The sequence below is a fragment of the Humulus lupulus genome, chromosome 3, assembly GCF_963169125.1.
Source record: "Humulus lupulus chromosome 3, drHumLupu1.1, whole genome shotgun sequence".
In the NCBI taxonomy this organism is placed as follows: domain Eukaryota; kingdom Viridiplantae; phylum Streptophyta; class Magnoliopsida; order Rosales; family Cannabaceae; genus Humulus; species Humulus lupulus.
The window spans coordinates 130,257,304-130,329,392 of record NC_084795.1 but is presented as its reverse complement, the minus strand read 5'-3'; the positions used below and the strand labels follow the sequence as shown (position 1 = coordinate 130,329,392).

Genomic DNA, 72,089 nt, shown 5'->3' with positions numbered 1-72,089 from the left:
TAGGTTTGATGAAATAATAAAACCTATGGCTTTGAACAAAATATTGATGAGCCCTGTGTTTACCAACTGAAGGCAAATCAAATATTGGTATTCCTGGTTCTTTATGTAGATGATATCTTACTCACTGGATACAATGTTAAGAAATTATCAGATGTGAAGAATTGGCTGAGCACTCAATTCCAGATGAAGGATTTGGGTGAAGCAAGTTATGCTCTAGGTATCCAGATCATCAAGGATAGAAAGAACAGACTCTTAGCTCTATCTCAAACAGCTTACATAGATAAAGTGCTTGAACGTTTCTCAATGACAAATTCCAAGAAAGGGCATCTACCGTCCTGCCATGGAATTCATCTCTCAAAGAAGCAGTCGCCCCAGACTCCTGAAGAGGAAGATGCAATGAGAAAAGTTCCGTACGCATCTGCAGTTGGAAGTCTAATGTATGCCATGTTGTGTACTAGACCAGATATCTGCTATACAGTGGGAGTAGTGAGTAGTTAACAGTCAAACCCAGGACCGGAACATTAGACAACAGTTAAGCATAACCTGAAGTATTTGAGACGGACTAGGGATTATATGTTAGCCTACAAGGGTGGTGTTCTGAACGATTTATATTTTCAGACTGATGTCGATGACAGGAAGTCTACTTCTAGAATGGTGTTTACTCTTGGGGGGTGGAGCTGTGATTTGGAGAAGCGTAAAGAAGTCTGCAATCTCAGATTCCACCATGGAGGTTGAGTACATAGCCGCATCAGAAGCATCTAAGGAAATAGTATGGCTAAAGAGGTTCTATTCGGATCTTGGTGTAATTCCAGAAATGGATAAACCGCTTGGGTTGTTTTGTGACAATACAGGAGCGATAGCCAACTCGAAAGAACCTCGAAGTCACTAGAGGAGTAAACATATAGAAAGGAAGTATCACATTATTCGAGAATATGTGGCCAGGGGAGATGTGAAGGTTATGAAGATTGCAACTGAAGACAATCTTGCGAATCCGTTTACAAAGACACTACCAGAAGCTACATTTGATAAGCATATCAAGGAAATGAGATTAGTAGAATTAAGACATTACTTTCAATTAGTGCAAATGGGAGTTTGTTTGGGTTTTATGCCCTAATTAAAACCCAAATTTTTTGTAATCTCATTTTATTATCAATAAAAGAATAGAAATCATTTTTTGACTTGGTCTATCACTTTGCTCACATGTTTTATTTTCATGATTATTTAAATAATATAAACTTCTATTGAATCCTGAGCATATAACTAATCTTATTTATAGTGACGTAATCACATTGGAATATAAATATGATTATATGTTCAAAATAAGTTAGTTCTAAGATTAGTCAGTGCACATGCTTTACACTAACTTGCCAATCTACGATATGATCTACTTACACATTACAGTGTTATGTTCTTTCCAGAACATTAGAAAAGTAGATAAGATTGGATGTATTTGTTACATCGGACTGGGCCGATATTGACAGTTGATAAGATAAGTAAACATGTCGATATTATCTATTCTAGTCGTATCATACAGTTGACCATATGTCAATTCAATCTCAATTCTGAGTGGTTAGTATTCTAACTGATTGTATTATTTGAGTTCTTTGACTTGTTCGTTACCAGCTTACCCTACGGACTAGCCCATACTTACATCTTGGGAACTCGGTAGTATAATTAAGTGGGAGTGTTAATCATAGATATGAACATCTATAGCTTCTGATGAAGAAGTGAAACGATGGTTTCCTTTTAGTTTGGTTCAAGGTGTTAAATGATAGAGATCTCATTTCAGTAATTAAATTAGTTTACTGAAATATCATTTACAAGGATCTAAGTGTTCTAAGGATACAATACAATGATGGGTAAAACGGTATTTTAGTCCTATCTCATTGTAGACCGTCTATAGAGGATTGAGTCACAATTATGGTTGTAACAATGGATAATTAATAGCGTATATATATTTTTTATAGAGCATTCTATGAATTCAAGAGTGCAATTCCGAGTCTATAGTGGAGTCATGAGTAATTAATAAGTTAGAAAATTTATTTGTTAGATTTATGATAACTTATTGGAGCTTGATTTCATAGGCCCATGGTCCCCATTGTACCTTGGATAAAATCATCTAGGTAGTCTCAATTAATTGATTTAATTATCAATTAGAATTATCAAAGTTGACCAGGTCAATTTTGGATAGTTTCACAGAGTTATGTAATTTTGAGAAAAAAAAAGAGAAATTAGGGCAGATTTATTAATGAAGATAAATTGGTATCTAAATTAATAAATAAGTTTAAATCAAGGTTCAAATTATAAATAATTAATTTGATAAATGATTTAAATGATTATTTAATTATTTAAATCAATAGAAAATAATACAGTCCTTGATTTTACGTCCAATGGACTTATAATCAAATGGGAAATTTCATGGGCCTAAAACCCATGATAATTTCGACCTAGGGCTTTAAAATGGCTATTATTTTATTGACTTTTTAATTAAATTAAATGGCCTAATTGAGTCTATAAAATGAGTGTTGAGAGAGAAGTCAAAACATAAGTTTGTCAAGTCATAAGTCACAAGTCAGATTTTCTAATAGTTTTAGATTCTCTCTAAACACAAGTCATTTTCTAAGCCTCTTTGTTATTTTCTATTCTTCTCTCTATATCTATCTCATGTGTTGAGAATTGTCCATACTAGTCTAGATGATTCTAAGGATACATTGGAAGACTGTGAAGAAAATAGAAGATTGGTTCAGTTTCTTGATAATACTCTGCGATAGAGAGGATACAAGAGTTAGAGAAACTGAAGGAATGACTCTTTAATTCCGCTGCGTATACTGTAAGTATTGTATTCATTATTTCTCTTTGAATTCAATTTTAGAAACATGTTTTAGGCTATCTCATATTAATTTTTTTAATGTTAGATATACATGAAAATAAATATAGATCCTGTATAAGTTTCCTAACACCCCTGAAGCAGTGTGCTTAGTGTTTAGAAACACCCTCTTGAGTACTAAGTCCCAACTTGGAATTTTCGATCTTTCAGTCTGGAGTTGAAGTATCTAGCAACTTTTTTTTGATGTGCTGCTACTCTGAGACTTGCCATTTCTCGTCTTTCTTCGATTAAATCGAGTGACTCTTCTATTAGTTGACGGTTCCTCCCTTGATCATATGTATCTCGTCTATGCAATGGGGGAGAGGGTTCAACTGGCAACATGACTTCATGACCAAATGCCAAAGAGAACGGGGTATGGCCTATCACCTTTTGAGCCGTCGTCTGATGTGACCATAGGACCTCCGAAAGTAATTCTGGCCAGGCTCATTTGGCTTGTTCAAGGCGTTTCTTCAGAGTGTCTTTGATAGTCTTATTTACCACTTCTACTTGACCATTAGCTTGGGGTAGTGCTACCGAGGAAAGGTTGTTATATTATTTTATAATATAATGTAATATTATATTATTTTATAATATAATGTTTTAGATTAAATAAATGTGACATAGAGTGTCACATATTGTAACATATAATAGAGAGTTACATTATTTGGATATATGTGAAATATCCAAACATGTAACATATTTGGTGTTACAAATTCATCACAAATTTGTAACTCCTAATTATCACCCATTATTGTGTAGATTTGTTGCTACACAATATTGAGATGAATTTCTTAAAGCCATATGAGAAATGGCTGATAGAGATGTGATTTTAACTCCCATATTGTGTATGGAAGTTACAAAATCAAGTGGGAATAAATTGGAACGTTTTGCTGACCGCTTCATACAAATTCGGTTTTTATCCAATTCGGAACGTTTCCAACAGCCAAGTAACTCCCAAATCTCTATCTTAATTCCATAAGACATCTAATTAATCATTGGTAACAGCCATGGTGGTTGGTGGAATTTGAAATTCAAAGGGTGTCTCAAAACTCTATAAATAGGAGCCTAATGCTCACTTGTAAGACACAACATTTCTATCCATTAGAGCACTTGGCTAGAAACACCTTGAGGCTTGATAATTCCATAAAGCATTTCCTATAATCTGTGAGAGATCTCTTAGTGCTTGAGTTAGGGGGAAATAAGCTTTTGGACAAAGGTTTCAAACCTTGTTCAAGTTGGTGATCCCCAACACTCTTCACTTTGGTAGTGTGAGTGAGAGTTGTTTATCTTTTGTATTTTGTTCCTTTCTTTCATTCTATTGCTTTTCATTTGTATATTGTTCTTCTCTATTTACTTGTATTTCTTGTTCAAGAGTTGTCATCTTTTCTTTTCTTTTGTTTCAAACACTTTACTTTATTTGTAACCTTTTGCTTAGAGTTGTATTTTACTATTCTCTTCTCCTTCATCATCTTCTTCATTTTCTTTGTTTATTTGTAATTTTCAGTTATAGAGTTGTAACTCTTTTTAATCAATCATTATTTATTTGTAATATATTGCATAGAGTTGTAATTTATTTTTATTTCCATTGAGGCAAAATACATATTTTCCTAATGTTATCCCCAAAAATTGGAGATCGATGACGTGACAATAGAGGTGACAAGTGGCAGTGCATGGTCCGTAAACGACACATTAATAGTCAATAAATATATTGGCTCCTCAGAGTTGTGATAAAGTGATTTGGCTTAGGAGTGACCCGGTAGACCAATGAAGAATTTTGACTAGCCAGTCAAGTGTCATGATCGACCAGGCATGACCTTGTCCGACCAGTCATATGACTGTCTGCCCAGGCATAACCTTGTCTGCCCCGGCATGACCTTGTCTACCCAGTCATGACCACGTCCGACCAGTCATGACCATGTCCGACCAGTCATGACCATGTCCGACCAGTCATGACCTGTGTGCCCAGCCAAGTGCATGTCTGCCCAGTCATGACCTGTGTGCCCAGTCAAGTGCATGTCTGCCCAGTCAAGTGCATGACTGCCCAGTAAAGGTGTGGCCGACCAGACTGAAGGTGATATGGATCAACTAGATAGAGCAGGACTACGTCAAGATTCCCAGAAACGGCTTCAACAAGAATCGGTCTTGGCATACGCGGGAATCTCTCATTTATCCCACAAATTTAGTGTACTGTTACATTTTGAATATTGTTGTAATTTAAATATAATGAGAATAATAAAATATCCCGATTATGGGGATATCATCTGTACGATCCTAAGCTTATAAATACAAGGCTTATGGCATCATAAAGGAGACTTTTGGAATTTTGAACTTTTGATCTGAATTTTCTAGAGAGAGAGAATTCTTGTATTCTTGTAATCTACACTGAAGAAACTCAGTTTACTCAGGTTCATCTGATCTTGAGTGTAGATATATAATCATAACTCTAAGTGGATTAGGCTATTACCATTACATTGGGGCTGAACCACTATAAAATCGTCTGTGTCGTTTATTTTCTCTTGAAGGTTTTATCGTTTTTGACATTCTCATGTCATTGGCCAAAAAAGCAGTCAACATTTTGGTGTTTTCATTGAGAGCCTAAAGAGAAATACATACGGTCCTTGAGGTATTATGGCGCCTAAGAACACCAATGCGGCCTCTAAGAAGACAGGCTCCTCTAAAGAGGCTGCCAGATCAGAAGGTCTTAGCGTTCAAGATCGTGAAACTGAGCCTAGAGTCATGCTCGAAGATGTAACCCCAGAGGTTGAAGAGCTCCAGGAAGCCATGAGCGCCTTCTAGGAGGAGATGGCACAGTTCAATGCCAGACAGGAGGCGTTCACTGAAGAAATGGCTAGGAAGAATGCCGCAAAGACGGGAAATGGACGCCATGAGTGAGGAGATCCGGCGACAGTAGGAGGAGGCCGATAAGCGACATCGCGAGGCTGCATTCGCTCTGGAGGCAGCTACGCAGCTGACCCAGGACAATGCCCAAGTTGCACCTAGAGTGGCAGCCACCCCAGGAGCAAGGACCACAGAAGCTGGTCGTAAGAACACTGATAGACCCCACTCTCGCGGACCAAGCAGGGGTGGTAGTAACCCACCTGGTCGTGAGGAAGATGGAGTCCGGTCAGAAACTGCCTCAACTCAAAGGGGGAACTCCAGAACCCCCTCAAGGAGCCACCGATCAGAGACTTCCAGGTCAGGAAGTCATAAGTCAGGTTGCAAGAAAACACCTCTTGAGCAGGAGCACAATAGAGCTCCTCGGGGTAAAGAAACTTCCCACTTCAAAGATGGGCATGGGCGTGATGAAGCTGACAGTCATCACACTGACCAGTCGAAGGAGAAGAATAATGATAACCATCGAGGAGGAAAAGATCGCCTAGCTCAGACAGGAAGGCCACCACTGCATCCCAACCAGCGCAGTGGCAAGGAGCATGTTCCACCCAGCAAACCTTCTGAGAAGACTCAGAGTACGGTATTCGATCAATTGGGAAAGCACACTACTCAAAAGGATCTAAGGGATGTCATTGCTGATAGAAGAAGGACCGTCCCGGTCGAAGGGCAAGAGCCAATCCGACCTACCAGTCGAGTAGAAATACTCGATGATGGTTTGCCGGATAGGAACACCCGACCAGGCGGTCCCGAAAATGAGTCCCTAGCAGTGGCCCTAGGCATCCAAGCCCAACTTGATGCTTTGACAGCAGCAGTTCAGAGTCAGTCAAAACGACCATCTGCGATTGATCTGGTAGACCACAGGAGTGGCAGCCCTTTCTGTGCTCGAATTAGAGCAGCCCAGCCACCGACAAAATATAAAGCACCGGTTCTGCCAGTATATACAGAAAAGGCAAATCCCATCATAAATATTGGGAAGTTCGAGGACCAGATGGAATTGCTCGGAGTAAGTGACGATTATCGGTGTAGAGTTTTCCCGACTACACTGACGGATACTGCCTAAGAATGGTATTGGAAGTTTAAGCCAAACTCCATTACCTCTTGGGAAGCATTCATGAAGGAGTTTTGTAGACAATTCAACACTGCCCGGACTCCACCAGTTTATGCCAACCACTTGGCAGATATCAAACAAGGAAAAGATGAGTCTGTAAAGAACTATATACAGAGATTCATGAGAGAAGCCAATAGAGCAACAACTATAGGAGACGAGGGGAAGATGGTTGCCATATCTGCTGGGATAACTTATTGGAGCCCTTTGCGGGACAGTATACATAGAAATCCAATTTCAACACTTCAACAATTTCTTGACCGGGCGGACAAGTATATGAAATTGGATGATGCAATAGAGAAAGAGGAGAATGGCATAAACAATCTGGGCAGATCAAGTGACTCTGGTGGAAGGAAACATGGAAATAACGGGTCTGACCACCATGAGGAAAAGAAAGCAAAGTTGAATTCAAATGAAAAGCCAACCAAGTATGAGCCTCAATTCACTAACTACACCACTCTCTCGGCTAGCCGAGCAGAAATATATCTTGCTAGTCATGAAGAGGTTCCCTACAAGAAACCTCCACCCATCAGGAAAGAGATGAGGAAGAGAGACATGAATAATTTTTGACGTTTCCATGGAGATTATGCTCACGACACGAATGAATGCAATCACCTCAAGGACCAGATAGAATTTCTCCTCCGGTCGGGCCAGTTGAGGAAGTACCAGGCAGAGACACCCCAAGGAGAAGGAGGCAGCAGCAATCCTGGTAGCCCGGACGACAAAGATCTCCACCCTTGTAGCCCGGACCTGTGGACTTTACCTTAGACACTATATGTGGAGGTCCACACTTGGCTGAGGAAAGCAACGAAGCAAGGGAGAACTATACTGAGCGGGAGTGCTAGGATCAGAAACCACTGGAGTGGCGAGCATCAGAGGATATATTATTTCTAAATACCGCTTTTAGAGTGGTAGCTTGATTTCGAGTTGTTTGACTTATTATTTAAGTTTGGTTTATGAGCTGGTTATTTGCTAACCAGTCATTTTTTTTTTGAACAATTTTGGTTGTTTAAGACTCGTTATTAGACATGTTTTATCCTTTTTAATTTACGAGTAATAAAAGAGACTGCGCGCAGCGTGGTCGATTCTTGGTACAAATATGCATGTGTGTTAGTTATCCGAGCAGTGTTCAACTGGTCAGTAAAATTGGACAGTGTTCAACTGGTCGATACGTTCAAGTAGTGTTCAACTGCTCGAATATTTTCCATATATTCTATGTGTTTCACGAGTAATTAACTGCTCGAATAGATTCGGTCAAGTAGCAAGTGACTAAGGATCTTTCAACCCTCGATCACTTGGGGGGCACATGGGGTATACTGGTATATAATTTAACATAGGCAATAAGAGCACGAGTTAATATATCTGTTTTTAGGCTGACTTGTAAATTTTTGAAGTCCAAAAAGGCCATTAAGCTAACTTGTTTGACAAAGCTTAAGTAACTTGGAATTTTTAAAAATTTCAAGTTAGGAGCAGATATTCGTGTGACAATAAACATTATGCTCATAAAATGCTAGAGCAATAAGAGTGTGAGAAAGTATACTTAGTATGGACTTATGAAATGTCTAGAATTTCTAAGTTAGAAAACTAAGTACTCATGCGAAAATATAAGGCATACATCAGAGTGACTTTACTATTCACAAAAAAAACTTATAACTTTTTAAGTCTAAAAAGACTTAGAATGTTTTAAGTTAACAAAGAAAAGTAAAGTATAAATGCCAACAGCTCGGTTGTACGAGAAAAATATCAAAGCTGCTAAGCAACAATTGTCTTCACAACAAAAAAGAGTAAACTACTGGCAAGGTACAAAGTCTAGATGATCAGGTGCAACGTTTTCTCGGTCGGGAGGGATACAACTTCCCTGGTCAGCTGAGCATGTATCACTGGTCGAGTAGGAAGCTCTATTGTTGAGCATGACTAACAATGAAGAGGCGCTACTTGGAGGAGTATCGCTCGATTGCGGGATGGACGTATCAGAATTTGTGTGGTTGCCACCTCCCCTACAGTCAAAGCGATTCATCTACAAAAAATAAAAAATGGGGAGGTGAGTAACCATACAGATAAAATTCAGCAAGAGCAAAATTTATTTTTCTACTTAGAAAAAATTTATCTAAGTAGTGAAAATATAGTATGTATGGAGAAAAAATAAATGTTGTGCCTAAAGTGCCTAAAAAGTGCTTAAGGTCCCTAGGGTGAGCGTGAATTAAAAGTTTTGGACAAAGAAATTTTTTTGGTCCAAGTGGCGCGCCAAGTGCCTAAGGCATGCCATGCTTGGTCTGAGGAGCCAAGAAAATTTTTTGGTCCAAGTGGCGCGCTAAGTGCCTAAGGCATGCCATGCTTGGTCCGAGGAGCCAAGAAATTTTTTTGGTCCAAGTGGCGCGCCAAGTGCCTAAGGCATGCCATGCTTGGTTCGAGGAGCCAAGAAAATTTTTTGGTCCAAGTGGCGCGCCAAGTGCCTAAGGCATGCCATGCTTGGTCCGAGGAGCCAAGACAAATTTTTGGTCCAAGTGGCGCGCCAAGTGCCTAAGGCATGCCATGCTTGGTCCGAGGAGCCAAGAAATTTTTTTTGGTCCAAGGAGCCAAGAAATGCCAAGACACCCGAAGAGTGGTGTGGTATCCGAGGAGGCGTGTCCGAGGGTTCCGTGGGGTCTAGTCTGAGAAGCTCAAGCATCTGAAGGACCTAGTTCGTGCCATAGCCAGCATCCGGTCGGATGCATCTTGGGACCGAGGGGCTGTTGTGTGGTCCGATCGGACCATAATTTTTACAAAAGAAATAGCAATGGCTAATCGGCCATGTCCCTTATCACAACCCAAATCCTAAGCCGAAAAAAGCAAGGCCCTAAAATCCCTAGCACAAACACATTTTTTCACCCAAAAAACACAGCCATAAGATCAAAAAATAGAATTTGAAGGAATCAAAAGGCAAGTGCAGTCGTGGGTTTATGTGAAAGTTATTGACCAGATAGGAGCTTCTGAATGACCTCAAGAACATTTTGCTAGAAGAAAAGTTTATCATACGAGAAAATCGTATAATAAACTTGGGGGGCAAATGTTATCCCCAAAAATTGGAGATCGATGATGTGGCAATAGATGTGACAAGTGGCAGTGCATGGTCCGTAAATGACACATTAATAGTCAATAAATATATTGGCTCCTTAGAGTTGTGATAAAGTGATCTGGCTTAGGAGTGACCCGGTAGACCAATGAAGAATTTTGAGTGGCCAGTCAAGTGTCATGACTGACCAGGCATGACCTTGTCCGACCAGTCATATGATTGTCTGCCCAGGCATGACCTTGTCTGCCCAGTCATGACCATGTACGACCAGTCATGACCATGTCCGACCAATCATGACCTGTCTGCCCAGCCAAGTGCATGTCTGCCCAGTCAAGTGCATGTTTGCCGAGTCATGACCTGTGGGCCCAGTCAAGTGCATGTCTGCCCAGTCAAGTGCATGACTGCCCAGTAAAGGTGTGGCCGACCAGACTGAAGGTGATATGGACCAACTAGATAGAGCAGGACTACGTCAAGATTCCCAGAAACGGCTTCAACAAGAATCGGTCTTGGCATACGTGGGAATCTCTCATTTATCCCACAAATTTAGTGTACTGTTACATTTTGAATATTGTTGTAATTTAAATATAATGAGAATAATAAAATATCCCAATTATGGGGATATCATCTGTACGATCCTAAGCCTATAAATACAAGGCTTATGGCATCATAAAGGAGACTTTTGGAATTTTGAACTTTTGATCTGAATTTTCTAGAGAGAGAGAGAATTCTTGTATTCTTGTAATCTACACTGAAGCAACTCAGTTGACTCAGGTTCATCTAATCTTGAGTGTAGATATATAATCATGACTCTAAGTGGATTAGGCTATTACCATTACATTGGGGCTGAACCATTATAAAATCCTCTATTTCGTTTATTTTCTCTTGAAGGTTTTATCATTTTTGACGTTCTCACGTCGTTGGCCAAAAACGCGGTCAACACCTAACATTCAAAAGCTTATCCCTTGTTTGTTTCAATTGAAGGTGAGACCGTCAAGATCATGAACCAAGACCTAGTGAGGTTGGATAGGTTTGATGGATCCAATTTCACTAGGTGGCAAGACAAGGTGAAATTCCTTTTGACAACACTCAAGATAGCCTACATCCTTGAGTCATCCTTGGCACCTCTATCCGAGCCATCCGACAAAGACACTCCCGAGGAGGTGGAGAAAAGAAAGAAGAGGGAGGAGGACAATCTCCTTTGTAGGGGTCATATCCTCAACGCCCTATCCGATAGGCTCTATGACCTCTACACCGAGACCAAATCGGCCAAGGAGATATGGGATGCACTTGAGAAAAAGTTTAAGGCGAAAGAGGAATGTACCAAAAAGTTTTGGATATCTCAATACTTCGATTTCAAATTTTTTAGTGATAAACCTATTCTTCCTCAAATTCATGAATTGCAAATAATTGTTAACAAACTGAAAGTTTTAAAGATTGAGCTTCCTGAGGCCTTTCAAGTTGGTGCTATAGTGGCTAAATTACCACCAACTTGGAAAAGCTATAGGAAAAGAATCCTTCATAAAAATGAGGATTATTCTTTGGAGGAAATCCAGAAACATATTCGAATCAAAGAGGAATCGATATGTAGAGATAAAATTGTGGAGGGGTGTAATGGAGAGACTTCCAAAGAAAATGCGGTGTCACAACCAAAACATCCCAAAAACAAAGGGAAAAAGGGTAACGAGAAACCTTTGGGTCCAAAAACCAACCCAAACAAGTTTAAGGGCGAGAAAGGTCCTTACTTTGTGTGTGGGAAAAAGGGTCACTATGCTAGAGAGTGTAGGCATAGAAAAGACCAACAAGGACCTAAGGTGAACGCAACTCAAGAGGAAAACATAGTTGCTACCCTTAGTGAGGTGAATGCGATCCAAGGCAAGGTGAAAGGGTGGTGGTATGATACATGTGCCACCGTCCATGTCACCTATGACAAATCATTGTTTAGGACCTTTGAAGAGTCAAAGGGAAACCATGAGATACAAATGGGCAATGAGGGCAAATCCAAGGTACTTGGCAAAGGTACTATTGAAGTCTACTTCACCCCCGGTAAGAGAGTTACATTAGTGAATGTATTTTATGTTCCCGAAATGAGTAGAAACTTGGTAAGTGGTGATTTGCTTGGCAAGCCCGGCATTAAAGCTGTTTTTGAGTCTGGTAAACTTATACTTACCAAATCAAGTGTATTCTTGGGAAAAGGGTACTCTTGTGAGGGAATGGTTAAATTGTGCACCAATGATGTAACTTTCAATGTTATCAATAAAAATGCTAATTCTGCCTATATTGTTGAGTATGATTCTTTATTTTTGTGGAATCTTAGACTATCGCATATATGTTTTTCAACCATGAAAAGAGTAGTAAAATGTGGTATGATTGCATGCAATATTAAAAACTATGGTAAATGTGAAACATGTGTTAAGGCTAAAATGATTAAGAAACCATTTCCAAGTGTAGAAAGATCATCTAATTTACTAGATTTAATCCATAGTGATCTTTGTGAATTAAATGGTGTTTTAACTAGAGGTGGTAAAAGGTATTTTCTTACTTTTATAGATGATTTTGGTAGATATAGCTATGTGTTTCTTTTAAAGCATAAAGATGAAACTTTTGATGCTTTTAAATTGTATAAATTAGAAGTTGAAAATCAACTAAATAAAAAGATTAAGGTGCTAAGAAGTGATAGAGGAGGAGAGTACTTCTTTAATTAATTCAATACATTTTGTGAAGAAAATGGTATAATTCATGAGTGCACTGGACCTTATACACCACAACACAATGGTGTTGCCGAAAGGAAAAATAGGACTTATCTAGAGATGATAAGTTTTATGTTGGTGTTTTCTAAGTTGAACTTCAACTTATGGGGTGAAGCACTTTTAATCGCTTGTCACATTCTTAATCGAATACCAATGAAGAAAAATGAGATATCTCCATATGAGTTATGGAAAGGAAGAAAACCCAACATAGGGTACTTCAAAGTGTGGGGGTGTCTTGCATATTGCATGAAAAACGAACCTAATAGAACAAAGTTAGGTTCAAGAGCCATAAAATGTGCGTTTGTTGGTTATGCCAACAATAGTAAAGCTTATAGGTTATTAGACCTGGAGTCTAATGTTGTGATTGAATCTAGAGAAGTTGAATTTTTTGAGAATATGTTATGTGACAACAATTCTCAAGCTTCAACATCTCTAAAGGAGAATTTGTTATATGAGAACAATTCTGAAGCTTCTACATCCAAAGTTGATTCTCAAGAGGAGAATTCTCAAAAGGATGTAAAGAAACCCTTTGAACCTAGAAGAAGTCAAAGTCTTAAAATCATAAAAGTATAGTAGTGGATGAGATAGATTCTCAACTAATTTCATTCTACATGGTAGAAGGAAATAGAGAGGAAGTTATTAGGAAAATTCCTATTGTACTTCTCGTTGAGGATGATCCTAAGACTTATAGAGAAGCTATGCAATCGAGAGATAGTGCATTTTGGAAAGAAGCCATCAATGATGAGATGGATTCTATTCTTTCCAATAACACTTGGGAATTGGTAGACCTCCCACCGGGGTCTAAGCCAATTGGGTGTGAGTGGGTATTTAGGAGAAAATACCACACTAGCGGCACTATCCAAACCTTTAAAGCTAGATTAGTAGCTAAAGGGTTTAGGCAAAAAGAGGGTATCGATTATTTCGATACTTATGCGCCTGTTGCAAGAACAACTTCTATAAGAATTTTGTTCGCTTTAGCTTCTATACACAACTTGTATGTTCATCAAATGGATGTCAAAATGGCATTCCTTAATGGTGACCTCAATGAGGAGGTCTATATGGAACAACCTGAAGGGTTTGTCCTACCAAAATATGAACATAAAGTTTGTAGACTTGTAAAATCCTTATATGGATTGAAACAAGCTCCTAAGCAATGGCATGAGAAATTTGATCAAGTCATCATGTCTAATGGGTTTAGACATAACAATGGAGACAAGTGTTTGTAGTCCAAAACTTGTAAGGGATATGTGATCAGTGTTTGCTTATATGTGGATAACATGCTTATTCTAAGTAATAACATGAAAGGGATAGAAGAAACGAAGAGGTTTCTATCATCAACCTTCAAGATGAAAGATCTTGGAGAAGTTGATACCATACTCGGTATCAAAGTAAAGAAACATAGTGGAGGGTTTTCCGTTAGGGAAAGCCCACTATGTTGAGAAAGTATTGAACAAATTTAACTATCTCAAGGTTGAAGATGCCAATACTCCATTCGATCATAATATAAAACTAGAGAAGAATGAAGGAAGAGCGGTGGCTCAATTGGAGTATGCTAGTGCTATAGGGAGTCTAATGTACGCTGCCCAGTGTACTAGACCTGATATAGCATTTGCGGTAAGTAAACTTAGTAGGTTTACAAGTAATCCAAGTGTGGATCACTGGAAGGCAATTGGAAGAGTCCTAGGTTATCTCAAGAAAACCAAAGGACTAAGCCTTCACTACTCCAAATTTCCTTCGATATTAGAAGGATATACAGATGCAAGTTGGATATCCAATCTTGGGGACAGCTTGTCCACAACTGGTTGGGTATTTACACTTGGTGGAGGTGCAATTTCTTGGGGTTCCAAGAAATAAACCTGTATATCTCATTCCATTATGGAAGCAGAGTTCATAGCTCTAGCTGCTACCGGCAAAGAGGCCGAATGGTTAAGGGATCTGTTGATAGAGATTCCCCTAATCAAAGATAATGTATCTACTATATCGATACATTGTGATAGCCAAGCGACATTGGCTAGAGCATACAGTGGAGTGTATAATGGGAAGTCTAGACACATTATTCTAAGACATGGATATGTAAGAGAATTGATTCAAAGAGGAGTCATCTCAATATCCTATGTAAGAACAAGTGAAAATCTGGCGGATCCTTTCACTAAGCCACTAACGAGGGATTTAGTGGCTACATCATCTCGAGGGATGGGACTTAAACTCCCTAAAGAGATTCACAATTGATGGTAACCTATCTTAACACTAGTTATTTAACTAGTGTTAGGTTCAATAGGTAACAACAAGTCAATCAAGTGAAAATTAGTTGTACTCAAAACAAGTCCCATCTGAGATGTTGAGTACTTGTGAGTTACCAAGTTGAGGGTTAAAACCAAAATATTTTTTAATAGAATTTAGTCTTGTGAAGACAAGTATTTTTTGGTAACAAAATACTGTAAGAATTCTACTTATATGGACCTAGGGGTGGTGCCGCCTCTCATGAGAATTGGGAGTATTCTTAAGAACGTCCATGAATGGAAAGTGCACATGGCCATTAACGGTGCAATGCGAGACATAGTGGTCTCAAGTGAACATCGCAAAGGTGTGTGTATTATCACTGATTTGTCATCATGAAAAGATGGTTCAATGCCTAGTGCAACCAAATTTTTGACAAATTTTGTGATAATTACACTATAGTAAAGTTCAAGTTGAAAAACACTTTACTTTATGCATCAATGCAATGACTCCTATAAGAGAGAGTTCTTATTTAATCAAGTGGGGGATATGTTATATTTTTAAATATAATGATTGATTAAATAAGTGTTACAATAGATGACTATTTAATCTAGTGGGGGAATGTTATATTATTTTATAATATAATGTAATATTATATTATTTTATAATATAATATTTTAGATTAAATAAATGTGACATAGAGTGTCACATATTGTAACATATAATAGAGAGTGACATTATTTGGATATATGTGAAATATCCAAACATGTAACATATTTGGTGTTACAAATTCATCACAAATTTGTAACTCCTAAATATCACCCATTATTGTGTAGATTTGTTGTTACACAATGTTGAGATGAATTTCTTAAAGCCATATGAGAAATGGCTGATAGAGATGTGATTTTAACTCCCATATTGTGTATGGAAGTTACAAAATCAAGTGGGAATAAATTGGAACGTTTTGGAAAAAAACTAAAAAAATTGGTTGCTGAAAATGACCAAGGGCCGCGGCGCTTGAAACATGCTCTGCGGCCCTAGTGGCTGACAACTTCATACAAATTCGGTTTTTATCCAATTTTGAACGTTTCCAACAGCCAAGTAACTCCCAAATATCTATCTTAATTCCATAAAACATCCAATTAATCATTGGTAACAGCCATGGGGGTTGGCGGAATTGGAAATTCAAAGGGTGTCTCAAAACTCTATAAATAGGAGCCTAATGCTCACTTGTAAGACACAACATTACTATCCATTAGAGCACTTGGCTAGAAACACCTTGAGGCTTGATAATTCCATAAAGCATTTCCTATAATCTGTGAGAGATCCCTTAGTGCTTGAGTTAGGGGGAAATAAGCTTTTGGACAAATGTTTCAAACCTTGTTCAAGTTGGTGATCCCCAACACTCTTCACTTTGGTAGTGTGAGTGAGAGTTGTTTATCTTTTGTATCTTGTTCCTTTCTTTCATTCTATTGCTTTTCATCTGTATATTTTTCTTCTCTATTTACTTGTATTTCTTGTTCAAGAGCTGTCATCTTTTCTTTTTTTTGTTTCAAACACTTTACTTTATTTGTAACCTTTTGCTTAGAGTTGTATTTTACTATTCTCTTCTCCTTCATCATCTTCTTCATTTTCTTTGTTTATTTGTAATTTTTAGTTATAGAGTTGTAACTCTTTCTAATCAATCATTATTTATTTGTAATATATTGCATAGAGTTGTAATTTATTATTATTTCCATTGAGTCAAAATACATATTTTCCAAACATTCAAAAGCTTATCCATTGTTTGTTTCAATTGAAGGTGAGACCATTAAGATCATGAACCAAGACCTAGTGAGGTTGGATAGGTTTGATGGATCCAATTTCACTAGGTGGCAAGACAAGGTGAAATTCCTTTTGACAACACTGAAGATAGCCTACATCCTTGAGTCATCCTTGTCACCTCTAGCTGAGCCATTCAACAAAGACACTCCCGAGGAGGTGGAGAAAAGAAGGAAGAGGGAGGAGGACAATCTCCTTTGTAGGGGTCATATCCTCAACGCCCTATCTGATAGGCTCTATGATCTCTACACCAAGACCAAATCGGCCAAGGAGATATGGGATGCACTTGAGAAAAAGTTTAAGGCGGAAGAGGAAGGTACCAAAAAGTTTTTGATATCTCAATACTTCGATTTCAAATTTTTTGGTGATAAACCTATTCTTCCTCAAATTCATGAATTGCAAATAATTGTTAACAAACTGAAAGTTTTAAAGATTGAGCTTTCCGAGGCCTTTCAAGTTGGTGCTATAGTGGCTAAATTACCACCAACTTGGAAGAGCTATAGGAAAAGAATCCTTCATAAAAATGAGGATTATTCTTTGGAGGAAATCCATAAACATATTTGAATCCAAGAGGAATCGATATGTAGAGATAAACTTGTGGTGGGGTGTAATGGAGAGACTTCCAAAGAAAATGCGGTGTCACAACCAAAACATCCCAAAAACAAAGGGAAAAAGGGTAACGAGAAACCTTTGGGTCCAAAAACCAACCCAAACAAGTTTAAGGGCGAGAAAGGTCCTTGCTTTGTGTATGGGAAAAAAGGTCACTATGCTAGAGAGTGTAGGCATAGAAAAGACCAACAAGGACCTAAGGTGAACGCAACTCAAGAGGAAAACATAGTTTCTACCCTTAGTGAGGTGAATGCGGTCCAAGGCAAGGTGAAATGGTGGTGGTATGTTGCCTCGTAAATAGCCTCGTTGTTTGAAGTGTTGAATCCAAATCTGAGGGTGTAAGGGATTCGATGATTCTCCAGAGTAATCAGTATGATTCTTGCACCTGAGTTGTGTTCATTGGATGCTCCATCAACATATAGCTTCCATACAAGAGTATCTCCTTCCTTCTCGGTATCTCCATTCTTTAATTGGTAGGAAGGGTCTTCAAGGTTGGTGCCTTTGACTATGAAGTCTGCCAATGCTTTTCCTTTTATCACTGTCCTCGAATGATAAGTGATATCAAACTGTCCTAGTTCCACTACCCACTTGAGTAATCATCCCGAGGCCTCTCGTTTCTGAAGAACTTGTCTCAATGGTTGATCTATCAGGACTCGAATCGAGTGAGCTTAGAAGTATGGACGCAGCTTTTGAGAGGTGATTACTAAACAGTAGGCTAGCTTTTCAACAGGGGGATACCTAGACTCTGAACCTACTAGCCTTTTACTGATATAGTACACAGGGTGTTGTACCATGTTCTCTTCTTTTACCAAAGCAGCACTGATTGCATGCTCGGTGATTTCCAAATAGATGAATAATACTTAACCATATATTGGCTTCGCTAGGACGGGAGGTTGAGCGAGATGCTCCTTCAAGGCTTGGAAAGCTTTCTTACACTCCTCGATCCATTTGATCTTCCTGCTGCCCCTCAGTATGTTAAAGAAGGGGACACACTTGTCCGTTGACTTCGATATGAACCTACTTAGTGCAGCTACTCTCCCTGTTAAGCTTTGCACTTCTTTGATTGTGGTAGGTGACTTCATGTCGATCAATTCTTTGATCTTCTTGAGGTTAGCTTCAATTCCACGTGAATTGACTATGTATCCAAGAAACTTAGCAGATTCAACTCCAAGCGAGCACTTGAGAGGGTTTAACTTCATGCTATACTTTCTAAGTATTGCAAAGCATTCCTCTAAGTCTCGAACATGCTCTCCAGCTTCTTTGGAATTGACCACCATGTCATCGACATATACCTCCATATTTTTGTCGATCAAGTCTTGGAACATGCCATTCACTACACACTGGTAGTTGGCTCCTACGTTCTTCAAGCCGAATGGCATCACCTTATAACAGTACAATCCCTTGTCTGTCCAGAAGCTGGTATGTTCCTTGTTGGGAGGGTGCACACTTATTTGATTATACCCAGAATATGCATTCATGAATGAGAGTATTTCATGTCTTGAAGTTGCATCGACTAGTTGGTCTATTCTGGGTAGTGGGAAGCAGTCTTTGGGGAAGGCCTTGTTCAGATCTATGAAGTCCACACATGTTCTCCCCTTCCTGTTTGCCTTTGGGACTAGCACGGGGTTGGATACCTAATCTGGGTAGTAGGCCTCCCTTATAAAATTGTTTTCCTTGAGGCGCTCGACCTCTTCCTCTTCTGGGCCTGGGACCGATCTTTGTCAAGCAGTCTCCTCTTTTATTGCACCGGTGGATAGTTCTTGTCCACATTAAGGACATGGGTTATCACGGATGGAAAAATTCCAACCATGTCCTTATGTGACCAGGCAAAGAGGTCCTGGTTATTCTTCAAAAATTCTACCAACCATTCCTTAATTTCCACCTTTAGCTCCTTCCCGACTTTAATTACTCTAGTCAGGTCATCCTCATCCAGTAGGGCTTTGTTAAGATCTTCGACTAGTCCTACCCCCATGACGTCATCCCCAAAGCGAAGATTGATGTCGTTTCCCTCGCTTTGGGAAAATTTCTATGATAACAAATCTTCGTTAAAAGGAGCTCTTGGCTCTAGTACAGTGTTTCTTTCAACGTCAACTTCCATGTTGACAACTTCATCAGTTCCTTCATTCCCTTCATAGCAGGTTACTACCATGTTGTTTACGCATTGTCCTTTCTTTGTCTTGACTACTGATGCATTATAGCATTCTAGTGCCTCCCTTTGGTTACCCTGTACACATCCTTTACCTGTGCTTGTGCAGAACTTCAAAGATAGTGTAACGCCCTGGTCAGCCAAGACTGTCACACTGTGTACTTTAAATAGTGTTTAACTTACTAAATGATTCATTAGGTCATAAATGTGCATCTAAGTGTTATTAATGGGCCAGGGTGAAAATCTCGGTCAAGAGGAAGGGATATATTTTACTAAAAATATTAAACTGTACATGGGATCCCATAAAAGTGTTTACAAAGTTGTTTAAAATCCAAAATGATCATTATAGTTCAAAAGTTACAATACTCCGACCTAAGCGGAAAAAATACGGTTAAACCCTAGTTCCCTTGAGAAACACCTTGGCCATGGTGGTCAAGCGGTCGCATATGTACACGTCGCCACCTAAGCTCTCCACTCAAGGCTGGGTAAGATTTCTTTTCCCTTTACATACACCACATAGCACCCGTGAGCCAAGGCTCAGCAAGAAAACTTATTACTACATGTATACAATATAAATAAATGATCACGTAATCATTATGGGATCCTGCGCCCTGGATTGTTGACTATTAAGTCATTCTGGGGACCAACGCGCTAAATAGATGACTAGTAAGTCATTCTAGATTCTTACGCTCTGAATGGATGACTAATAAGTCTCTGTGGGGTCCTGCGCCCTGAATAGATGACTAATAAGCCTCTCTGAGGTCCTGCGCCCCAAGCCACATGACTATCAATTCACCTAAGCCTTTTAGCCTTGACACTGAGTAACTAGTCATAGACTAGCCAGGCGCTTTAGTTGTCCTTAACCAATAAGTCAGTCAAGCATTTAATGCTCATGTTGATTAGATCTGATCATTTCAGTCCGCGTCAAAAATTCTAATGACGCTCTTGACTCATAAGTCAATTCCATACAACCAGCGCTCAATACTATTGTCGATCAAGACTGATAAGTCAGATCTCTAAAAACCATTATTGTTTCTGACTAATAAGTCAGCGCCATTCACAAGTAAGCAATGCTACCAGGCATTTACAATGCAACCAATGTCCATATATAGAGCACTCAACATGCCTCATCAATAATCATGTATGTCACATACTAGGTGCAGGTTTCTTACCTCAGACTTCAGCGTAAAATAAATAAAGAACGATCCTGTCCTTAGGCCCTTAACAATCACCTAATCATAACAAAATATGAAATCCCACCAATAAAATGAGTAATAAAAGTTTCATGGACTAAAACCCAGCTCTCGGGACCTTAAATCCTACTAAAACGGTTAGTAGATTCGATCCCAAGCCTTAAGGTTCGAAAAACCGCGCTCAAAACTAACTAAAACTATGCCTGGCAGAAAAGAGACAGGCAGGCCGTGACCTGCCCTCAAGGGTCGTGGCACACCACCCAGACAGGCAAGCCCCCTGTTTGGGTGCCAGGGGCGGGCCGCGACTTGCCATTGAGGGTCGCGGCACGCCTGCCAGACAGAGCCCAGTGAAGGCTCTGAGGTTCACTCAAGTCGCGACTTGCATAAACTCGGTCGTGACTTGACCCTGCGAACCCAAATCCCTTGCATATTCCTCAATTAACTTCAACTAAATAATCCCAATATCACAACCAATCATATATACAACATAACCACCAATCTAACAACAAAGCCCAAGCTCTATATCACTTAAAACATCACCAAACACCCAATCCTAAAATCAAACTATCACACTTACAAACTACCTCAAAAACAGAGTAAAACCTTGAAATTTAAGTTGAAAAACCTTAACTCAAACACAGAATTGAACCCTTTCAGTTGCTGAAGACAATTCTAAACTCTGAAGCCTTAATCCTCAAGTTTCAATTCCCTACCCTAGCTTCAACAATCAAGCCTTGAGAGAGAGAAAGAGATAGAGAAAACAACTCTATTTTTTCCTGTTCCTTCTACAGCCTATCCTTGGCTGAACATATCCAATGGTGTAAATGACCAAATTTCCCCTAAAGCCATCTAAAGCTTTCAAATCCACCCAAGGGAAAAATTGTCATTTCCCACCTATCCCATTTATCATAATTAATGTCATCCAATTCCATTATTCCCAATATCCTCAAATAATTATTAAATCATATACCATTACCCATTCATTTCCGGTAATGTACTAAACACCAATTTACCCCTAGGTTCACCCTGAGCCCGGTAAGTAACCCCATTATGACTAAACCGCTAACTTGCATCCTAGGATCGTCTCATGCCAAATAACTCAAACATATCCATATAATAATGTGGTCTCACCCATATATCACATACATGCACATAAATATACAAATATGCCCTCAACGACAAAAATTATGAAAATGCCCTTCATATAAGTAGTGGGCCCACATGCATGTAATTATCATCATATAATAATATAACTCACATAATCATGCATATAATCACATTATCATATATTAAATCAATTATGACCCTCTTAGCCCCCTAATCCAGGTACTAAGCCACATTAGGGAACTTGAGACATTACAACTATCCCTTCCTTATAGAAATTTCGTCCTCAAAATTTACCTGAACAACTCAAGATACTGACTCTGCATATCTGACTCCAAATCCCAGGTCATTTCTGCGACCTTGTTGTTCCTCCATAATAGCTTAACCAAAGGTATAGTTTTATTCCTCAGGATCTTGTCCTTTCTATCTAGTATCTGGACTGGTTGTTCCTTATAGGAGAGATCTGCCTCAAGCTCCAGATCCTCATAACTCAATACATGAGTCACATCTGATACATACCTCCAAAGAGCTGAAATATGAAATACGTTATGCACGACCGACAATGTCGGTGGTAAGGCAAATCTATAGGTCACCTGACCAATCCTCTCCAAGATCTCAAATGGACCTACAAATTTAGGGCTTAGCTTGCCCTTCTTCCCAAATCTTAACACCCTTTTCCATGGCAAGAATCTAAGGAAGACATAGTCTCCCACTTGGAACTCCACGTTCTTACATTTGGGATTAGCATAACTTTTTTGTCTGCTTTGAGAAGCGAGCATCCAGGCTCTATTCTTATCAATGGCCTCATTGGTCCTCTAAACTGCCTTAGGACCCAAGTATCTCCTTTCTCCTGTCTCGTCCCAATGAATGGGGGATCTGCATTTCCTACCATACATCATCTCATAAGGAGCCACCCCAATGGTCGACTGATAACTGTTGTTGTAGGAAAACTCAATCAAAGGTAGATACTTACTCCAGGACCCACCAAAGTCAAGTACACATGCTTGCAGCATGTCTTCTAATATCTGGATAGTCCTCTCAGACTGTCCATCTATCTAAGGATGATAAGCAGTACTAAAATTCAACTATGTACCCATAGCCTTCTGTAAACTTCTCCAGAACTTGGAAGAAAATGCAGGGTCCCGATCTGACACGATTGACCTTGGTGCCCCATGAAGGCGCACAATCTCTCTCACATTGAGATCTGCGTACTGGTCAACTGTATAAGTAGTCTTCACTGGTAAGAAGTGAGCTGACTTGGTGTATCGATCCACAATAACCCACACAGAATCATGTTGACCCACAGTCCTGGGTAATCCCACCACGAAATCCATCGTGATGTCCTCCCATTTCCACTTTGGGGTGTCCAAAGGCTGTAATAGCCTCGTTGGTCTCTAATGCACAACCTTGACCTGTTGACATGTCAATCACTTAGCCACATACTCAGCAACACCCCTCTTCATCCCAGGCCACCAATACAATGATCTCACATCTTGATACATCTTCATGGTGCCTGACACAAAGAGTAAGGAGTAGTATGAGATTCATCCACAATCTCTTGTCTCATAACAAGCCTTGTATTCGACCCTTGTATCTCATACATATCCGACCCTTGTATCTCAACAAGCCCATATCTTACACTATATAATCTTTGGACACTCCAGCTAAAATATCCTCTCTAATTTTGGTCAATTGTGGATCACCCAACTGGCCTTCCTTTATTCTCTCCAACAGTGTAGACTGTAGCATAATGTTGGCCAACTGGCCTACCAACAACTCTATGCCAGCTCTGGTCATATCCTCTGCTAGCTCTGTGGATATCAGCCTTGCACTGAAAATTTGTCCCGGACCCTTCCGGCTTAAAGCATCTTCCACCACGTTGGCCTTCCCTGGGTGATACAAGATTTCACAATCATAATCTTTCACTAACTCCAGCCAACATGTTTGTTTCATGTGTTAGGTCTTTCTGTGTGAAAAAGTACTCCAGGCTCTTGTGGTCAATATAAGTATCACACTTCTCCACATAAAGATAGTGCCTCCATACCTTTAATGCAAAAACCACAGCTGCCAACTCTAAATCATGAGTGTGATACCTCTGTTCATACTCTTTCAACTGGCGTGAAGCATAAGCAATCACCTTCCTTGACTGCATAAGATCACAACCCAAACCTTGATGTGAGGCATCACAGTATATCACAAACTTCTCCTGATCTGTTGGAAGTCTCAGAACTAGAGTTGTAATCAACCTCTGCTTCAATTCCTGGAAGCTGTTCTCACACTTGTCTGGCCACACAAATCTCTGATTCTTGCGTGTCAGTTCAGTTAATGAAGTGGCAATCTTTGAGAATCCTTCGATGAAACGCCTGTAATAACCTGCCAATCCAAGGAAACTTCAAAATTCTGAAGCATTCTTTGGCTTTGGCAAATCTCTAACCGCCTCAATCTTGGATGGGTCCATCTTAATCCACTCCTTACTAACAATGTGCCCAAGGAAAGTTGCTTGAGATAACCAGAATTCACACTTCTTGAATTTTGCAAACAATCTATGTTCCCTCAGTCTCTGTAGAACCAAACTCAAATGCTGCTCATGTTCTGACTCTGACTGAGAATAAACCAGAATATCATCAATGAATACAATCACAAACTGTTCCAAATAATCCTTGAACTATCTGTTCATCAAATCCATAAAAACATCTTGGGCATTAGTCAACCCAAAGGACATGACTAAGAACTCATATTTCCCATATCTGGTGCGAAAGGTAGTCTTCGGTATATCTCCCTCCTTGACCCTCTGCTGATGATAACTAGATTGAAGGTCTATCTTAGAGAATACCCTTTTACCCTGTAACTGATCAAACAGATCATCTATCCTTGGTAGAGGATACTTATTCTTGATTTTCAACTTATTCAGTTCTCTATAATCAATACACATCCTCAGAGAACCATCCTTGTTTTCCACAAACAGGAATGGTGCACCCCATGGTGAGAAACTAGGTCTGATAAAACCCAAGTCTAACAGCTCCTGCAGCTGTACCTTCAGTTCTTTCAATTCTGTTGGGACCATTCTGTAAGGTGCTCTAGACGTTGGCTCCGTCCCTGGTGCTAGTTCAATCACAAATTCAATCACTATGTGTGGTGGTAACCTTGGTAAATCTTCTGGAAACACTTCAAGAAACTCACAGACTAGTCTAATCTCCTCTAGTCTCACTGGCATGACCTGAGTTGTATCAACCACATTGGCTAAGAATCCTATGCAACCTCCTTACAATAGATCTCTAGCCCTCAAAACATATATCATAGGTACACGGGGTCCATGCACAGTTCCAACAAACACAAAAGGATCCTCACCTTCAGGCTCAAAGGTTACCATCTTCGTTCTGCAATCTATGGTTGCCCCATACATCACCAACCAATCCATACCTAGAATCATGTCAAAGTCGGTCATAACCAACTCTTTCAAATCAATTGACAACTCTTTGCCCTCCACTGTCACTGGAAATTATTTGACCAATCTCCTGGATACTACCAACTCCCCAGTGGGTAATAAGGTCCAGAACCCCACAACATAATAATCACATGGTCTACACAGTCTATCAATAATTATACTAGAACCAAACGAATGTGTAGCACCAGAATCAATCAAAACAGTATAAGGGGTTCCAGCACTAAAAATCCAACCTGTAACTACTAAGGGACAAGCCTCAGCTTCTGCTTGAGTCAATGCGAACATTCGAGCTGGGGCGGAGCTGTCCGCCTTTCTAGGCTCTTCCTTTCTTGCTCTCGGGCAATCTTTCTTCAAATGTCCCACTACTCCACATAAAATTCAATGTCTTTTCTGACACTCCCCTATATGGTACCTCTTGCACCTAGGGCACTTAGGAAAGGTCTTCCAAACCACACTGCCACCCTGGCGGCCCATTCTAATACCACGTGGTCGCCTGTCAGGGCCTGGAGCTGGGAAGGTGTCAGAAGCCTTCCTGTTCTGATCACTGGGGCCTCCGTCCCTACCTAAACCCATAAATGGAGGTTCTACCCTCCTAAAATCCCTCCTGGCTGCATTACCCCACCAGATATTTTTCTCTGCGCTCTCAGCTGTGAGTGCCTTCTCAACCACCTGTGCATAAGTAGTAACTCCAGACATAGTTGTAATACGAACATCACGGGCTATCCAAGGCTGAAGCCCCTAGAGAAACCTCTCCCTTCTGGTCCCATCAGCAGGGACCAGTTCCATTGCAAACTTTGCCATTCTATCAAACTTTAAAGCATACTCAGTCACTGATAGACTTCCCTAAAACAGCTTGCTGAACTCTTCAGCTTTTGCAGCTCTGATAGCATCATTATGGTACTTCTCATTGAACAGAGTGTGAAACTCTTCCCAACTCAGGGCATTAACATTTCTGGTTTGGGATATCACCTCCCACCAAATTCAGGCATCCTCCTGAAACATATACGTGGCACAAGCCACCCTCTCATTACCAGACAACCTCATAAAGTCAAGGATGGCGGTAACCATGCTCATCCATTGCTCAGCCTTAGCTAGATTTGCACTACCCTAAAAAACTGGAGGGTGTTGTTTCCTGAACCTTTCATAAAGAGGTTCCCATTTGTAACACCCTAATCTCCAGGGATCGTTACTGTGCACATTGCAAACAGTGCTAAACTCGCTAATCGAGTCATTTGACCATAAATGTGTAACTAAGTATGATTAGTGGTTTAGGGATTAAAAATTTCGGTTAAGATATAATGCTTCACTAGAACATTTACTGTATATATTGGGATCCCAAAAATATAATTTAAAGGTTTATTACAACAAAATATTTACAACCGACCGATCTAAGCGGCAAAACAACGTTTAACCCTAGTTCCTCTCCTTCAAATCTTAGCCGTGGCGGTCGAGCAGTTGCATATGTACACATCGTCACCTAAGCTCTCCAACTCAAGGATGGTCTAGCTTTCTTTTGCCCTTACCTGCACCACATATCACCTTGAGCCGAAGCCTAGCAAGAAAACTCAATATGCTCATGAACAGTCATATCATGATATCAAATCATATCTAGCATGCCTAGAAAACATAGCTCAATTCAAGCATACAAATAATCTCATATAATGCTGGGGAATCGAGGATAAGAAATCCTGCCCTCCTGATTGGATGACTATCAAGTCAATCCTAATCAGATGAGTGATTTAACACTTGAGGTTCTGGTAAACCATACCGAGTGACTGACAAGCAAGTTACTACGGGGCTCAGTACCCAAAGCCATGCAAATGATGATCAGAATGATCATACAGAGCTCATAGCTCTGAACAAATGAGTGAATATCACTTGGAGGTTCTGTTAACCATACTAGGTGATAGACAAGCAAGTCACCATGGGGCTCGGTGCCCATAGCCATGTAACGAAACCGTTACCTGGGCTCTCCTGCAATGGCTCTAATCAGATGAGTGACTGATGGGTAGTCACTAGCTTAAACAGATGAGTGACTGATGGGTAGTCAATAGCTTAAACAGATGAGTGATTGCTGGGTAAGTCACACAAGCGCTTTTAGTTTTCATCGAACTTGAGGTCGGTCCGGCATTAACGCTCTTTTGAGTCATTTAATGCAGATGTCGATTAGATCTAATCTTTATTAGCTTGCATTGAACAAGCTAAGGCCATCCTGACTTATGAGTCAGCACTGTGTGACCAGTGCCCAGTACCACTGCCGAACTTGACTAATGAGTCATAGCTTCATAGTTGATACTGACACCTTTGCCAATTCTTACTAATTAGTCAGTGTCATGCACAAGTAAGCAATACTACTAAACATATGTCATATGTCAAATATTCAAATGTAGGGCATTCAACATGCTTACTTAACAGTTGCTAGCACAATTATGATCATGCACAAACACAGAGACTCAAGCTTTGATCAGTCTCATAGGCGATATTCATGGCATGCCCTAATCACATGTTTCTCGTGCATCACACTTAATCATCCAGCATGCCTCAATAATAACCATATGCAAATGAGCAAGATTGCTAAGCATTCAATATGCTATCAATGTTTACATTTAAACATCCAACATGCATCAAGAATATCCATGCATGCCACACATGGGTGCAGTTTTCTTACCTTTGGTCCAAGCACAGGTTACCAACAAACGAGCAACAAGCATGATCCCATTCCAAGCCTCTAGTGATAACCTAGTCACAACCACAAATGGTGATCCAATGAGTTCAAGTTCTAAAACCAATCCCAGAACCAAGACCTAGCCTTCGAGACATCGAACGCCACCAATTCGGGTAGTAGGAATGATCCCGAGGCCTAAGGTTTAAGTTCCCATGACTAATAACCCATTTTGGTCACTTTTCCTCTTTTGAGCCGTGGCCCCAGCCATTAGAGCCATAGCCCCACTCAAGTCAGGCCAAAACTCTTCTCTAACAGCAATTAGAGCCTCAGCTCTACCCAATAGAGCCGCAGATCAAATAGCCCATCAGCCCCAAACCACCAGCTTCTTCAAGCTTGAGCCGCAACGCCCAAGAACAGAGCCGCGGCTCAACCTCAAACCCAGCCACAAAACCTCCATTTGTTCATCTAAAAACCTTTCAAAAACATATCCAAACATCTCCAAACTCAAAAATCAAAGTTCCCAAACATCTCCATGATCCAAAACAACCAAAACCCAAGTCTCAAATCACCCAAAAACACATCAAAACACTAAATCCAATTCAAGCTTAAACACTTTAAAAACTTAGAACTTGAAACTTGAATTACCTCCGATTGAGTTTTTTCCAACTAAATCCTTCATCTAATAAGCTTCTAATATTTCCTAGGATCGCTATGCCTCAATCCTCGCTTGAATCCGAGTCCTAGAATTCAAGTTACCTTTGATAATACGATCAGGAGACGAAAGTGGAACTTAGAGGGAGAGAGAACGTACATAACGTTCTTTTTTTTTCTTTAAAAGGTTACTTCAAGCTTAAGTAGCCTCAACCAAATCCTAACACTTGGGGTCCCAAAAACACTCCCAGGGACAAAATAGTCAAAACCTCCAGAATTTCCCCCTGATCTTACTAACTCCCAATTTATCACCAAATATTAATTCCCATTACCCAATAACCCAATAATGCTCTAAATACCCCTGGACTTACTCCAAGTCAAGAACAAATCCCGTTGTGACTTTCCCACTAGCTTACCTCCTAGGATCGTCTTGTGCTGAGTAACCCTAGCATAACCAAAAAATAATGAAGCACCACACACACATCACATATATGCCAAATATGCTCGAAATGGCCAAAATATGAAAATCACCCAATTACTCACAAATGAGTTCACATGCATATTTCATACACCTAACACATGCATATTATCATTTAATAACATAATAAAGCAATTATGGCCCTCCCGGCCTCCTAATCAAGGTCTTAAACCTTATTAGGAAATTTGGGGCATTACACCATTTACTTCCAGCCTTTAGCAATTGCTCAACTATTGGCACCGTTACAGGGGGTGCCTCTGGTAAAGTGTTCCCTGCAGTAACCTGTTGTTGTCTCAGGAGGCAGATTTCTTCTTCCTGCCTCATTACTCTGGCTTGTAAATCAACAAGCAACTGTTGCCAGTTTTCAGGAGCTTGCTGAGGGATCTGACTTTGGTCATTTTCTTGAACCTATCTATCATTCTGGCCCTGATCTTCTGAAAGATCTTGGAATTTAAATCTAGATGCATGCTTCATATTATTTTCCAAACACATAATAGAAACATTGAATAACATGACATACATATGAACATCAGATTCGTAAATTAACATAAACAAAAAGATGTAGAAACTTACAAATACGCAGCGGAACTGGAACAACTCCTTCCTTCAATCACTCTAACCCTTATTCCTTTCTGTAGCAGAGTATTATCAAGAGATTGAACTAGATCAGCAACACAGTCTTCCTCACCAAGCCTTTGATCAACCTAGAACTAGTGTGGGCTGGTTCTCAACACATGAGATAGAGATCTAGAAGAGAAGAAGAAGAGAGAGTGGCCAAGAAAAGTTAAACTGTCTAGGTTTTCACTTACCCAATGAACCAACTGAAACTGACTTCCTTATGAAAACTCTAGATATCATATTCCTTGTATAAGCAACTTAATGAGCTTTATTTAAATTTAAAATTTAATTAATAAAAAATAATAAACAAAAATAAAATAAAAGCCTTGGGCTGCCATAAATAGACTTAGGCCCAATCTCTTTGTTTTGAATTTAAATCCCAATTGGGCCTAAATTCAAAATCTTTTATGTATTTATTTTTAATTAATTAATTAAATCCTTATTCAAATTAACTAATTATAATTTAAACTTGATATAATATTATTTATTTATATTGACACCAATTTATCAATATTATTTAAATTTACCCAAATATTCTATTTTATTCTCTAAATCTCATATCTCAGTAAATTTTCCAAAATTGACCTAGTCAACTTTAAAAATTCTAATTGATAATTAAATCAATTAATTGAGAGATTCTCGATGATTTACTCAAAGGTGATGCAGAGACTATGGATCCATGAAATCAAGCTCCAATAAGTTACCGTGAATTTATTTACGAATAATTTCACTACCTTATTAATTCCTCGTGACTCCACTATAGTCTCAGAATTGAACTCTTGAATTCATAGAACGTATTTTCCAAACAATAAATACGTTATCCATTGTTATAACCATTACAGTCTGTCAATTCTCTATCGATGACTTACTAATGAGCGGGGTGTAAATTACCGTTTTACCCCTCATCATTATTTTATCCTTAACTCCCACTAAGTTCCTTATAAATGATATTTCTGTGAACTTAATCACAGAAATGAGATCTCAATCATTTAACCTTTTGAACAAAGCAATTAATGAAATCCTCTTTTCACTTTCTCATACAGAAGTTGTAACGACCCGGGTTTTCAACACTCAATAATGCCGAAATATAAATGTTTTCATTTAACAAAATGTCTCCAAAACCCGAATATTTTTTTTTTTTTAAAAAAAAAGTCGCATGGCCATACTTAACATTTAATTACAAACATATTTTATAAAGAGTAGAGTGAGCCTAGTTTCGGAAAATTACACAACATTTCCAAAAATAAAATGGCTTCCCAAAAGGTCGGTCCACATGTACATTAGCAAGGAAGACTCCAGGGCTCACTGCTCTACCTTGCCCTTGCCCTTGCTCTTACTTACAACATGAAAGACCTAGGTAAGTGAAAACGCTTAGTAAGTTCAACCTTAAAAAAAAGCATGCACAAAATTAGGGTTATGGATCCATCTGGACCCTACACAATCAATTTCAAGAACGCTAAAGCGTCCTGGCAAACTTATGGTCATGCCTGATAACCAATGATAAATTATTTCCTATAACAGATAAATTCCTGCACGCAGAAAATCCCAGAACAAGTAAATATATTATATATCAACTATTTCTTATTAAAAAATATATCCCTGCACTCAGAAAATCCCAGAGCAAGCAGATATATTATTTCACAACTATATCTTGTCAACAAATATATCCCTGCACTCAGAAAATCCCAGAGCAAGCAGATATACCATATCACAATATAATTCGAGACCAACGCTCGACAACTTCCAACAATTCGGGCATAACACACCCTCCAACATAAATGCTAATCTGTAAGAGAGAACTGAGTCTCAACACTAAGATCTAGCCAATAAATATCCCCATCAAGGGTAACTATCGTGTTACCAAGGGCATCACTACTTCTCCAAGAGTAAATCGAATTTACACGGTTTTACAGAGACTTCTATGTTAATCAGTGGGGCTGGTGAGCAGTTGCCCCTAGGGTGTTCAGCCTTACTCAAACCTGGAAACCCCTAGTATCTCTAGGCACTCTCAAAGAATGGCCAATATTCACGGCTGCTGCATGGGAATAACTTATCAGAGCACTTGCTTGGGTTCTAATCGTTCACTGATTAAGTAAGCATGAGGGCCCCTAGGTCCCATTCATTTTGGCGCCCCTAGGTTTAACCAGAAATCCTCACCTCTTGGCCACTCATCGCGGTAATGAACTGGACATAATCAAATACATCAGTGTGATGAGGATCAACTGTCTAAGATATGACGGATATCTACCGATCATATTTGCCAAATCAGAACTCACTAGACTAACGTCTTTAAGCAACTTTCTACGACAGTGTATACATGTGCATGTGTCCCTATACTAACATACAATACAATAGTCGTTTCATGTTGCAAGTACACAATATAAGTTGACTTACTTGGAGTCATTAGGACTCAGAAGGTTTTCACCCTCCAACGTTCAGTCCAGTTACGCTAGCCAATACTGCAGTTACCCATACAGTATACTCGGAATAATTATGACACTCAAAATTCATTATTATTATTTTGGGCAGTTTGGTCATTTTAATAAAAATCATTTGTAAGGATTAATGATCCTTATTTGGTTTTTAAACCCATTAAGGAAATTCATACAAAAATATTTGAGACTAAACCCTAAGTCTCGGGGAGACTTATCCTATGGTCTCGATACCTAGGCTCGGGTATCAAAATAGTATTTTCCCACAATCCACTAAAAATCTTGTTCTTTAAATGCATCGCTATTGACCCGCACTTTCAACAAGTCGATTAAATATATGGAAGATTTTAGCCGGTATTATATCCAGAAAATACTAATTAATTCCTTAATTATTTTTAAAGAAAATAAACTCTTAATTTTCCTTTTATTTTTCTTAAGGTTTTAATCTCTAAAAAACCTTTTTAAGAAAAATAGCCTAATATATCTTAATTAGGAAAATCGTTAAAATTTTTCCATCTTGACTAGTTAATTTTCCAATTCACTTACTAGAAAACAATTCACTTAATCATTTTCTCAAAATATAGGGTTTTAAGTCCTTAATTTTTCGAAACTTTGACACTTAATAACTTTCAAAGCGTTCAGTATTTTCTTACAAAATTTTACAGTGGAATACTAGGTTATGCCAATAATATGTCCACCAAAGTTTATTAAAACCTGGGTTCATTTTCCCTATACAATTTTTTACATAAATTTTGAAATAGCATAACTCACTCATTTTTAAACATTTTTGAGTGTTTCAAAAGCTCAATTTTATGTACTTAATCTCAAAAACATCACAGTACAATTAAGTTTTACAAAATCAATATACAGTGGATGCTTGACCCCTTGGAAGTCACAGCTCAAAACATGTATTTTGTTTTAAGGTTTCCTACAAAACCCTTGGGGGTTTTGATCCCTATTTCAAAAAATCAACACACAAGCATCATAAAAATTATAAAACAACTACCATAACCTTATTACATCACCAATAATAACTTTTAAGCATAAACTATACAAAATAATGCTTAAAACTAAAAATCATACAATAACAACCATAAAAGTAAACTTTTTTTTACCTGTTTATTGTTCTTGCTTAAGGTGTGGATCCTCCTACTAGCTTTGGCTTCTTCAAAACCTTTTAAAAACCCTAACCTACTCCCCCTAAACAACATAGATAATTAGCTATTTGAAAATCTATGGTTTAAAACTTTACAAAAGTCTAGTTTATTGATACTTTACCTTAGAGAAAACCCTTCCTAGACCAAGGCTTAGCTTCCAAGTCTCCTTAGTGTTATTGAGGTTGAAGATGGAGAGAAAACTTGAGAGAATTCTCAAAAAAAGATGATAGTGAAAGTGAGAGAGTGAGTGGTCAGTTTGGGGAAGGGAGTTGGAAGAGTTTATACAACTCTAATTATAACCTAAAACACTCAAGTATTTTACCCACTTGCCTTTATCCCTAACATTTAAATAAATGAGATTCAAAAGTTAATTAATTTTTGTTCAAACCACTTTAAAGCCTCACATGGCCGGCCAACCTTTCCTATATATGTATTTATATATATAGAATCAATATTTCCTAAGAAGAAAAGTCCAAATTGACTTTCTATACCTTTTACTCTATTTAAGTTTTAAAAACAAAACTTAAACACAAAATAATTAAATTAAATGTCTCTCACATTTAATTTGATTAATCACACAATAAATTGTACCTAAGGTCCATTTATGGAATAAAATTCCCCATTTCGGTAAAATTAAGCATTTAACACAAAATGACCTAAAATTCCATTTTCTCTTAGGTTTATTATTTTTGACAAAACTTTAATTTTTATGAATGTATTTAATGCCCAAAATATATTTTCCATAGCATTTCATTTTATTTTCCAAGATTTTTACCCTATCACGGTTTTTGTGTCAGTCTAGGACCGAAAGTCTCATCTTGACTTTTAAACCACAAAATTCATAATTTGGCTAGCAATAACTCATGTAATATTTCCAAAAAAATATAATATTTTTTAAAATAATATCCTTAACTTGGGGAAAAAAATTCCGACCCGAGTCGTTTAAAGGCACCCGAAAACGCAGGACGTTACAATACCTACAATTTATAAAGGTTTCATCCTCGAAACTTAAAACAAATGAGGATACAACTCCCTCATCTTGTTTTCTGTTTCCCAGGTTTCCTCTTCAATTGTATGGTTACACCATTGCACCTTTACCAACGACACCGTCTTTTTCCTTTCGGTCTAGAATCATCACCGGCTTCTCCTGATAGACTAGTAGAGGATCTACGCTCAGCTACTCATAGTTGATTACATGCAAGGGATCGTGCATGTATTTTCTCAACAAGGATACATGAAACATGTCATGCACCTTAGACAGGGAGGGAGAAAGCGCTAAACGATAAGCTACTTCCCTGATCCTCTCTATGATTTTGAAAGGTCCAAAGAACATTGGGCTAAGCTTTGCTTTCTTCTCGAACCGAATAGCCCCTCGCAGTGGAGCTACCTTCAGCAGCACATTATAACCAACCTCAAAAACCAGGGGTCTCCTGCGTCGGTCAGCATATTTGCGTTGTCGATCAACCGAAGTTTGCAAGCGTTGCCTTATCTGTCGGATGTACTCAGTAATCTGATCAACCTCATTTGATCCGAGAAACTTTCTTTCACCGATCTCGTGCCAATGAATCGGAGATCGACATTTCCTTCCATACAAAGCCTCATACAGAGCCATCTTGATGGAATCATGATGGCTATTATTGTAAGCAAACTCTATTAGTGGAAGCTTCTCATTCCATGACCCTTGAAAGTCGAGCACATAGGCTTTGAGCATATCTTCCAGGGTCTGAATTGTTCGTTCACTTTGACCGTCTGTTTGCGGGTGGAAAGAAGTGTTGAATTTCAGTTTAGTACCCAACCTTGTTTGGATTCTATTCCAAAATGTCGAGGTAAAACATTCGCCGCGATCTGATACGATGGAGTTGGGTACACCATGCAGTCTCATTATTTATGAAATGTAAATGTCTGCTAATTTATGTGCCCATAAGTTACCTTGATCGGCAAGAAATGAGCAGACTTAGTCAACCTATCTACGATAACCCAAATGGCATTGTGCCCCTTGGGAGTGGTTGGTAGACCTGTAACAAAGTCCATAGTGGCCATCTCCCACTTCCATTCTAGAATTTCTAAGGGTTGTAACAATTCGGTCGGCCGTTGATGCTCGGCCTTTGTCTGCTAACAAGTCAAGCAGTGTGCCACTTATTCTGTCGTCTCTTTTTTCATCACAGGCCACCAAAATTACTTCTTCAAGTCCTGGTACATTTTCTTGGTACCCAGATGCATGGCATAAGGAGCATTATGTCCCTCGAAAAAGATCTGTTTCTTGATCTCGTCATCGTCCGGAACACATATTCTACCCTTGAACCCCAATAATCCATCTTTGGAGATATGGAATCTTGGTCGCCCCTCGTTCCTCACTTCGTACATCAATCCTTGAACCCAAGGATCGACTAACTTCCCACCTTTTATAGCTTCCATAATGGTAGGCTCGATAGAGAGGTTAGCCAATTGACCAACTACTATCTCTAAATCCAAGGTAGCAAGGTCGGCTTGTAAATGCGGCGAAATCTCTGTCACTGTCATCACCTAAGCACTTGGTTGTCGACCCAATGCATCTAGCACCTAGTTTGCTTTTCCCGGGTGGTACAGAATGTCGCAGTCATAGTCGTTAAACAGTTCCAACCATCAATGATGTCTCATATTCAATTCCTTCTGAGTGAAGAAATACTTCAGGCTTTTGTGATCAGTGTAGATGTCACAGTGTGACCTGTATAGGTAGTGCCTCCATATTTTTAGTGCAAAAACCACTACTGCAAGCTCCAGGTCATGAGTAGGATAGTTCTTCTCGTAATTATTTTGCTGTTGAGAAGCATAAGAAATTACTTTTCCGTGCTGCATCAGCACTGCTCCCAACCCTCGGCCTGAGGCATCGCTATAAATAGTATATTGCTCTTTCCCATTAGGGATTGTCAGCATTGGGGCAGTCGTCAATCTTGATTTCAGCTCTTGAAAACTCTTCTCACACTTGTCAGTCCATTCATATTTGATGTTTTTGTGGGTGAGGGTAGTCATTGGTACAACTATTTTGGAAAATCCTTCCACAAATCGCCAGTAATATCTCGCTAACCCAAGAAAACTTCTAACCTCATGAGCATTTTTCGGAGGTTTCCACTGCTTAATAGCTTCTATTTTGGCGAGATCTACTAAAATACCATCTCCAGAAACTATGTGCCCCAGAAAACGTACTTTCTCTAGCCAAAATTCACACTTCCAAAACTTAGCGTAAAGCCTTTCGTCTCGCAGACGCTGGAGGACCAGTTCCAGATGTGTTGCATGCTCTTCTTGGCTTTTCGAGTATATTAGAATATCGTCAATGAACACGACGACAAAATTATCCAAATACTCATGAAATACGCGATTCATGAGATCCATGAATGCTGCAGGCGCATTGGTTAGTCCAAAAGACATCACTAAGAACTCATAGTGACCGTAGCGTGTTCTGAAGGCCGTCTTTGGTATATCCGTCTGCTTAACCTTAAGCTGATGTAGCCTGATTGCAGGTCTATTTTGGAAAATACTGACGCCCCTTGTAATTGATCGAAAAGATCATCAATCCTCGGTAATGGATATCGGTTCTTGATCGTCACTTTGTTCAACTCCTGATAGTCAATGCAGATTCTCATCGAGCCATCTTTCTTCTTCACGAATAAGATCGGGGCTCCCCACGGAGAATGGTTTGGCCTTATGAACCTCTTATCCAGTAACTCTTGCAGTTGCGACTACAACTGCTTGAGTTCAGCTGGTGCGATTCTATAAGGAGTCTTTGAGATCTGCGCATTTCCCAGAATCAACTCTATCTCAAACACAATCTCTCGGTCTGGTGGAATCCCTGGGAGATCTTCAGGAAATACATCGGGAAACTTGCACACAACCGGTACATCCAATGGTTGTTGACTCGTCTCTTTATCCTTATCCACTATGTTTGCCAGAAAAATCGATGCATCCGTCACTCAACATTTTTCTCGCCTTCATTGCAAAAATCATGGGGCACTTATTTTCTCTTGATGTACCCTTGAACTTGAATGGTTCTTCTCCTGCTGAGGAGAAGACCACTTTTCTGCGCTTGCAATTGATAATGGATCCATATTTGGTTAACCAATCCATCCCAAATATTACATCGTATTCATGTAGGTCCAAGACTAATAGATCAACTGTCAGCTCACGGCCTTCAACCCAAAATGGTACGGCTCTAACCCATGTCCGCACCAGCATATCCTCCACCGAAGGCAAGGATACCCCACAAATAACAAACATAGGCTTAGGACTTCTATTTAATTTTCCACAAAGGATGAAGATACAAAAGAATGTGATGCACCAGTATCCATTAATGCATATGCTGAGGTTTGGGCGATAGAAATCTGACCTGACACCATATCAGATGGGCCAGCTCCTTTGTCGCTTTGTGTAAGTGCATAAACTCGAGGCGGAGCTCCAATTTGTTTTTGTTGGTCATTTCCATTGCCCTTGCCTGGCATTCGGCGATCCTTAGCAAAGTTCCCTGGCTTTCCACAGTTAAAACATACCCCGCAGTCGCTTCAATGGCGTTGGTTACACTTTTTGCATAGTGGCCATTGTTCAAACTCACGTCTTGGCTATTTGTTGTGACTAGACATTGCCTAATTGGGAGGTCCCCCTTTTCTTTTGTTATTTCCCCCAAAAATCGGTCTTGTGCCTCTTGAATTTTTTGTTCGCCCCGAGTTCTGGACGAACCTCGAGTTGAACTTTCCCCTTGGGCCATTCTGATTGGCCTGAAACTGTCTAGGGTTGTTGGGAGTGTACCTCCTGTCTTCATTCTTCTGTGGTTCTGGCTTGTCTGACACGACCCAAGACTCTTGGCAAAGAGCCCGTTCCACAGCTTCGGTATACGTCTTCGGGCTAGTTCTACCAGTGTCTACACACCTGGCAATGTCTCTGCATAGGCCCTTCATAAAACTCCGGGTCTTATTCTCTTCAGTGCTCACCTGGTTCTTTGCGAACCTAGACAGTTGGTCAAATTTTTGAATGTAGTCCTGTATGCTCGACGTTCCCTGCTTCAGATTAGTGAACTCATTCACTTTGTGCTCGATCACTGCCTTACTAAAGTACTTGCCATTGAACAAGGTCAAGAACTCTAGCCATTCCATCTCGGCAACGTTATGCCCTTTCTTGGCTGCCTCCCACCAGATGCGGGCATCTTTTCTCAGCATATAGGTCACACAGACTACCTTCTCTCTCTCGGTAGTTCCAATGAAATCGAAGATTCTTTCCAAAATACTAATCCATTCCTCTGCTATTGAAGGGTCACTGCTCCCCTCGAATATAGGTGGATTCTGGTTCCCGAACCTTTCTGATATAGGTTTTGCTCGGGCAGCTCTTGGTGCTTCTACTGGCTGTACAGGTGGCTCAATGATAACCTACGGGCCAGGCATCTGTTCTACATTGTTTTTGGGTGGTGCTTCATTGTTCTGAGCATTGTCGGGTGGCATGGGGAGCCATCCCAAGAGGGTGTTAAATCTTTCAGATTGGAGGGCATCAGCATCCTCCTATCTCTTTTGCCCTCTTTCTATTTGGGCTCCCAGCGTCTCCACTAGCCTTTGGAGATTATTCATCTGTTCGGCTATCTCACGAACTCTAGCAGCTTGGTTTGGAGCTTTAGCAGTAGGCACGTTCTAAGCTCTATCAGCAGGTGCGCCCTCGCCTCGGCCAGCAATACCCCTTCCTCTTTGAGCTCTTGTCCTTGCCATTTGTTTTCTTTCAAATCAAAAGCTCCTAAGTGCATAAGGACGAGAAGTTAATATCGACACAGATAGTTAATTAACCTAATTAAGCATGCCAAGCATATCGCATATCAAGCACAACAAGCAATCATCACTTTTTAACAAAAGTTAGAAACTTCATTTCATAACATATACTATATACAACAACTTTTTAAGTTTGGGTCGGACAGTCTAAGGGATTTACAAAATTAGCCCTGAAAAAGAAACAGACTTATATCCCTACTAGACCAGTTATTAATTTCCTTAATCATATACAAGGTAGGTACATATTTGAAAAGTAGGTGGGTTTCTAACACCTATGTAGCTCCTAACACCTAGTCGGTGTCACTGTCAACAGCCATATCAAAACCTTCCCCAAGATCCTCCTCAGGATCCTCCTCTGGATCTTCCTCGGTTCCTCGAGATCTTCCTTAGGATCCTCCTTGAAATCTTCCTCAGGATCTTCCTTAGGGTCCTCTTCTGGATCTTCCTCAGGATCCTCCTCGAGATCTTCCTCATTCTGGTCCATTAGCTCTTCATAAGAAATTTCCTCGTCGCCGAGCTCGTCATTAGCCACTTCCTCTGGTGGCAGGTTCTCAACTACCACTGGATTTACTGCCGCTTGTCATTGTGCTGCCTCTATCGCATATGCATGGGCGTTTTTCACAGCAAAGAGCTTGTGGAAGTCTATATGCCACCTTGACATCCTACCTCGAGGTCCAAAGGTCATCTCTATGGATATCCTAAAGGTATTGCAGTATGGGGAGGCTGGCCTCATGTGCCTCTCCTAGTACCACAGAAAAGCTAAGCCTCTCAGGTATAAACTTGCCAATCCTACCCTGAACCTATGGGGGGTACCGATGTTCTCAAAAATGGTGTCCAACGAGTAAGTCCATGCCTAGACTTTGTTGGAATGGACCTCTCTATTGAACACAGCAGGCGCTATGCAGGTGAAGGCACGATAGATTTGGATTCTCTGCCACTGGTCATACACCATAAGGGGGTCAATTACAATGGGATCCATCGCCTCTTGTTCGCCAGCCATTTTCTTACTAACCTACAATTTATAAAATTTAAGTAAGAAAATGGAAACTACACACTAAAGGAAGAGACAGTACTTACAGCGAGTGTCAGTCTATCTTTGCGAAATGTACATTTGGGTTATCTAAAAAATCGGCTCAACTCAAGCTCTGATACCAACTGTAAGGACCTAGATTTTCAACACTCAATAATGCAGAAATATAAATGTTTTCATTTAACAAAATGTCTCAAAAACCCATATAAAAAAACCTTTTTAAAAAGTCATATGGCCATACTTAACATTTAATTACAAATATATTTTATAAGGAGTAGAGTGAGCCTAGTTTAGGAAAATTACACAACATTTCCAAAAATAAAACGACTTCCCAAAAGGTCGGTCCTCATGTACATTTGCAAGGTAGACTCCAGCGCTCACTGCTCTGCCTTGCCCTTGCTCTTACCTACAACATGAAACAACTAGGTAAGCAAAAACGCTTAGTAAGTTCAACCTTAAAACAAAAGCATGCAGAGAATTAGGGTTTCAGATCCATCCGGACCCTACACAATCAATTTTAAGAACGCTAAAGCATCCTGGCAAACTTATGGTCATGCCTGATAACCAATGATAAATCATTTCCTATAATAGATAAATTCCTGCATGCAGAAAATCCCAGAACAAGCAGATATATTATATCGCAACTATTTCTTATTAACAAATATATCCCTGCACTTAGAAAATCCTAGAGCAAGGAGATATATTATTTCACAACTATATCTTATCAACAAATATATCCCTGCACTCAGAAAATCCCAAAGCAAACAGATATATCATAACACAATATAATTCGAGACCAACGCTCGAAAACTTCCAACAATTCGAGCATAACACGCCCTCCAACATAAACGCTAATCTGTAAGAGAGAACCGAGCCTCAACAATAAGATCTAGCCAATAAATATCCCCATCAAAGGTAACTATCGTGTTACCTAGGGCATCACTACTTATCCCAGAGTAAATCAAATTTACACGGTTTTACAGAGACTTCTATGTTAATCAGTGGTGTTGGTGAGTAGTTTCCCCTAGGGTGTTCAGCCTCACTCAAACTTGGCAACCCCTAGTATCTCTAGGCACTCTCACTGAATGGCCAATATTCATGGCTGCTATCTGGGAATAACTTATCAGAGCACATGCTCGAGTTCTAACCAGTCACTGATTAAGTAAGCATGAGGGCCCCTAGGTGCCATTCATTTTGGCGCCCCTAGGTTTAACCAGCAATTCTCACCTCTTGGCCACTCGTCGTGCTAATGAATCGGACATAATAAAATCAAGTAGTATGACGGGGATAAGCCGTCTAGGATATGACGGATATCTACCAATCATATTTTCCAAGTCAGCACTCAATAGACTAACGTCTCTAAGAAACTTTCTACGACAGTGTACATATGTGCATGTCTCCCTATACTAACATACAATACAATAGTTGTTTCATGTTGCAGCCACACAATATAAGTTGACTTACTTGGAGTCCTTAGCACTCATCAGGTTTTCACCCTCTAACGTTCAGTCCAGTTACGCTAGCCAATACTGTAGTTATCCATATAGTATACTCGGATTAATTATGACACGTATAATTCATTATTATTATTATTTTGGGCAGTTTGGTCATTTTAATAAAAATCATTTGTAAGGATTAATGATCCTTATTTGGTTTTTAAACCCATTAACGAAATTCATTCAAAAATATTTGAGACTAAATCCTAAGTCTCGGGGAGACCTATCGTATGGTCTCGATACCTAGGCTTGGGTATCAAAATAGTATTGTCCCACAGTTCGCTAAAAATCTTGTTCTTTAAACGCATTGCTATTGACCCGCACTTTCAACAAGTCGGTTAAATATATGGAAAATTTTAGTCGGTATTATATCCAGAAAATACTAATTAATTCCTTAATTATTTTTAAAGAAAATAAACTCTTAATTTTCCTTTTATTTTTCTTAAGGTTTTAATCTCTAAAAAACTGTTTTAAGAAAAATAGCCTAATATATCTTAATTAGGAAAACTATTAAAAATTTCTCATCTTGACTAGTTAATTTTCTAAAATCAATTAATCAAGTTTACTTACTAGAAAATAATTCACTTAATCATTTTCTCAAAATATAGGGTTTTAAACCCTCTTTTAATTTATTAACTATTAATAAATTAAATCTTTTATTTTTAAAAAGAATAAAAATTATTTAATAAAAATAATTCACACTATACTCAAAGTGGTAATTTTAATCAAAATATGTTTTCAAGACTTACCAAGTTTTTATCTTGCAATAAGCAAAATTTTACTTTTTACCTTAAGTTCCAAAATCTCATTTTTGCACTAAGTGTGAAAATCCTATTTTTTCACATTTTTAACTACATACTTTGTTAGTTCATAACTTGAAATTTACTTACCCAATTGTTACCAAAAATTTTCAATTCTATTTTTGGTATGCCATTTAGGTCTTTGTAAAATCTTAGGTCAAAATGAGCATTTTTTAATGGTGAAATTATTTTCCAACAATGAGGTAAAAATGACCTTATTTTCAAGTCCTTAATTTTTCCAAACTTTGACACTTAATAACTTTCAAACCATTCATTATTTTCTTACAAAATTTTACAGTGGAATACAAGGTTATGCCAATAATATGTCCACCAAAGTTTAGAAAAAAACTGGGTTCATTTGCCCTATATAGTGGCTGTCCAAACTTGGTTCCGAAAATAAGAATACGAAAAAAAACAGTTTTTTACCTAAAGTTTGAAATTGCATAACTCACTCATTTTTTAAGATTTTTGAGTGTTTCAAAAGCCCAATTTTATGTAATCAATCTAAAACATATCACAGTACAATTAAATTTTACAAAATCAATATACAGTAGATGCTTGACCCCTTGGAAGTCACAGCTCAAAACATGTATTTTGTTTTAAGGTTTCCTACAAAACCCTTGGGGGTTTTGATCCCTATTTCAAAAAATCAACACATAAGCATCATAAAAATTATAAAAAAACTACCATAACCATATTACATCACCAATAAAAAACTTTAAGTATTAACTATACAAAATAATGCTTAAAACTAAATATCTTACAATAGCAACCATAAAAGTAAACTTTTTTTACCTGTTTGGTGTTCTTGCTTAAGGTGTGGATCTTCCTAATAGCTTTGGCTCCTTCAAAACCTTTTAAAAAACCTAACCTACTCCCCCCCAAAACATAGATAATTAGCTATTTGAAAATCTATGGTTTAAAACTTTACAAAAGTCTAGTTTATTGAAACTTTACCTTAGAGAAAACTCTTCATAGAACAAGGCTTAGCTTCCAAGTCTCCTTAGTGTTCTTAAGGTTGAAGATGGAGAGAAAACTTGAGAGAGTTTTACAAAAAAGATGATAGTGAAAGTGAGAGAGTGAGTGGTTGGTTTGGGGAAGGGGTTGGAAGAGTTTATATAACTCTAATTATAACCTAAAACACTCAAGTGTTTTACCCACTTGCTTTTATGCCTAACATTTAAATGAATGGGATTTAAAAGTTAATTAATTTTTTTTCAAACAACTTTAAAGCCTCACATGGCCGGCCAACCTTTCCTATATATGAATTTATATATATATATTTTTTATAAAGGCGAATCAATATGTCCTAAGAAGAAAAGTCCAAATTGGCTTTCTATTCCTTTTACTCTATTTAAGTTTTAAAAACAAAACTTAACACATAATAATTAAATTAAATATCTCTAATATTTAATTTAATTAACCACACAATAAAATTTTACCTAAGTTCCATTATGGAATAAAATTCCCCATTTCGGTAAAATTAAGCATTTAACACAAAATGCCCTAAAATTTCCATTTTCTCGTAGGTTTATTATTTTTTACCAAACTTTAATTTTTATGAATGTATTTTATGTCCAAAATATATTTTCCATAGCTTTTCATTTTATTTTCTGAGATTTTTACCCTATCAGGATTTTTGTGTCGGTCCAGGACCGAAATTTTCATCTTGACTTTTAAATCACAAAATTCATAATGTGGCTAGCAATAACTCATGGAATAATTTCTAAAAAAATATAATATTATTTAAAATAATATTCTTAACTCGGGGAAAAAAATCCCGACCCGAGTCGTTTAAAGGTACCCGAAAACGCAGGACGTTACAGAAGTTATAGATTTCGTATCTATGAATAATACTTCCACTCAATTACACTACAAAGTCTCCAAGATGTAAGTATGAGCTAGACCATAGGGTAAGCTGGTAACAAACAAGACAAAAGATTTGAATAATATAATTAGAAGAATATTATCACTTAGAATTTAGATCGGCTCAACCTATGGTTGGCGTTGTGACATTGATTAGATTTGATAACAACGATACTTATTTATCAATCAATAATCAATATCGGTCCTATTCCGATGTAACCAAATACATTCGATCTTATCTACTTGGTCAATGCCTTGTGTTGACGGTGAAATCTCGTCAACGATATAAGGTTAGAAAACTAAGACTGTATAGCCAAAGGTATCTTAGAAGAAGATGGAGACAACTTGAAAGATTAAATATGCAGAACTGCTATGGAGTCGAAATTGTATATTACTTAACAGCCTTAGCATACAATCAATTTTCCAACCCCTTTTCTAGAGGGGTGATGATCTATTTATACCGGAGCTCTAATGACTCCCCATACATTGTGGTCCCAGGGGACAAGATTGTACATAGTCACATTGTCAGGGTAGTGGCACAGGTCGTGGTGGAGCAGAAGATTATGGTGTCGGCCTGGTACATAGTCAGAGGTATGCATGTAGTGCTTCCACTCTCTGTACAAACCTGTACCTCCACTACTTGTAGGACACAGATGTCAGAGTCTTGCCTTTGCCCTTTTTCAGGGTTGTACATCCCGTGCTTGTACATTCATGTCATGCCTAGTGGTCCCGCTTACCTAAATATCTTCTCTAGGTTTCTTCATATTTTAGTAAGTGTCGAACCATACTTCTTTTATCCCGACACTATTTCCATGTATGAGACCTTAAAATAGGCATGTACGAGGCTAGGGGATGGGTCTCCCAAGGCGAGACCCTTGGTGCCCAGGCGAGTACCCATGCATGACTTGGGCATTCACGAGGCTCGGGGATGGGTCTCACAAGGCGAGACCCTTGGAGCCTAGGCGAGTACCCATGTGTGACTTAGGCACTCACGAGGCTCAGGGATGGGTCTCACAAGGCGAGACCCTTGGAGACTAGGCGAGTACCCATGTGTGACTTAGGCACTCACGAGGCTCGGGGATGGGTCTCACAAGGCGAGACCCTTGGAGCCTAGGCGAGTACCCATGTGTGACTTGGGCACTCACGAGGCTCAGGGATGGGTCTCCCAAGGCGAGACCCTTAGAGCCTAGGCGAGTACCCATGTGTGACTTGAGCACTCACGAGGGTCGAGGATGGATCTCACCAGGCAAGACCCTCGGTGCCTAGGAGGGTACTGACACAGGACGGCTGCATACGCACGGTGGGTAGCCTCGCATAGCGAGGCCCTAGGAGTCTCGGCAGGCACGCGCACACGATGGGCAGCCTCGCATAGCGAGGCCCTAGGGGTCTCGGTAGGCGCACACACACGATGGGAAGCCTCGCATAGTGAGGTACTTGGGTCCTTGGCAGACGCGCGCGCATGGTTGGTAGCCTCGCATAGCGAGGCACTTGGGTCCTTGGCAGACGCGCGCGCATTGTGGGTAGCCTCGCATAGCGAGGCACTTGGGTCTTTCTGGGAACCTTCGCTAAGGCCTCCTATGAGACATGGGTCTCATGTGGGGCAAGACTTCAGGTTGCTTGGTTTGCCCGAGACTAATGAAAGTAACCCTCAATTTTTCTCTTGAGAGTTGACTATGGCTCTGGTCAATTTTTGGCATTCACACTTGCCCCCCAGTCTATAAGGAGGTCTTTAGGAGTCCTTGTAGACTCATCATAGGGCTACACTTACTATGCGTTGGTGGTATTCCTGTGCGATTTCTTGTAAACCGAGTTTTTGGCAGTGAGAGGTTCCCTTTGGAACCCGTCTTCTGAGTCGTGTCTGTTGGTGCACCTTGAACACTTGTAAGGATATGTTGACCCATTAGGTTCTCGCTATCCTTTTATATATTTTTGCGTGCGCTTATTATTTTGTTGCGAGAAGCGTCCTTCTCGTCATTAGGCATAGTTCTATTTTTGCAAGCGTCTTCTTTGAGACCCTTTTTGCAAGTGTCTTCGTTGAGACCCTTTTTTGGCAAGTGCCTTCTTTGAGACCCTTTTTGCAAGCATCTACTTTGAGACCTTTTTTGTGAGCGTCTATGTTGAGACCCTTTTTGCAAGCGTCTACTTTGAGACCCTTTTTGCAAGCATCTACTTTGAGACCCCTTTTTGCCAGCGTCTATGTTGAGATCCTTTTTGCAAGCGTCTACTTTGAGACCCCTTTTGCAAGCGTCTACTTTGAGACCCTTTTACAATTTTTGAGGTGATCTCCCCTCGTGTCGGGACTTTTATGGCTAGATGGTCCTCGTCCAATTTTAAACTTTGTCAGCGACCCCTCTAGTATGACATCCCCTTCTATATGGATTCTTCAGACGTATCGGTAGTAGGGAGACTGGAGGAAGGTTCACTTTCTTCAACATGCGAGTCCTTATGGCCCTCTTCCACCGGTATGTACTTCTGTGCTCTTTCGAAGAAATCATTCAAATTTGAAACTTCTCTTTTGAGCATGCTACCCCATAAATTGCTTCCTGGACGAACTCCGGCTGTAATAGCCATCTTGAGCTCCACTTTGGTTGAACTCCCCGCCTTTGTTGCTTCCATATTGAACCTATGGATATAATTCTTTAGACTTTCATTTTCGCCTTGCTTTATGTTAGCGAGGCTGGCAATTGGCATAACGTAATCACAGATCGCATTGTGCTGCTGAAGAAATTCACCAGAGAATTGCTGCCATGATTTGATTGTTCCTCGCCTTAACCTTTTGAACCACTTGTATGCAGCACCTTTAAGTGTAACAACAAAGAAATGACATTTTGCTCTATTGTTGACCCCTCTTAACCTCATCAAGTTATTGAAGTAATCTAAGTGATACTTTGGGTCCGTAGTACCCTCGTATGGAGTCATGTGAGGCTCTTTGAGGTTGGCGGGGATTTGCTCAGCCTGGATCTCCCTTGTGAAGGGAAAATCACGGTCAAATTCTTCATCATCTCTGTGCCCCCCAGGTGGGGTGATAATCTTGCCACGAGGGTGCTGCATTTTGATGTCTAGTTCTCTCCTCTTTTTGCATAAGGAGTCTTGCGAGTTCTCAGGCTGATCCCTTGCCTTGGTTGTGTTCCTTGGGGGAGCTGCGGGGGGTGCGTTTCTTACTTCTGACCTTTTCCCATGGAGCTCTTCTCTTAGGCCAGGGAGCACCTCTTTTGAGGTGACCTCTGCTTCGTTCTTACAACCATCGTCTTCCCTCCGCCTTTGCTCTCGGGGGCATTTCGTCGGCCTAGGTCCCTCATCGTACTTTGTTTTGGGAGTTTTACTGCTGGAGAGTCGGGTTCTCCCATCGTCTGTGGGGATAGTATTTTCCCCTTTTTCACGCTCCTTCTCTTTACGCTTAGGAAGGGGTATGCTTGACTTTCCTTGCAGGAGGTTGTTTAAGACTTCCTGCATGTTCTCTATCGTGGTTTCTAGCCTTCGAGTCTTTTTATGCAACTCGCGAATCTCATCCTGGTAGAAGCGAGCCCTTGAGCCGGAACTTACCGAGTATACTCGGGGACTCTTGCCTGGCCTGTGCATCGAGGGACCCGGGTCTTGGTAGCCTGAGCATGGTGCCACCATGGACTGGGGATGTGGGCACTCTAGCAGCTTTGAGTAACCTCCGTCGGGCTGGACAGCCAGGGACGATGCTTCTTTCTCCTTCCCTAGGGGAGGACATTCCCCTGGCCTATGTCCATGCCCAGGCAGAGGAGGTTCTTTCCTGGAAGTCATCATTCATTCTCTGTTTAGGTGAACCTCAACGTCTTGTAGCTATCGCAAGCGTTGTGAACGCCTTGGCATCTCTCTTTTTGGAAGTGATGAAAGAACGTTGGCTTGATGCTTGTTCTTCCCACAGACGGCGCCAAACTGTTGACGGTGAAATTTCGTCAATGATATAAGGTTAGAAAACTAAAACTGTATAGCCAAAAGTATCTTAGAAGAAGATGGAGACAACTTGAAAGAGTAAATATGCAGAACTACTATGGAGTCTAAATTGTATATTACTTAACAACCTTAGCATACAATCAATTTTCACACCCCTTTTCTGGAGGGGTGATGATCTATTTATACTGGAGCTCTAATGACTCCCCATACATTGTGGTCCTAGGGGACAAGATTGTACATAATTACATTGTCAGGGTAGTGGCACAGGTCGTGGTGGAGCAGAAGGTAATGGTGTCGGCCTGGTACATAGTCAGAGGTATGCATGTAGTGCTTCCACTCTCTGTACAAACCCGTACCTCCACTACTTGTAGGACACAGATGTCACCATCATGCCTTTGCCTTTTTTCAGGGTTGTACATCCCGTGCTTGTACATTCATGTCATGCCTAGTGGTCCCGCTTACCTAAATATCTTCTCTAGGTTTCTTCATATTTTAGTAAGTGTCGAACCATACTTCTTTTATCCCGACCCTATTTCCATGTATGAGACCTTGAAATAGGGATGTACGAGGCTAGGGGATGGGTCTCCCAAGGCGAGACCCTTGGTCCCCAGGCGAGTTCCCATGCATGACTTGGGCATTCACGAGGCTCGGGGATGGGTCTCACAAGGCGAGACCCTTGGAGCCTAGGCGAGTACCCATGTGTGACTTGGGCACTCACGAGGCTTAGGGATGGGTCTCCCAAGGCGAGACCCTTGGAGCCTAGGCGAGTACCCATGTATGACTTGGGCACTCACGAGGCTCGGGGATGGGTCTCCCAAGGCGAGACCCTTGGAGCCTAGGCGAGTACCCATGTGTGACTTGGGAAATCACGAGGGTCGGGGATGGGTCTCACCAGGCGAGACCCTTGGTGCCTAGGCGGGTGCTGACACGGGACGGCAGCATATGCATGGTGGGCAGCCTTGCATAGCGAGGCCCTAGGAGTCTCGGCAGGTGTGCGCACACGATGGGCAGCCTCGCATAGCGAGGCCCTAGGGGTCTCGACAGGCCCACGCGCACACGATGGGCAGCCTCGCATAGCGAGGCACTTGGGTCCTTGGCAGAAACGCACGCATCGTTGGCAGCCTCGCATAGCGAGGCACTTGGGTCCTTGGCAGACGCGTGCGCATGGTGGGCAGCCTCGCATAGTGAGGCACTTGGGTCCTTGGCAGACGCGCACGCATTGTGGGCAGCCTCGCATAGCGAGGCACTTGGGTCTTTCTGGAAACCTTCGCTAAGGCCTCCTATGAGACACGGGTCTGGTGTAGGGCAAGACTTCAGGTTGCTTGGTTTGCCCGAGGCTAATGAGGGTAACTCTCAATTTTTCTCTTGAGAGTTGACTATGGCTCTGGTCAATTTTTGGCATTCACACCTTGGACAAGACATCACACCCCGAATGTGAAAGTAGATCATAGAATAGATTTCCTAATCAGTGAAAATCCAATGCATTGATCTGATCTTATTACTCGTTCTTTTGAACATATAATTACAACTATAATCCATTGTGACATAGTTACTATAATTGTAACTATCCATATGTTCGGGATTTTATAAATGTTTCTATTATTTCAATAATCATGTAATAAAACAAGCAAGCAACACGGTTGTCAAACTAGATAATTTCTACTACTTTTATTGACAATATGAAATCGTGATACATGTCTAACATGGTTTTACAAGGGCATAAAACCCTACAAACTCCCACTTGCCCTTTTAAAACAAATGGGACATGTTTCTCAAAACCATGCATTCTACATGCTTCACAATTATGCTCTCTGCTTATATCATTGCTAAGAGATATGAAAGATTGTCTTCCAATGCTATCTTCATCACCTTCACATCACGCCTTCGCCACACATCCTCGATAATGTGGTGCTTTCTCTCTATATGCTTTGCTCTTTTGTAGCTTCGAGGTTCTTTCAAATTTTCTATTGCCTCATTACTGTCACTAGACAAAATGAGTGGTTTATCCATTTCTGGAATAACACTGAGATCCGTATAGAACTTTCTTAGCCAGGCTGTTTCCTTAGCCGCCATAGACGCAGCTATGTACTCAGCCTTCAAGGTGGATTTTGAAATGGAAGATAGCATAACAATTCTCCAAATCACAGTTACTGAGATGGCAGATAACCTATTGCTTCTCTAAATCATAGCTCCACCCCCAAGAGTAAACACATTTTTCAGAAGTAGACTTCTTGTCATCAACATCAGTCTAAAATCTGAATTTGTGTAGCCTAACAGGTTCAAAGATCCACCTGAAAAGACTAACATATAGTCTCTAGTCCATCAAAGATACCGACCCCCTCTATTGTTCATTTCCAATGTTTTACTGACACTTGCTCACCACTCCCATTGCATAGCAAATCTTCGGTCACAGCTAGCATGCATTAGATTTATAATTGCAAATGCATAAAGAATTTGTTACATCTTTTCTTTCTCTTGAGGAGTTTGTGGAGACTACTGCTTAGAAAAATAAATTCCATGTCAAGACACTAAACATCATTTCTTGGAATTTGTTAAAGTAACGACCAAGCACCTCACCTAAGTAGGTCGCGTAAGTTAGAGCCAAAATTCAGTTATTTCTATCCCTGATGTTCTGGATACCAAGAACACGACTTACTACAACAAAAATTGGAATTTCGTTTCCAGCCAGTTCTTTAGGTTTGATAATTTCTTGACATTGTTTCCAATGAATAAGATATCATCTACATAAAGGATTAAGAACACCACAATGTCTTTTTCCCTGAGTTGTCAAACACAAGGGTCAACTACATTTTGTTCAAAACATCAGGTCTTAATGTTTTTATTTAACCTTAAGTTCCTAGAGTGTGAAGCTTGTTTAAGTCCATAGATTGACCTACTCAGCTCGCCAACTTTCTTGTCCAACTACTTTAAATCCTTCCGATTGATCCATGTTAATGGTCTCATCAAGATAGCCATTAAAAATGCTTCTTTGATTTCCATTTGCCTTATCTCTTTATCAAAGAGTTGTGGCTATGGATAAGAGTATACTAAATGAATTTTAACATAGCTATCGAAGAAATTTTTTTCTCTAAGTAAAATTTCTCTCTCTGCCACAAGTCGATCCTTAAATGTCTCAACCTTTCCATCAACTCATCTCTTCTTCTTATAGATCCACTTGCACCCCATGGGCCTAAAGTCCAATGGCACATCTACAAGATCTCAAACAAATAAAGAGTACTTAGACTTTATTTCCTGGTACATGGATTCGAGTCAAAGATCCCTTTCAGACTTACCCATTGCATATTCAAAGGCCAACAGATCATTTTTACTTGTGTCCCCAACCAGCTTGTGGGTTTCACTATCCATTTCATAGGTACTGGGTTCCAAGAAACCCTCCCACTATGACGAGGCACCATAACTTTCTGACTTGGATTAGTGGTTTCTAAATCTACATTATTTTCATCAACTTGCGTCAGTGAGGATGGAACGATAGTTGATCATTTTTCCATCTAATACTATTTTTCTATGAGACTTGAAATTGATTATGTAGTCGTTATCCAGAAAAGTAGCATTTGTAGAGCCAAACACTTTCTTGTCTATTGGACTATAAAATAAACCACCCTGAGTACATTTAGAATAGCTAACAAACAAGCAAACCTCAGTTCGTTGTTCTAGCTTTCTTACCTTTTTCCTCAGGACATAAACAAGACACCCCTAAATTTCATAATGACATAAACCAGATTCAAGATCATTTCAAAATTCTAGTGGTGTCTTGGAGACAGCTTTTGAGATGGCACAACATTTAAAAAATGTCACATGCAGTCTAGGTAATATTTCTTCAGAAAAGATCTGGGTAAGAAGTTGGTAGATTTGAATAGCTTATCATAGAACACACATTTTCATAACCGTGCGATTCACACCGCTTAGCAACAATGTTCTATTGCGAAGTCCTTAGGACAGTTGCTTTAGAAAATTCTCCAAGTTCAATTAAATGATCGTGGTTTTGATTATCCAAATATCCTCCACCCCAATTAGATCGCAAGAACTTTAACGTTTTACCTAATATGGTTTTAAATCCATATCAATGAATTATGTGAACTTTTTAACAAATTTGCAGAATTCCTATGCTTTAGATACTTACATGAGTCTCTAGAGCAATCGTCAATGAAGGTGATGAAATACTCATAACCACCCCTCACTTGAACATTCATATGTCCCCAAAAATTTGAACATACTAGCCATAGTTGTTATTTGGTCCTTTCTCCTATCACAGAGAATGGACGCTTTGTCATTCTACCATCGAGACTAGATTCACAAACAAGTAGGTCACCCTAGGGGAGTTCCCTCAAAGGCCTAACCTTTGTTAGTCTTTGAATCCTATCATAGCAAATATGACCAAAGCGAAAAATGCCAAATGTGCGTCATTTCTAACGTTATCGACATTTTGTCGTTTAATGGTCCTAGATTTAGCTATCTTAAACAACTCATTATTTAGAACATAGGGTTCGTTTAGTTGCAATAGGTATAGCCCGTTTTTCATACATCCACCCCACAATTCACATCCATTTAAAGAAATATTTTTTTATTACTTGTGAAAGTAACTACAAATTGTTGTTGATGTAATAAGAAAAACTTAAATTAAAAATTTCCATTGAAAATCATAATAAAATAAACATTGTCTTAAAACAATATATTTATTTCCAAAATTCATTCAAGCTTATCCTTTTGCCTTGTTTGATACGAACAACCCTTGATGGATTCCAAGTTGTGGCTTTTTATCCTTCATGACTTTCCTAGTGCAAAAAAATTGTAAAAAGGTACATGCATGTTAGTAGATTTCGATTCAGCGATAAAAAACAAAAGTATCATCCTCTAAAATCACATGCATCCAAGACAAATTTAATTATCTTGGGTTCCATATGCTTTGAGTGCTAGGTAATCTTGTTCCAATTCCCAGTCTCCTTGCAGTTGGAAACACTCCTTTTTTTGTGTACTTATAATCAGGCCCTGCTCCAAGAGGCTTTGCAGCATTTGGTACCTTGCCAGTGGACTTCTTGTTCTTTTTGTATGAATTTCTTCCTCTCTTGCTCTTCGAAGAAGATGCTTAAAGCAGCTTCTCCTTGAGCTTGTTTAGAAGTATTAGCATTCTTTCCTTTGCTCGAACCACCATCAACAATCATTTTTTAAGGATTTGGTGATCGTTGCATAGGAAAAATAGGAATATCTTTGATTATCACGAACTCAATGTTGTCCATAATCAAAACCATGTTGATGTTGGACAAACATTTTGTGAGGTTCTCAACATAGAGTAACCTTATAGAGATTAAAGAGAGTATGAGGTGGGAAGCCTAGAGCTTCAATTATCAACTAAGTAGAAATCAACGCATTGCTTGACAAACATTTATTCATTAAATTTTTAGAAATAGCATAACATACAAAATGTTTTGAGATAAGCAAAATACTAAAATAGTTATCTTCTATTTCTTAGGTACTTTAACTAGCCATGAACCCATGTGTCCTGGTAGGCGAGAGTCACAAATATTCACTTAGTTAAATAGAGAAACATCTCAATTAATAAAACATCATAGACATTTATTTACTACCTATTCCATCCAATCAAAGTAACGAAAACTCATGTGTCCCGGTAGGCGAGAGTCACAAATATTTCTTATTTTATGAGTTTGACCCACGATTTCAATTATTATAGACTTAATTCCTATAGTCACCGTAGGGATGAGTCTATAGAAGGTCCATCTATAACCATCTATCCTAAGAAATTTAACCATGTTAAGAAGTCTAGCGAACACCTTCCGTAGGGAGACGAAATCAAAGCGTCATGAGGCCCCACTGAACTCTAACCTTGTTAAATCAACGGTAGAGATCAAATTCAAAATTTTAAAACTCATTATTAAATATTTTAGTATTTTATTATTTTTGAAAAATATTAACTTAGGTTTGCCAAATTATTAAAATAATTAATTAACCAACTTAGCTTTTCCAAATTATTAAAATAATCAATAAACCAACTTAGATTTGCCAAATTAATAGACCATAGTTTATGATTTTTCCATTAATTCTAAAATTACCATTGAAAATTAATTCAAAAATAGAATTAATCTTTTGTAATCAATTATTAGGTCCAACTAAAAAGAATAACCTAATACAATTAAGTCCAACTTTGGTAAATGGGTCTTAACAATTCGAGCTTGCATGGAGGAGAGTTGGGTTAAGTATGTCGGACCCACTACTATGACTCCCTGACTTCCACACAAAGCCCAAAAAGACAGGAATTTGAACCTTCGTTTTATTAATTATTATTCAATTGATTAAGCTCAATCTAGTAATGCAAAGAAAATGGGCTTTCACAAGTGGAACCACCCACAGGAGAGAAATTTGAACTTTACATGTTTAATTGGGCCCAAATAAAACCTAATATTTTATGAAAGTTTTATTTGAGTTTTCCCACATTTTTCAAAATAAAAATGGGTCACCATTATACTTATATTTAAAGCCCAAATGCAAAAAATAACTTAATAATGATGCTAGATATGTTAATTTTCTTATTAATTGGATGTGTCTAACATGAAAACCTATGTGACATGTTACATAACTTTATGCATCATTACATTTATTACCAAAATAAATAATTCAATTGCTAAAATAAATAAATCAATCAATATCTAAAATAATTAATTGAGTTATCAAAATTAATTTAGTTATTAATTAATTACCATTAAGTTTTTCCCAATTGAAAACTTATCATACAATTAATCAAACATAAAGTTAATTTAATTGTCATTAAATAAAATATCTCAATTTTTTTTAAAAATTGGATGCTTAGATATTTCTTTAGCACAACAAAAACAAAAACAAAAAATATCTTAACTAACTTTTATATTATATATATAATTTTTTAAATAAACCGTATAAAACCAAAAAAATCTAAGTTAATGATTTTTTTGAATGAAGCTGCCATATAAAACAAAAAATAAAAATAATAATTTATATATATATAGTTATACGTAAACCCTAATTAGGGTTTTTATAGATATGTATATATATACCATTCACCATTAAAAATGGCAGCCACCAACTACAAAAAAAAAAAAAAAATTGTGCAATTTTTCAATGAGCATTTTACCAAGCACCAATTAAGATATCAAAATGCATGAAAAATATGACAACTTAAATTAGCAATATGGCACATAAACATTCAGAACATTTATATCAAATTTCATGTATCATCCAATAAAACTTTTAAAATTAAACATGTCAACAAACACATATAATCATGCATTCTTCACATCTAGATCTAGGCAACCTAGGCTCTGAGGCCAATTGCAGGGTCTTGGAATTTAAATCTAGATGCATGCTTCTTATTATTTTTCCAACCACATAATAGAAACATAGAATAACATGACATACATATGAACATCAGATTCGTAAATTAACATAAACACAAAGATGTAGAAACTTACGAATACGCAACAGAACTGGAATAACTCATTCCTTCAATCTCTCTAACCCTTGATTACTTTCTGTAGCAAAGTATTATCAAGAGATTGAACTAGATCAGCAACACAGTCTTCCTCACCAAGCCTTTGATCAAGCTAGAACTAGTGTGGGCTGGATCTCAACACATGAGATAGAGATCTAGAAGAGAAAAAGAAGAGACAGTGGCCAAGAAATGTTAGACTGTCTAGGTTTTCACTTATCCAATGAATCAACTGAAACTGAATTCATTATGAAAACCCTAGATATCATATTTCTTATATAGGAAACTTAATGGGCTTTATTTAAATTTTAATTAATTAAAAATAATAAACAAAATAAAATAAAAGCCTTGGGCTGCCATAAAAGGACTGGGCCCAATCTCTTTTTTCTAAATGTAAATCCCAATTGGGCCTAAATCCAAAATCTTTTATTATTTTTTTAATTAATTAATTAAATCCTTATTCAAATTAACTAATTATAATTTGAAACTTGATTTAATATTATTTATTTATATTGACACCAATTTATCAATAATAGTAAATTTACCCAAAGATTCACTTTTATTCTCTAAATCTCATATCTCTGTAAATTTTCCAAAATTGATCTAGTCAACTTTAAAAATTCTATTTGATAATTAAATCAATTAATTGAGACATTCTAGATAATTTAATCAAAGGTGATGCAGGGACCGTGGATCTATGAAATCAAGCTCTAATAAGTTATTGTGAATTTATTTACGAATAATTTCACTGCCTTATTAATTCCTCGTGACTCCACTATGGACTCGGAATTGAACTCTTTAATTCATAGAATGTATTTTCCAAACCATAAATACGTTATCCATTGTTATAACCATTACAGTCAGTCTATCCTCTATCGATGACTTACTAACAAGCTGGGTGCAAATTACCGTTTTACCCCTCATCGGTATTTTATCCTTAACTCCCATTAAGTTCTTTATAAATGATATTTTCATGAACTTAATCACAGAAATGAGATCTCAATCATTTAACCTGTTGAACAAAGAAATTAAGAAAATTCTCTTTTCACTTTCTCATACAGAAGTTATAGATTTCATATCTATGAATAATACTCCCACTCAATTACACTACTAAATCTCTAAGATGTAAGTATGGGCTAGACCGTAGGGTAAGATCGTAACGAACAAGTCAAAATATTTAAATAATATAATTAACAGAATATTATCACTCAAAATTTAGATCGACTTAACCTATGGTCAATGTTGTGACATTGATTAGATTCGATAACAATGATACTTATTTATCAATCAATAATCAATATCAGTCCTAGTCCGATGTAACAAAATACGTCTGATCTTATCTGCTTGGTCAATGCCTCGGACAAGACATTACACCACGAATGTGAAAGTAGATCATATCATAGATTGCCTAATCAATGAATACCCAATGCACTGATCTAATCTTATGACTCGTTCTTTTGAACATAAGATTGGTCATAAGATTGCCTAATCTTATGACTTGTTCTTTTGAACATATAATTACATCTATAATCCATTGTGACATAGTCACTATAATTGTAACTATCCATATGTTCGCGATTTTATAAATGTTTGTATTATTTCAATAATCATGTAATAAAACAACAAGGAACATTGTTGTCAAACTAAATGATTTCTACTACTTTTATTGACAATATGAAATCGTGTTACATGTCCGACATGGTTTTATAAGGGCATAAAACCTAACATCTTCCTGGCCAGCTGGTGATTCTATCTGCCTTGGAAGCATACTATCAACTTATACCTTGTTGCAATAATCAATGCAGCCAATTAGGTAGTGATAACTAAACCTCTTGCCGCCTCAAGGTCCAAGATCACACATATACTCATCCATGTTCCACAACCATGATAATAAGCATGTCGATTCATAAACATAACATATAGCATTTAGCACTTAGCTCTTAACAATTAATGATGCTAATAAGCATGTTCTAGCGATATTAGTGCTAATAAGCAAGTTGTTGCTCATCATGCAGCTGTCAAGGGCCAGCCCTATTAATGTATCTCATGCAGGCAGATAAAGCGTTTATATTCCATTTAAGTAGTTAAACATATAACCAAATAAATAGTTACTGAACCACGAATCGAGATTGTCTTCAGTGGCGAGTGTACATGCCCAGCCAGTCTATAAGAACCCTAAACCTTGGCACGCTCTGATACCAAGTTGTAACGCCCTGGTTAGCCAAGACCGTCACATTGTGTACATTAAATAGTGTTTAACTCGCTAAACGAGTCATTAGGTCATAAATGTGCATCAAAGTTTTATTAATGGGCCAGGGTGAAAATCTCGGTCAAAGGAATAAATATATTTTACTAAAAACATTAAACTGTACATGGGATCCCATAAAAGTGTTTACAAAGTTGTTTACAATCGAAAATGATCATTACACTTCAAAACTTACAATCCGCCGACCTTAGTGGCAAAAATACGGTTGATCCCTAGTTCCCTTGAGAAATACCTTAGCCGTGGTGGTCAAGCAGCTGCTTATGTACACGTTGCCACCTAAGCTCTCCACTCAAGGCTAGGTAAGCTTTTCTTTCCCTTTATGGCATGTATACAATATAAATTAATGATCATGTAATCATTATGGGGTTTTACGCCCTGGATTGTTGACTATTAAGTCGTTCTAGGGACCACCGCCCTAAATAGATGACTAGTAAGTCATTATGGGGTCCTGCACCCATAATAGATGCTAATAAGTCTCTGTGGGGTCCTGCACCCTGAATAGATGACTAATACGACCAGCGCTTAGTACTATTGCCGATCATGATTGATAAGTCGGAGCTTCACGACCAGTACTAAAAACCATTGTCATTTCTGACTAATAAGTCAGCGCCATTCATAAGTAAGCAATGCTGCCAAGCATTTACAATGCAACCAATGTCCTTATATAGAGCACTCAACATTCCTCATCAATAATCATGTATGTCACATAATGGGTGTAGTTTTCTTACCTAAGACTTGAGTGTAAAATAAATAAAGAACAACCCTTGAGAACGATCTTGTCCTTAGGCCCCTTAGTGGTCACCTAATAATAACCAAATATGAAATCCCATCAATAAAATGAGTAATAAAAGTTTCAAGGACTAAAACCCAGCTCCCGGGACCTCGAATCCTACTAAAACGGTTAGTAGATTCGATCCCAGCCTTAAGGTTCAAAAACTCGCGCTCAAAACTGACTAAAACTATGCCTGGCCCAAAAGAGACAGACGGGTCGCGACCTACCCCCAAGGGTCATGGCGGGCCTCCCAGATAGATAGGCCCCCTGTCTGGGTGCCAGGGGAGGGCCATGACTTGCCTTTGAGGGTCGCAGTACGCCTGCTAGATAGAGCCTAGTGAAGGCTTTGGGGTTCACTCAAGTCGCGACTTGCATGAACTTGGTCGTGACTTGACCCCGTGAACCCAACTCCCCTGCATATTCCTCAATTCTAACTCAGCCAAAACTTCAACTAAACAATCCCAATATCACAACCAATCATATATACAACATAACCACCAATCTAACAAAAAAACCCAAGATCTATATCACTTAAAACATCACCAAAAACCCAATCCTAAAATCAAACTATCACACTTACAAACTACCTAGAAAACAGAGTAAAACCTTGACATTTAAGCAGAAAAACCTTACCTCAAACACAAAATTGAACCCTTTCAGTTGCTGAACACAATCATAAACTCTCAAGCCTTAATCCTCAAGTTTCAACTCCCTAGCCTAGCTTCAACAATCAAACCATGAGATAGAGAAAACAACTCTGTTTTTGCTTGTTCCTTCTACATCCTACCCTTGGCTGAACATATCCAATGGTTTAAATGACCAAATTGCCCCTAAGGCCATCGAAAGCCTTCAAAGCCACCCAAGGGAAAATTTTCCATTTTCCACCTATCCCGTTTATCATAATTAACGTCCTCCAATTCCATTATTCCCAATATCCTCAAATAATTATTCAATCATGTCCCATTACCCGCTCCTTCCCGATGATGTACTAAACACCAATTTACCCCTAGGCTCACCCCGAGCCCAGTAATTAACTATGTTATGACTAAACCGCTAACTTGCATCCTAGGATCGTCTCATGCCAAATAGCTCAAAAATATCCACATAATAATGTGGTCTCACCCATATATCACATACATGCACATAAATATACAAATATGCCCTCTATGGCCAAAATTACGAAAATGTCCTTCTTATAAGAAGTGGGCCCACATGCATGTAATTATCATCATACAATAATACAACTCACATAATCATGAATATAATCACATTATCACATATTAAATCAATTATGGACCTCCTGGAACCCTAATCCAGACACTAAGCCGCATTAGGGAACTTGGGATATTACAGATAGATGCCAGACAAACATTGCTGCATGTAATGCTATCAGGAGTGGTCCCCCGAGGACTACATTGTACGCCGATGAGCAATCTACCACGAGGAACTCTGTCATCATAGTCTCATGCCTAGGGGCATCCTCCCCTGTGATCGGTAGTATGATAGTTCCTGATGGTGCTAGGCATTCTCTCGTGAACCCATATATCACTTAGGAGCACGGTGTCAGGTCCTTGACCGTGAGCTTCATCTTCTCGAAGGATGATTTGTAGATGATATCTACTGAGCTTCTCGTATCCACCAAGCATCTCTTCACTCGAGCATTAATGATTTGAATGGTAAGGACCAAAGGTTTATTGTAATGACCCAAAATCACTAATAAGGCTTAAGGGCCTTGATTAGTGTGCCGAGAGGGCATAATTGGTTTATGTGTGAATTTTTTATTTTAATGCATGATTCTGTGATAAGCATGCTTGTATAGTTATATGAATGTAAATGTGATTATACATTATTATTGTGAGGACCACATTATTATGTGGGTAATTCTGCAGCATGCGACTTGAGGCGATCCTAGGGAGCTAGTTAGCGGGAAAATCACAACAAGACTTAATACTTGACTTGGAGCAAGTCAAGGGGTATTTCGGGTAATAGATGGTTATTTGGGTTATTGGGTTATGGAAATAAATAATTGGAGATATATTTGAGGTTAGGAAGCTTAGGTGGGAATACTAGGGAATTTTACCATTTTGCCCTCGGGGACATTTCCGGTACCCGAGCCTCGGGATTGACTTAATCACTTAAGGATAGATTAAGAAAAACACAAAACATGGTGGAAACATTAAGAACCGACCTTCCCTCCTCCTCTTATTCTCTCTCAAGGAAAACCACAACAAACTTAAGAAAAACTTGGCTGGGATTTAGAGAATTAGAGCTGTAATCTCGGAGATTAGCTCAAGAATTAGCTGAGGATTCAATCAAGGATTATGTTAAGTTTTAAGCCTTATGCATGGTGGTTATATTCTGTGTTTATGGTTGAGTTTTGAGGTGTTTATGGGTTTTGACATTGAAGGAATGAATTGAAGCTTGGAACATGGGAGTTAGCTCAGGAATTCCTTAGAGAATTGATTCATCAGTGAAGGTAAGCTCGAATTTATGATTTAATGTCTCAGTCTTAGTGATTTCTTGACTGGTTTTGATGTTTTTAAGCTTTTGGGTTTCAGAGATTGAAGTGGGATTTTGGTTAGTATCTAGGCTAAGTTTTTGCTGGGTTGTGTTGCTGGAGGCGTGTTAGAAGTTTTGTGATAATTGAGTTGTGGAATTGGGATGGTTTTGGATGGTTTTGAGTGAGGTTTGAGAGTAAAAAATGGTGGTTTTTCTGAGTTTGAAGGGGGCGGGCCAGGACATAGTTCTTGGTGAGTTGCGGCCCTCTGAAGTTGATGAGTGTTGAAGATGGACGGCGGGCCGCGGCATGGGGCATGTAGGGGCGCGGCCCGTGTCTGGTTCTGAGTGAGGATGAGCCTCTGGTGGGGGCCATGTCGCGGTATAGGGAGCTTGAGCCGTGGACCTTAAGGAAATTTGTGTTTTTGGGATTTTAAACACGGGAATTTAACCTAGGGTGCTCGAGATCGATTCTACTACCGTGTTTGGTGGAATTCGATGTTCCGGAGACTAGAACCTTGTCCGGAAGCCTCTTACAATTATTAATAGTGTCCCTTATCTTGGTTGTGACTAGGTACTAAGATAGGGCTCGGAAAGCAGATCGTGCTCAAGGGGCATCTCTCGTAATCAGTATACTTGGAAACTAAAGGTAAGAAAACTGCACCCGATTATGAATTGATAATGGGACTAAGAGCTCCCTATCTTGTATGCTTATTGAAGGGTGGTATTATGCCATGTGAATAATAAAAAAAATGGCCTAAGAGTGCCAGAGTTTACATTGGCGCACAGGGCGCGGTAGCTGAGGATAGCTTATTATTCACTGAGCTCGGTTTAAGCGGACCGGAGTCAGTGGGGTTAAAAAAGGGGTGCGACCTAAGGGCATCGACCCTAATTATCATTTGATTTGATTATTATTATTGATTGATGAATTTGTTATGTTGAATAGGTGAATGTTGGTTTGTTTATTCTCTGGTTATGTCTATGGGCTATGTGATTAATATGGTATGCTAAGTATATGAACATGCTTTGAGAATTATTCAATTGTTATCATAGTTTGTACTATAACATTATGTTTTCTTGCTGGGCCTTGGCTCACGGATGCTACGTGGTGCAGGTAAAGGCAAGGGCAAGCTTGATCAATCCTGAATCAGACAGCTCTGAAGGCGGAATGTACATGATTAGCTGCTTGACCGCCATAGTTGAGGGGAGACAGGAACAGGAGAACAATAAATGTCGGTTTTGCCTTAGAGTGGCCAGTGGTTGTTTGTACTCTGAAAATTTTGTAAACTGACTTTCAAACATTGTTTCTGTTATCCCAAAATTTGAAAATGATGATGTGGCAATAAAATTGACAAGTGGCATGGATTAGTTGGGTGATCTAACATAGCAGTAGCCCAATACATCAGTGAAGAATTTAGACTGCTTGAGAGATGTCATAACCAAGCCAAGTGCACCCAAGGAAAGTACTTGGCTAGGGTATGCCCGGTCGGACCTTGGTCCAAGGAAAGCATGTGATCGGACCTTGGTCCGAGGAGGAGCCCCAAGAGGTCCGGTCGGACCTTAGTCCGAGGAGTCCAAGTGATGGGCTTGGACCCTCATCCGAGGAATGCCCTAAGTGATGGGCTCGGACCCTAGTCCGAGGAATACCCTAAGAGATGGGCTTGGACCCTAGTCCGAGGAGAGGCCACAAGAGGTCCGGTCGGACCTTGATCCGAGGAGGGGCACAAGTGATGTGCTCGAACCTTGGTCTGAGGAAGGCACTCCAAGAGGTCCAGTCGGACCATGTCCGAGTAGAAGCCCCATGCATGTGTTCAGACCTTGATCTGAGGAGAGCCAAGGAGGGTGGCTCGGACCATGGTCCGAGGAGAAGCCCCATGAAGAGTGGCTCGGACCTTAGTCTGAGGAGAGCCAAGAGAGGTGTTCGGACCTTGGTCCGAGGAGAGACTAGAGGTGTGCTCGGACCTTGGTCCGAGGAGACCCAAGGCTGTGGTCCGAGGTGAGCCCAAAAAGTGACTGGTCGGACCTTGGTCCGAGGAGTAGTCCAAGGAGTATGGTCCATATGCATGTATCCAGCATGCATATGTCCGACCAGCACTTGTGTGTGTCCAGCATGCATGTGTTCGACCAGAAGAAGATATTCATCAAACAAATGGACCAGACTACGTCAAATTCCCAGAAACGGCTTTAGCAAGAATCGGTCTGGGCATCGCGGGAATCTCTCATTCCTCACTCGAATTGAGGAATCTGTTGTATTTTGAATATTTTGTGTAATTTAAATATAATATGAGTAATAAAATATCCCGATCCTAGGGGGATATCAGTTTAGGATCCCAAGCCTATAAATAGAGGGTGGATGGGATCAGAAAGGGACTTTGGGGAAATTTGAGATTTAGTCTGAGTTCTAGAGAGAGAAAGTGCGTTTTCCTTGAGAGAGAACCCTTTTTGTATTCCTGAAAATTTACACTGAAGAAACTCAGTTGACACTGGTTCATATGATCTTGAGTGTAGATAAAGTAATAAAATCTCTAAGTGGATTAGGCTATTACCGACTGAACGGGGCTGAACCACTATAAAATCTTGTGTGTTATTTACTTTTCTTGATTAAACTGTCTGTGTCACTTAAATTCTCTTGAAGGTTTGTCGTTATTGACGTTCTTGCATCGTTGGCTAAAAACACAGTCAACATTTTGGTGCTTTCATTGAGAGCCTGAAGAGAGGAACAGACAGTCCCTGAAGCAATATGGCGCCTAAGAACACCACTGCCACCTCCAAGAAGACGGGCTCCTTTAAGGAGCATGCTAGATCAGAGGGTCCCAGTGTTCAAGATCGTGAAACTGAGCCTAGAGTTGTGCTCGAGGATGTAGCTCCAGAAGTTGAAGAGCTCCAGGAAGCCATGAGCGCATTCCAGGAGGAGATGGCTCAGTTCAACGCCAGGCAGTAGGCATTCGCTGAGGAAATGGCTTGGCAGAATGCCGCGTTCGAGCAGCAGAAACGGGAGATGGACGCTAGGAGTTAGGAGATCCGTCGACAGCAGGAGGAGGCCGATAGGCGACATCGCGAGGCTGCACTCGCTCTGGAGGCAGCTACGCAACTGACCCGAGCCAATGCCCAGGCGGCACCTGGAGTGGCAGCCACCCCAGAGGCAAGGACCACAGAAGCTGGTCGTAAGAAAACTGATAGACCAGGCAGGGGTGGTAATAACCCACCTGGTCATGAGGAGGATGGAGTCCGATCGCGCACTGCCTCAACTCAAAGGGGGAACTCCAAAACCCCCTCAAGGAGCCACCGATCAGAGACTTCCAGGTCATGGAGTCACAAGTCAGGAAGTAAGAAAACACCTTCTGAGTAGGAGCACAATAGAGCTCCTCGTGGCAATGAGACTTCCCACTTCAAAGATGGGCATGGGCGTGATGAAGCTGACAGTCATCACACCAACCCTTCGAAGGAGAAGAATAATAACCAACGAGGAGGAGAGGATCGACAAGCTCAGACAGGAAAGCCACCACGGCATCCCAACCAGCGCAATGGCAAGGAGCACGCTCCACCCAGCAGACCATCCGAGAAGACTCGGAGTACGGTGTTCGATCGGTTGGGAAAGCACACTGCTCAAAAGGACCTGAGGGACGTCATTGATGATAGAAGGAGGACCGGCCCGGTCGAAGGGAAAGAGCCAATCCGTCCTACCAGTCGAGTAGAAATACTCGATGATGGTTTGCCGGATAGGAGTGCCCGACCAGGCGGTCCCGAAAGTGACTCCCCAACAGTGGCCCCAGGCATCCAAGCCCAGCTTGATGCTTTGACGGCGGCAGTCCAGAGTTTGTCAAAACAACCAGCTGCGATTGATCCTGTAGACCACAGAAGTGGCAGCCCTTTTTGTGCTTGAATTAGAGCAGCTCAACCACCAAAGAAATATTAAGCACCGGTACTACCAGTTTATACAGAAAAGGCAGACCCGGTAAGACACGTTGGGAAGTTTGAAGATCAGATGGAGCTGCTCGGGGTGAGTGATGACTACCGCTGCAGAGTCTTCCCCACCAAATTGTCAGACACTGCCCAGGAGTGGTACTAGAAATTCAAACCAGACTCCATCACTTCTTGGGAGAGTTTTAGGAAGGAGTTTTGTAGGCAGTTTAGTACTGCCCGAACCCCTCCTGTTTATGCCAATCACTTGGTGGATATTAGGCAGGGTAAAGATGAGTCCCTTAAGAACTACATTCAAAGGTTCATGAGAGAAGCTAACCGAGCTACTGCGGTTGGAGATGAGGGGAAGATGGTGGCAATCTCTTCTGGTATTATCTATCGAAGTCCCTTGTGGGACAACATCCATCGCCATCCAATTTCAACTTTACAGCAGCTTTTAGACCGGGCAGATAAGTATATGAAGTTGGACGTTGCAATTGATAAGGGAGAAAATGGATTGAATAATCCAAGTGGGTCGAATGATCCCCCCAAGAATGGTGGGAATGATCAGAATGGCGGTAAGAAACGTGGGAATAACGGGTCTGACCGCCACAATGAGAAGAAGGCTAAGTCGGGACCAAACGACAAGCCAACAAAGTATGAACCTCGATTTACCAACTACACCACTCTATCGGTGAGCCGAGCGGAGATCTATTTGGTTAGGCATCAAGAGGTCCCTTATCGGAAACCCCCACCAATCAAGAAGGAGATGAGTAAGAGAGATATGAACAAATTATGTCGCTTCCATGGAGACTATGGTCATGGCACGAATGAGTGTAACCACCTCAAAGATGAGATAGAGTTTCTCCTCCGGTCGGGGAAGCTAAAAAAGTACCAACCAGAAAAGACCCAAGGAGAGGGGAGCAACAATAATCCTGGGTTCAAGAGGCAACGGTCCCCACCTTTGCAACCCAAACCTGTGGACTTCACACTAGATACTATATGTGGAGGACCACATCTTGTTGGAGACAGCAACAAGGCGAGGGAGAGGTATGCTCGCACCCTTCGTCATGAGTTGGGCGCAGCATTCACCACCGAAGTTATGACGGTGGAGGAACGACCAACGAAGAACCCAAGATATGAAAGTGAGTCCCTCACTTTCACTGAAGAAGATGCTAAACACTTGAGGTATCCTCACAATGACCCTCTTGTTGTGACAGTCCAAATTGCTAATATGAAGGAAGAGGTGTCTGGTCGATACAGGGAGCTCTGTAAACATTATTTATAAGTCCTCCTTCGAGAAAATGAAGTTATCTGTCAATGACTTGAAGCCGTGCTCTCAAGCCATTTATTGTTTTACTGGAGAAGGATTGTCACTAGCTGGGACAATCAAGTTACCAGTTACGACGGGGGAAGCTCCCAAGCATGAAACCTTAATGACTGAGTTTTTGATTGTTGACTGCCCGACTGCCTACAATGTGGTTATTGGTCGACCACTACTCACCAACATGCATGTGGTAGTTTCAATCTGGCACCTTTCCATGAAATTCCCGACCAGTGCTGGCATAGGCTGTGTCCAAGGGGATCAAAGGGAAGTTAGGGAGTGCTACAATGCCTCGGTAGCTAAGGCAAAGAAAGGGGCCAATGAGAACAACATGATTGTATGTGTTGAGAGAGAGGAGGTGGACAAGATGGATGTCGACCAGAGTCTTGCAGTTGTAACCGGTGTATTATGTTAGCAAGCGATTGATAGGAGCAGAGTCCCGGTATCCCGTGATCGAGAAGTTGGCTTACTGCTTGGTACTTGCATCACGAAAATTGCGGCCATACTTCCAAGCACACCCCATTAAGGTCCTTACTGACCAGCCTCTACGCCAAGTCTTACAGAAGCCGGAGTCGTCTGGTCGGCTACTTAAATGGGCAGTTGAGTTAGGCCAATTTGAAATCAAGTACCAGCCGAGGACTGCTATTAAAGGTCAAGCATTGGCAGATTTCATCGCTGAATGTACCGGAATCGCTGATGTACCCGACCAGCGAGAGAGTGTTACTGGGCAGAAAGAAGAAATTCCTACTTGGCAACTTTTTGTTGATGGGTCTTCGAATGAGCATCATTCAGGAGCTGGGATTATATTAGTCACACCAGAGAAGCACTGGATTCATTGTGCACTGAGATTCAGATTTAATGCTTCTAACAATGAGGCGGAATATGAGGCCCTCCTAGCAGGCTTACGACTGGCTAGAGATGTATGTGCCCGGTCGGTGGAAATAAATAGCGATTCCCAATTGGTGGTCTACCTAGTATTGGGGGAATACCAGGCAAGGGGCCTACGCATGGTGCATACTTAAACAAGACCAAAGATCTGCTAGCACAGTTCGAGGAGTATACCATTAAGCTAGTACCACGGGAGCAGAACTCTAATGCAGATGCTCTAGCAAAGCTTGCTAGTGCAAAAGATGCCGAAACTCTGAATATAGTACCGGTAGAATACTTGGCGGAGCCGAGCATTGATAAACAAGAGGTCATGTCGATCACGATAGTCGACACCTGGATGACTCCCATCATTGCTTACCTTGAGCAAGGGACCCTCCCAGATGACCGTAATAAAGCAAGGAAGATTATGAGGCAAGCTGCTAGGTACACCATGATGGATGGGGTGTTGTATAGAAGAGGGTATTCCTTACCTCTACTTAGGTGCATAACACCCGACCAGTCAAAGAGTTTATTAGCTGAGGTGCATGAAGGGTTTTGTGGAGATCATGCTGGGGGGCAGAGTCTATCTAAAAAGATCTTGAGGCAAGGATTTTTCTGGCCTACCATGAACGAGGACTCTATGGAATATGTGAAGAGGTGTGATAAATGCCAAAGATTTTCTAAAGTGCCCAAAGCGCCCCCTAATGTCTTGAAGCAAATGCAAAGTCCATGGCCTTTTGCAGTGTGGGGTATTGATCTGATCGGGAAGTTGCCCAAAGGAAAAGGAGGAGTACAGTTTGCGGTGGTTGCAGTAGATTTATTCACTAAATGGACGGAGGCCGAACCATTAGCCACGATCACATCGAAGAAAGTATTGGACTTTGTGGTTAAGAACATAATATGTCGCTATGGTCTGCATAAGAAGATAGTGTCTGACAACGGTACCCAGTAGAAAACGTTTCTCCTGGGTAGCCCATATTTACCGACATGGCATGGCATCACAAAACGTTTCTCCTCGGTAGCCCATCTGCAAGCCAATGGGCAGGTTGAAGCAGTAAACAAGACATTGAAGGACACTCTAAAAAAGCGCCTGGAGCGAGCTAAGGGTGCTTGGGCGGAAGAATTACCAGAAGTCCTTTGGTCGTACAGGACTACTGCTCGGACAACAACTGGACATACCCCATTTTCTTTGGCATATGGGTATGAGGCCATGATACCTGTGGAGATAGACCCCCCATCTCATAGAAGGACCATGTACAACCAAGAGGAGAATCATCAGTTGCTAGCGGAATCCTTAGACTTCCTCAAGGAGAGAAGAGAGGAGGCAAATCTGAGAGTTGCTGCTCACCAGCAAAAAGTGGCGCGCTACTTCAATTCCAAAGTCCGAGACCGAAAGTTCCAGGTCGGAAATTTGGTCCTCAGAAAGGTGTTTGTCAGAGACCCAGCAGCTGGTGTGCTAGGACCAAACTGGGAAGGACCATATCAAATTGAGCAAGTCTTGCCACCCGGCACCTACAAGCTGGCTCGGTTGAATGGAGAGATGATAAGGAACTACTGGAACGACGAGCACTTGAGGAAATATTATCAATAAATACTGCTTGCAGAGTAGTAGCTTTGTATCAAGTGCTTAACTTGTTATTTAAGTTTTTTGTTTGTGAACTGGTTATTTGCTACCCAGTCACATTATTTTGAACAATGTTATTTTGTTTGGAACTCGTTGTTAGACACGTTTTGTCATTTATTATTACGAGTAATAAAAGAGATCACGCGCAGCGTGGTCGAATCTTGCTACAAATTTTGCATATGTGTTGATTATTCTTGCTTGGCAGTGTTCAACTGTCATTATGATTTAAACAAAACAGGTCTTCTAAAACTAAGTGTAAATATATACCGGACAGTGTTCAACTGGTCGGTATCATGAGATGAATAATGACCAACGTTTAAATAATTGCATGTTTTTGTAGTGGTCAACTACTGAAATATGTTTGTATATTTTATGTGTTTCATGAGTAGTAACTGCTCGGACAAATTCGGTCAAGTAGCAAGTGATCAAGGATTTTTCAACCCTCAATCACTTGGGGGGCACATAGAGTATACTGGTGTGTACTTCAACACAGGCAAATAAGAGCACAAGCAAAGATATCTGTTTTTGGGCTGACTTGTAAATTTGGAAGTCTAAAAAGGCCATTAGGCTAACTTGTTTGACAAAGCTTAAGTAAGTTAAAATTTTTAAAAAAATTTAAGTTAGAAATAGATATTCGTGTAATAATATAAGTTATGCTCATAAAAAGTTAGAGCAATAAAAGCATGAGGAAGTATATTTAGTATGGACTTATGAAATGATTAGAATTTCTAAGTTAGAAAACTAAATACCCATGTGAAATTTAAGGCATATAGGAATTTTACTATTCACAATAAAGACTTAAAAGTTTATAGCTAGTCAAAAAAGAAAAGTAAAATGCAAGTGTCAAATTGCTCAATCACACGAGCAAAAGTATACAAAATAAAACAAACTATGATAAAAACTAGTAAGACTACAACTAGTCATGCAGGTGTGCTCTAGAAGGATGAGGAGTCACTAGCGTGCTTCTCTGGTGGGTTGATCAACCCCCTCCTCGGCTTCAGCTGCTCCTCTTGCTCGGAATGATAATGTAGAGGAGGCGAGTGTAGGGCCAGGAAGATTGGCAGCTTCCTCAGCAGCCCTTGCTTCACATCTAGCAAGCTCCTCTGCCTGAACCTCCTTGGTGAAAAAATCGAGCTTGAGAGGTTTATTCAGTTTCCATACCTAATAAAAGCAGTCGAAGCTAGCCTCCTCGTAGCGAGTTAAATTAGCCTCCTTCTCTTGTTTCAACTCTTCATTCTCACTGATTAGTCCCTCATTCTCACGAGCTAACTCCTTATTCTCGAGGGTCAGCTTCTCCAGTTGAGCGGTCAAGGATTGGTTGGTTTGAGCTTGCTGCTGATTCTCATCAGATAGTCTCCTAAGAGACTCATCCCGTTCAGCCACAATCTTCTCTGCCTGCTCCAACTTGGATTTGGAGTCTTTTTCTGAGGAAGTTAGAGTCTCTACTTTAGCTTGGGCCTCCACCAGTTGATCATTTAGTACCTTGATCAACTCCTTGTAATCAACTGACTGCTGCTGGGCGTGACAGAAGGTCATAAGCGTCTGCATGAAAAACAAAAAGTTACTACAAAGCATTAACGTAAGTAGCAATCTATCTTATGGTGGAGTACTTACGTGTGTTAGCTGAGCAATCCCTCCATCTAGGACAGCATCGACACTAAGCCGAGGAAGAGATTCAAAGCTTTGAATCGTTGATGCATCGCGGAGGGTCTGATCAGCTGACCCCCTGAGCTTAGTATCAGCAGCTCAGAGTGCCTCGCTTGGGCTAGGCGGGCCTAGGGGAGTTAGGCTCGCTAATGGAGGAAGAGACGAAGGAGTTAACGGTGGGAGTGTCGTCGACCCCTCGGGTTTTCTCCCTCGGCTGGGCGGCACTGCCTTTGGAATCTTCCTCGGGGGCGTGGAGCCACTTCCATCGCCAGCTTTCCTCTTTGGAGCAGAAGCAATGCACTGCCTGAACATATCTGGATCTGCAAAAGAGGAAAACACAAAGTTGTTAGAGATATAAACATAATAAAATGTAGATGAGTATATTACTACTACAACTTTGTTAGTCTCAAATCACCAAGTTATTAAATGTATTCCTATGGTTACTAAACCTGAGTTGAGAATCTGGTCAATGAACTTGTCCTCATCGTCCGAAGATGAGTTGAGTTCTCTCTCAATCTGGATGGCCTTTCCTTTCCCAGACTGAGCGAGAATAGTAGATCTGCACTGAGGCTGAGGCTGAGGCTCCCTAATGACAAGGTCACCAGGTCTATGAGAAAGTGGAGAGGGTCCAGGAGAAAACTGGTCAGTCACTATCTCCATGCCCGCATTGGACTGATCAGTTGTGTTGTTGTCCCCGGTGGTACTTTCCACTGCCATATCTTGGTCACATGGTATAAGGCCCACCATCTGAAGGTAGTCTACAGTGACCAATTTTTTCACATCTTTCTCCTCAGGACTCATGCTAGCCAACTTCTCTGCTCGATCGAGCATCCCTTCAGTAGGCAAGGGTCGTTGGAATGGAACCGCATGTGTAAAGGCCAAGATGTTGGCCTTGATGTCCGATGTAAGGAAATATTCTTTGTAATACTTCCCGGGATTCGACTTGTGAGAGATACCACTAAGGTATGTAGTCCCCCTTTGCCTGTGGTAGAGGTGGAAGAAACCCGTGTTGTTGTGGGTGGGATTGGTCCTGAAGTCAAATAAGTAGTGCACCTCGTGAGGGGTAGGCTCGTCCCAACCATGCAGGAAGTAGAGAATATATAGTGCGGACAATGCCTGGATACCATTCGGTACGATCTGGAATGGGGAGACATTGAAATAATCTGCTATAGATCGGAAGTAGGGATGTAATGGGAGTGTCGCTCCTGCGTGGACATGATGCCTGGACCAAGCACAGTATGTTCCACCAGGCCTATTGGCTCTCTAATGAGAGCCCGGGCATATCACGTTCGCCCCACTCAAACCCAAAGCCTCGATGTGTTTGTGGAACGACCCGGGATTAAGCTTTGAAGCTTCGGCAGTGAACCAGGAAGGTTCTTCTTCTCTCCCCTTCCGTGGCTTTTGAGTGGCCAAGTTCTGAATCACGATGGCAAACTTCTGAGAGGGTTCTCCTGAAGGAGTTGCAGTGCGGGCGTGACTGCACTCCACCACCTTCTGCACCGCTCTGCGGGCAACTTGTGGATCTTGGTCCTGGGGAAGTCTGTTAGATTTCTTCACCCTCATCGTCGACTGGGAAGCTTGTTGAAGAAACTGTTCGTCGTGAAGAA

At 40.1% G+C, this 72,089-nt stretch overlaps 1 protein-coding gene and 1 long non-coding RNA gene across 2 annotated transcripts in view; both read right to left on the bottom strand.

Moving 5' to 3' along the window:
• Positions 1–39,096: 39,096 nt before the first annotated feature.
• On the bottom strand, positions 39,097–43,372 carry LOC133821349 (uncharacterized). Its single transcript, XR_009887501.1, has 3 exons — positions 43,259–43,372; positions 43,097–43,172; positions 39,097–40,411 (listed from the first exon to the last, which is right to left on the bottom strand). It is a non-coding gene; the product is annotated as an uncharacterized LOC133821349 (long non-coding RNA).
• Positions 43,373–69,996: 26,624 nt separating this feature from the next.
• LOC133825052 (uncharacterized) overlaps positions 69,997–72,089 on the bottom strand; it is a 6,443-nt gene continuing 4,350 nt past the window's right edge. Inside the window, exons 3-6 of the mRNA XM_062258048.1 lie at positions 70,932–71,068; positions 70,711–70,802; positions 70,318–70,377; positions 69,997–70,170 (exon numbers count right to left, since the gene is read on the bottom strand). Coding sequence (XP_062114032.1) covers positions 69,997–70,170; positions 70,318–70,377; positions 70,711–70,802; positions 70,932–71,068 — 463 coding nt within the window. The remainder of the gene's footprint in view (positions 70,171–70,317; positions 70,378–70,710; positions 70,803–70,931; positions 71,069–72,089) is intronic.